This window comes from Eriocheir sinensis, chromosome 57 (assembly GCF_024679095.1).
Source record: "Eriocheir sinensis breed Jianghai 21 chromosome 57, ASM2467909v1, whole genome shotgun sequence".
Taxonomy (NCBI): domain Eukaryota; kingdom Metazoa; phylum Arthropoda; class Malacostraca; order Decapoda; family Varunidae; genus Eriocheir; species Eriocheir sinensis.
Window position 1 is genome coordinate 3,242,142 of NC_066565.1, and position 71,303 is coordinate 3,313,444.

At 44.2% G+C, this 71,303-nt stretch overlaps 2 protein-coding genes across 43 annotated transcripts; one reads left to right on the forward strand and one right to left on the reverse strand.

The window, feature by feature from the left end:
• The first annotated feature begins 9,384 nt into the window (after positions 1-9,384).
• Positions 9,385-38,375, forward strand: LOC126984598 (uncharacterized). 2 transcript variants are annotated; one of them, XM_050838353.1, is made up of 8 exons: positions 9,385-9,869; positions 15,735-15,823; positions 16,365-16,499; positions 21,202-21,261; positions 25,939-26,121; positions 27,031-27,132; positions 28,164-28,318; positions 35,524-38,375. In XM_050838353.1, exons 1-8 carry the CDS (start codon positions 9,791-9,793, stop codon positions 36,938-36,940), a joined length of 2,220 nt encoding a protein of 739 aa, XP_050694310.1. In that variant the 5' UTR covers positions 9,385-9,790; the 3' UTR covers positions 36,941-38,375. The 2 variants fall into 2 exon arrangements, with proteins under 2 accessions (XP_050694310.1, XP_050694311.1); XM_050838354.1 differs by lacking the exon at positions 21,202-21,261 and having other exon boundaries at positions 9,390-9,869; positions 35,524-38,167.
• LOC126984599 (uncharacterized) lies at positions 31,703-50,319 on the reverse strand. Of its 41 annotated transcripts, none has more exons than XM_050838395.1 (6): positions 48,397-50,319; positions 48,001-48,099; positions 47,605-47,802; positions 32,962-33,159; positions 32,764-32,862; positions 31,703-32,466 (listed from the first exon to the last, which is right to left on the reverse strand). In XM_050838395.1, the coding sequence occupies exons 1-6, from the start codon at positions 48,453-48,455 to the stop codon at positions 32,178-32,180; spliced, it is 942 nt and encodes a 313-aa protein (XP_050694352.1). In that variant the 5' UTR covers positions 48,456-50,319; the 3' UTR covers positions 31,703-32,177. The 41 variants fall into 41 exon arrangements, 40 of the variants coding, with proteins under 40 accessions (XP_050694352.1, XP_050694339.1, XP_050694351.1 ...); XM_050838382.1 differs by having other exon boundaries at positions 48,298-50,319; XM_050838394.1 differs by lacking the exon at positions 47,605-47,802 and adding an exon at positions 47,506-47,604 and having other exon boundaries at positions 32,962-33,060; positions 48,199-50,319.
• Positions 50,320-71,303: the final 20,984 nt, after the last annotated feature.

Genomic DNA, 71,303 nt, shown 5'->3' on the forward strand with positions numbered 1-71,303 from the left:
GGTGCACCTCTGTCGGGACGTGGCCAACCACTGCTCCAAGAAGCTGCGGGCGAGGGGCCGTGCCCGCATACCTGCGCTTTAACCACAGAAAGTGATCTGGGGTCTCAATGAGGTTGGCATTCATGTAGAGCGGCACATTGTGGATGATGACAGTGTGCTGCCGCTCCGCTGCATTTTCGACCAAAACTACGTCGAGGAACCCCTCAGTGAGGAGCCGCTTGTAGAAGGCGACGTCGTCCCTGACCGTGAGATAAGGTCGGGCCTACCCTCCTTGAAGAGCGGCTCCAACTCACCGTGCTGCTTCAGTAGAGATGCAAACCACGTGTATTGCTGGGCTGGTGTCAGCCCGGCCTCGGCAGGGAAGTCTAGGCGGCGGCGGGTGGGTTGGCGCGGGGCCGCGGCTGGGTGCGTGTCCTCCAGGGGCACCTCACCGTCGACCAGGACAGTTTCAGAGCTACCAGACTGCACACCCTCCATGGGTGCGGTGGCAGCTTTAACAGGAGAGGCAGTGGGGGAGAGGCAGCCAGGATTATCCGGCTTGAGCCGCTTGCTAGCGCTGGCCACGTGGTCCTCCGAACAAAGGCGAGGGTCAAGTTCGGCAGAGTCGGCCATCTCTTCAGTCTCCTCAGACCACAGGCGCCGTTCCTCAGGGGCAGGACACTGCCCGGAAGCCGCCGAGTAGGGATGATCGTTAGCCATGTCCTCTAGGCACCGTTTATTCCGTGGAAGGCAGGGCATCCACGAACGGAGCACAGGACAACGCACGTCGACACAGCACGGCCGTGTAGACGAGACTGAATGATGATGAAAATTACTATAATGATATAATAACAATATACTACTACTACTACTACTACTACTACTTCTACTACTACTACTACTACTACTACTACTACTAATAATAATAATAATAATAATAATAATAGTAATAATAATAATAATATCAACATCAACAGCGACAGCAACAGGTGCGATCAGGGCCGCTTTCACAGTCACTTTGTTTGTTTTGATCGTTGCTAATGGTGGCGATCGACGCTATAGTTTTCCACGTGAAACTGGCCTATGGGGTAGTGGCGGCTGCAGAGGAAGAGAGAGGTGTTGAGTGTGTGTGGCAAGGTGTGGGGCTAGGCTAACCCCGCAGCCGCCACTACCCCATCGGCCAGTTTTACGAGGAAATACCTTTTAGTGCCTACCGCCAACAGAGCCACTGGGACCTGCCTGGGGTGGTGGCCTGGTTCATCTACAATAATGTTCTTTCAGCTGTGCTTTTTTTTTTTTTTTTTTTTTTTTTTACAGCAAAGGAGACAGCTCAAGGGCACAAAAAAGTAAACATTAATAAAAAAAAAAGCCCGCTACTCGCTGCTCCTAAAAAGAATCCAAAGAGGTGGCCGAAAGATAAGTCAGTTTAGTGAGTATCCTGCATTTGCCTCTAGATTGTAGTCCATATGTACAGTCCCTTATGTCTGCTCCCTTGACTAAATCCAGGCCTTTATTTTTTTATCACTTGTCCCCAACCATTGTATCTTTTTAGTTTCCTGGTGCTGCTTACACATGTATCCTTAGTTGTATAATCACACTGTACTGCCTGGGGGTTGGGATGGCATGCTCCTCCCTTCTCCTTTGTTGTTTTACTTGCAACAATAAACTATCAATCAATCAGTCAATCCATAGCGGTGATCGCCGACATTGGTAACGATCAAAACAAACGATTATGAAAGCGGCCCTGAGCAGAGAGCGTATCGTTCCACCAAGGACAGTAATGCCACTTCACTCCTTCGCCCCCTCCATTCCCTGAGTTAGGTTAGCACGCCCTTAACGTTAGTCCCCCCACATATGTTTGCCGAGTGTGGCAAGCCTGTGAAACGATGCCGTAGTCATAGTCATCGTAGTCATGCCGCCCGAAATAATAGGTTCGTACAGTTTTCATCAATTATTCTTCACCATTAAGAGAGAGAGAGAGAGAGAGAAGTAAGGTTTCCTCAGAAGGCTTACAAATTTTTTCGTTTTCTTATTTGGCCTCGTGTGACCTTGGCTTGTTGTGAAACAAAATGGGGACTTGTAGAGGCGGATTGATGAATTGAATTGAAATATTTATTGTTGTAAAATACAACAAAGGGGAATGGCTGGTCTTGCAGACATACCCCTAACTAGGCTAGTTACAAAAAATAAAATTCTTCATTGTACAAAAATAAAAACACATGTTGAGGTTAGTTAACAGAAAAAGGAATTAGAATGTAAATACTGATATAATATTCCTGAGTAGGTACACATGCAATAACCTAAATTACCACCTGCCAGCAAACTTTGGGTACTCCTTAATTATGTCAGGTGCAATGTTATGATTAATGAACCAGGCGACAAGGGAAGGCACGTCACTTATACCCTGTGGACGGTAACAGGCCATGGCAGGACACTCAAGGACATAATGTTGCGCACACAGCACAAGACTCGGGTGGGGCACCAATCAACTCCCAGTAGTATTTATACCCTAGTCTAAGACGCATTACAACAAGATCATACAAGGCACTCTTTCTACCGTAGGTGACATTGGTGTCTTGCGAAACATGGACATAATGGATAGAGCTTGGACTACCCCTCTCATAGCAGCTGGCAATGTCAGAGTCGATTGAGCTTTGTGTGTAGAGTTTTAGTCTGCCCTTGATATAATTATAAGTATATTCTGCAGGAGTGCCTTCTAGAGTCCTATTAAGGGCACGCCGAGCCAAAGCATCCGCTCGTTCATTAAAAGGGATGCCCACATGAGATGGCACCCAAGTGAAGTGAACCCGATGATTATCCCTCTCTAAGCCGTCAATGGCAAGAAGACACTGATGTACAATATCGGCGTCACATGGAGCGGTGGACAGTAGTTCATATAAGGCCCCTTGACTATCAACAAAGAAGAATACATCTTTAGCAAAAGGAACCACAACATGTAGTCCTTCCAGAATGGCATAGAGTTCCGCACGCGTGGAAGACAGGTGATCTGGAAGCCTCTTGGAGATCTCAATATCAGTGTAGGCATGTGGGCTATCATACCTGCGGATAAAGACACCACAACCTGATTTGCTGCCATCAATAGACCCATCACAATAAATATGGACAGCATGAACCAGGGGGTAGGCTGCTATTTTTTCCATGAAATATGATTTAAGTTCATGAGGAAACCATGCTGATTTTGGAGGTTGTAGCTGTTCTATGTCAACACAAACACTATGAGGTCTCCAAGAGGGGTACATGGGAGCATGGACAATGTTAAAATATAGGTTCACAATATCAAATCTGTTAAGCAGTTTAAGAAGTTGACGTAGATATCTGTTGCCAGGGGCCCTGGTGTTGGCAGACAGAACAGCAAGAGCACGTAGAGGCTGTACCTCTCCATATCGAGCCATACGGCAGAGAGTTCTACATGTAATTTCACGAATCCGGCACACAACACTAGGGACAACTAACTCAGCGCGAAGGACTTCAATCTTAGCTGTCTTGGGGCAACCAAGGATTATCCTCGTTGCTTCATTTTGAATATTTTCCAGGGGCTTCAGATGGGACTCGCTGAACCGGACTAAGACTGGGGCAGCATAATCAATCAAGGATCGAATAACAGAAATGTAAAACATTCTAAGTACGGGGACGCCAATACCTAGGCCCCTGTGTGCGAGAACACGCAACGGTGCCAACCGTAGTAAACACTGATTCCTGATATAAGTGATACATTCCGTGGTCTGCTTAAAGTTAAGATAGACACCCAAGTATTTGTAACAGTGGACACGATCGAGTTTGACGCCATTGATACGTGGCGCCCGACATACTCTGGCAGTTGACTGAAATTTAGTTTTGGATTCATTAACAACTAAACCCATAGAAGTGCACAAGTCTTCAAGTTGGTGGAGGGCTAAGGTAAGCGTCCGTGGAGCATCACACTGAAGAAGTATATCATCAGCATATATAAAAACTTCTGTGCCCTGAGGAAAGGGGTACTGTGCAATTTTATCCATGAGAATATTAAAGAGCAAAGGACTAAGGACCCCTCCCTGTGGAGTGCCCAATTCAAAACTCCCTTCAGCATGGAACCATGGAACCACACCTTAGCCTTCCTATCATACAAATAGTCTTTGAGCCAACCCAGTAATTTCCCTTTAACGCCCTTTAAAATAAGTTGTTCCAATATAACCTCTTTGTTGGCTCTGTCAAAGGCACCTTTGAGGTCAATGAGAGCACGACAAACCGCACCTGTAGAACTTAAGCACTGAATAAAGCAGTCACCAGTGGAGCGTCCCTTCATAAAGCCATACAGATTCCGTGACATGGTATCTCCCACTTTATACAGTAAGCGCCTAAGTAGCATCCTTTCCATCATCTTACACAGACAGCTAGTTAAGGAAATAGGTCTAAAGTTACCATCACCCTTAGGGATGAGAATGATTGTAGCAGTTTTCCAGGCAGATGGTAGGCTTTGTGAGTTGTAAGACATGTTAAACAAATCTAAGATAGGATTATCTTTCATGACTAGCAAGGCATTGATAACATCATAAGTGAGCTCATCTGCACCAGGAGCTGTAGATTTGCCCGATTTAACTGCACAGAGCAGTTCGTCACGGGTTATCGGTACACAGGTATCATCAAGAAGTGACAAGTTGTATTGAACGCTGGCTAGTCTGCGTTGCCTGTGGCAGTCTAGGGCAGCCCTGTGTGCAGCAGGTAAGCTGGCAAGTGCTGAGGCTGTAGCCCAGGTGTTTAGCAATTCACGTGCCTTCCCAGCTGGGTCAGGATCACTGGCGAGGGGCCGACCCCGACCTCTCACCCGATTTACATGACGCCAAATTTCTGTTATGGATTTTGTGGCACGTATATCATTTAAAAAGGCACCCCAATATTCTTTCCTCATTTGTTGACGGAGTTCAATCAAATGTCGGGCAACAGTAGTCATGGCAGTGCGAGCATCTAGATTGGTGGGATCTTGCTGCCAGCGCCTCTGGTATATGGCAAGTGTCCGCTGACAGGAAGTTCTGACTGGGTCCCTGGCATAGATTGTACTACGGATACATACCGGTGACCTGGAAAGAATCCCGCTGTGCCCAATAAAATCCTCAAATGTACTAACAAGTCCCTGATACAAAGAGTCTGCATCAGGAAAGGTGCCCTGTGTGTCAGCATACCAGGCACTGACCCGGGTGACAAGATGAGGCACTTGTGCCAGAGGTACACTGAGCCTTCGTCTCCGAACAAAAGGAGCCGAGACAATGGGGAGGGTCGTCTCCAAAGCGAAATGATCACTGAGAAGATAATGAAGGAGGACAGTGCTAGCAGAGGGCAGAGGCATGTTGATAGGAGCCACATAATCGAGTCTACCACCCTGCACGTGAGTCGGGACACTATCACCTGTAAGCATAATTGCATCAGTAGAGTCAAGAAGCGCCTTCCATCTAATACCATTCACATTTGAGGTCTGATGGCTACCAAGGTCTTTACATCTAGCATTGAGATCACCCATGGAGGCGGATTGATGCCTTTGGTAATAAATGTCTACGCAGAATCATGGGATATCGCTGGAATGACTGTGTCAAACCGGCGACTACTCCGTGAGACTGATTCGGCATATATTACCTTTACTCCGGCCGTTAACGCCAACTCCGGATATACGGGCACATGGCCAGTGGTGGGATTCAATTTTTTTAAGAACAGGCTCTCTCTATGAGGGGTTTACCAAAATAAGTTATAAGTAAAAGGTGTTCATGGGGAAAAAATTGAGAACCCCTGATTTAAGAGAACAGTAACAACCGGTTTTCGGGATTAAAGAAATTCCAAGTACAGGTTCTTGCGAACCGGTGCGAACCGGCTGAATCTCATCACTGCGTGATGTGGCACATTACCCTGAAGCTGATCCTGCTCATCGGAGAGAATCCTGAGTGGAGGAGGCCAAGGGGACACCCACGGAGTTTGTGGCTTGAGCAAGTCGATAGATTCTGCCAGGAGGTACTCAGGAGGGGAAGGGGGCCTGTATGAAGACTCGCCCGGCGGGACCACCCAGACTTGGCGTCGTAGGGTGGGTGAGGCGACGCGCCCCCTGGCGTATATCCCCATTAATTGATTGATTGATTTCTTGGCCCGCAATGCACCTTTCCACCTAATTTCATGATAATCGGTTGGATAGTTTCGGCTTAATACTGATAAAAGACAAACCATTCGGTCAGTTTTTGTCGAATACCTTCCAAACTTTAACGGGTTCTTCCTTAGGCTACGATGCATCTTTCCACCAAGTTCCATGACAATCGGTCGGATAGTTTTGGCGTAGCTACTATTGAAATAATACGATGCACCTTTCCACCAAGTTTCATGACATTCGGTGGGATAGTCTCGGAGTAATATCCTGCTAAATGACAAGCCAACACACTGAAAACATAACGTATCGGGCCGAGGTGGTACAGAAGGTAAAGGTAATGGTAGTGATAAAAAAAAACACGCTTCCAAAGGCATAGTAAAGGTGTTTAGGGACCAATTAAGACGCAATACCTGTGAGTAAGGGAACTGAAGGAGAGGGGGAGGAGGAAGAGGAGGAGGAGGAATAATAAGAAGGAGAAGAGGAGAAGAGGAGGAGGGTCGAAGTGCTTGGGTACGTTTGGGAGAGAAAACATACATCTAAGTGTTTATTTTGAGAGAGAGAGAGAGAGAGAGAGAGAGAGAGAGAGAGAGAGAGAGAGAGAGAGAGAGAGATTTTGCAATGCGGTTTTTTTTTATATACATATATAAAGAATTACATCACCTTTTCATTTGTATTCTAAAGGCTAACACCGCAGAGAGAGAGAGAGAGAGAGAGAGAGAGAGAGAGAGAGAGAGAGAGATCAATACAGTTTCGGGGGCGGGGACCAATTTTCACAGGCTTGGGGCACCTCTCCCTCCCTCTCTCTCTCTCACTCTCTCCTCTCTCCTTACTCCTCAGGCAACAGAGATCTTGTAGTCCCTCTCCTCTCCTCTGTCCTTTTCCATGCATAAATACACTCCTATTCTGCCATTACGCTAATTTTTAAAGCCCTTAGTTGTCCAGAATGTGATTTGTTTCCCTCTCGAGAGCTATTTTTAACCGGTGACTTTTTTTTTTCATCTCGACATTGGTTCTCAAGATGTTCCATTATGGCTGTTGTTGTTTGTCTGATGGGTTTTTTTATTATTTGCTTTCCCACCACGATGTTTTTTAATAGATAATGCAAAACGCGTGTTGGCGAGGCTATTATTGGGTCTTTGATAGCGGTAATTAATGGTTTTCAGGGCTTGGCGAGACCTCATTACTTTAAAATGATAATTGCTTCCTTAACGACCCGCCTTATCAGCATAATATCGGGCAAGGGAGAATGTATGAAAAGTATTTAGGGTTAAAACAAGAAACAGGGTATTTAATTATAGGGAGAGCGAAATTTGTCCTCTTTCTGACGTCAAACGAATATGATACTGAAATGAAAAGCTAAAATCCCGCAGAAAATTTAATTATATACATCCACTGCCCATTATAATCACGCCCATGTCGTCTGCTATAAGAAATACGTTTTTAATTAATATACGAACAGAGAAAGACCCACCGACATGATGAATAAGCGAGATAGAGACATTAGATAAAGGTGTAGAGGGAGAAGGAGGCTGGAAAAAGGGAAAAGGAACTCAAATCCATAACCTTCCCTCGTCGTCTGCTGGGATGAACAATTATTTAACACAGAGGTGAAAAGAGGCAGACATTGAGGATAAATCAGCCACATATAGATAGGAAATAAAGACAGAAGGAAAAAAAGGAATGGAAATAAAGGGTAACTGCATAGATTTGAGCAATAATCTTCTGTCGTCTGCTAGAATACATAGTTATTTAATACAGAGATGAAGAGAGATAGACATAGAGGATAAATAAGCCACATATAGATAGGAAATAAAGACAGAAGGAAAAAAAGGAATGGAAATAAAGGGTAACTGCATAGATTTGAGCAATAACCTTCTGTCGTCTGCTAGAATACATATAGTTATTTAATACAGAGATGAAGAGAGATAAACATATAGAACAAATAAGTCACATAGAGGTAGGAAATAAAGATAAAGGGGGAAAAGGAGGAGAAATAAAGGGCAAACTACGTAAATTTGATCCATAACCTTCTGTCGTCTGCTACAATACATATAGTTATTTAATACAGAGATGAAGAGAGATAGACATTGAGGATAAATAAGCCACATAAAGATAGGAAATACAGGTAAAGGGGGAAAAGGAGGAGAAATAAAGGGCAAACTACGTAAATTTGATCCATAACCTTCTGTCGTCTGCTACAATACATAGTTATTTAATACAGAGATGAAGAGAGATAAACATATAGAATAAATAAGTCACATAGAGGTAGGAAATAAAGAAAAAGGGGGAAAAGGAGGAGAAATAAAGGGCAAACTACGTAAATTTGATCCATAACCTTCTGTCGTCTGCTAGAATACATAGTTATTTAATACAGAGATGAAGAGAGATAGACATAGAGGATAAATAAGCCACATAAAGATAGGAAATAAAGATAAAGGGGGAAAAGGAGGAGAAATAAAGGGCAAACTACGTAAATTTGATCCATAACCTTCTGTCGTCTGCTACAATACATAGTTATTTAATACAGAGATGAAGAGAGATAGACATTGAGGATAAATAAGCCACATAAAGATAGGAAATACAGATAAAGGGGGAAAAGGAGGAGAAATAAAGGGCAAACTACGTAAATTTGATCCATAACCTTCTGTCGTCTGCTAGAATACATAGTTATTTAATACAGAGATGAAGAGAGATAGACATTGAGGATAAATAAGCCACATAAATATAGAAAATAAAGACAGAGGGGGAAAAGGAGTGGAAATAAAGGATAACTGCATAAATTTGAACCATAACCTTCTGTCGTCTGCTACAATGTACAATTATTTAACACAGAGGTGAAAAGAGTTAGACATGGAGGATAAATAAGCCACATAAAGATAGGAAATAAAGATAAAGGGGGAAAAGGAGGAGAAATAAAGGGTAACTGCATAAATTTAAACCATAACCTTCTGTCGTCTGCTAGAATGTACAATTATTTAATATAGAGATGAAAAGAGATAGACATAGAGGATAAACGAGATACATAAAGATAGGAAATAAAGACAGAGGGTGAAAGGGAGGGATGATAAATGGTAAACTATATAAATTTGAACATCTATAACCTTCCCGTGTCGTCTGCTACAGTGCATATATACATCATACACACTTAGAGAGGAAAAAACATAGATAATAAATAACAAAAAAGGAAGAAAGAGATAAATAAGGAGGGAAAAGAAGGAGAAACAAAGGATAAACTACATTAACTTGAACATCCATAACCTTCCCGTGTCGTCTGCTACAATGCACACACAGAAAATACACCCGGAAAGAGGCAGAAACACACATAACAAATAACAGGGAGTGAGAAAACGGATAAAAAAGGAGATAAAACAGAGGAAAAATGGAGATAAAGTGCAGTGAGAGGGGGAGAAGTGTGATATTTTAGGCTCGTCTCCGCCCGCGTGACGTCAGAGGTAGCTGCAGTGAGGTCAGGCGAGGTCAGGACGGAGGCTGGGTCACGTGAGCGCGTCTGGGGGTGGGCAGGAGAGCCTCAGGGGAACTAGGGGGTGCCGGGATGTACGGAGCCTCCCCCTGGGCACCCAAACCAGTAGCGGTGGAGTGAGGAAACCGTGCAGTGACCACCCCCCCTTCCCCCTCCTCCCTCCCTCCCTCTTGTGTGACCTTGACCCCACCCTCCCCCGCCCCCCCACCATGACGGGGTCGCATAGAGTGGTCCTACTGGCCTGTGGATCCTTCAACCCCCCCACGAATATGCACCTCAGGATGTTTGGTGAGTATTGGGGTGGGGAGGGAGGGAGGGAAGGGTGTGTGTGTGTGTGTGTGTGTGTGTGTGTGTGTCTCTCTCTCTCTCTCTCTCTCTCTCTCTCTCTCTCTCTCTCTCTCTCTGGTTTGTCCTTTCCTCTTTCCTCCCATTCCTTCCTTCCCTCCTTCCCTCCCTCCTTCCTTCATATTCTGTCTTGTATTTTCTCTTCCTTCCTTTCCTTCCTTCCTCTCATCCTTCCTTCCTTCATATTCTGTCTTGTATTTTCTCTCCCTTCCTTCCTCTCATCCCTCCTTCCTTCCTTCCTTCATATTCTCTCGTATTTTCTCTCCCTTCCTTCCTTCCTCTCATCCTTCCTTCCTTCATATTCTGTCTTGTATTTTCTCTTCCTTCCTTTCCTTCTTCCTCTTCCTTCCTTCTTCTCCCTTCCTCCCTCCCTTTCTTCCTCTACATGCCACAATTTCATCCTCTTCCTATTTAATCCTTCGCCGCTAAAATAGTAACCTAGCTCTGGCAAATAATAATAATGTTCCCGCTGAAATACTAACCTTTCGACGGCAAACATCAAAATAGTAATATATCGCTGTGAAAATAGTAACCTAGCACTAGTAAATATTGATGTCGCCGTTGAAATAGTAACCGATCGGCAGTACAATAACCCAATCTAACCTATCACCAGTAAAACCCCTAACCTATCGTTGTCAAAATAGTAACCTGGCGCCAATATAAAACTAACCTATCACCAGTAAAACCCTAACCTATCGTTGTTGAAATAGTAACCTAGTGCCAATAGAAAACTAACCTATCACCAGTAAAACCCTAACCTATCGTTATCAAAATAGTAACCTAACACCAATATAAAACTAACCTATCACAGCAAAAACCCTAACCTATCGTTATCAAAATAGTAACCTAACACCAATATAAAACTAACCTATCACAGCAAAAACCCTAACCTATCGTTATCAAAATAGTAACCTAACACCAATATAAAACTAACCTATCACAGCAAAAACCCTAACCTATCGTTATCAAAATAGTAACCTAACACCAATATAAAACTAACCTATCACAGCAAAAACCCTAACCTATCGTTATCAAAATAGTAACCTAACACCAATATAAAACTAACCCATCACAGCAAAAACCCTAACCTATCGTTATCAAAATAGTAACCTAGCACCAATATAAAACTAACCTATCACAGCAAAAACCCTAACCTATCGTTATCAAAATAGTAACCTAGCACCAATATAAAACTAACCTATCACAGCAAAAACCCTAACCTATCGTTGTCAAAATAGTAACCTAACACCAATATAAAACTAACCTATCACAGCAAAAACCCTAACCTATCGTTGTCAAAATAGTAACCTAGCACCAATATAAAACTAACCTATCACAGCAAAAACCCTAACCTATCGTTGTCAAAATAGTAACCTAACACCAATATAAAACTAACCTATCACCAGTAAAACCCTAACCTATCATTGTTTAAATAGTAACCTAGCACCAATATAAAACTAACCTATCACCAGTAAAACCCTAACCTATCATTGTTTAAATAGTAACCTAGCGCCAATATAAAACTAACCTATCACCAGTAAAACCCTAACCTATCGTTGTTTAAATAGTAACCTAGCACCAATATAAAACTAACCTATCACCAGTAAAACCCTAACCTATCGTTGTTTAAATAGTAACCTAGCGCCAATAGAAAACTAACCTATCACCAGTAAAACCCTAACCTATCGTTGTTTAAATAGTAACCTAGCGCCAATATAAAACTCACCTATCACAAGTAAAACCCTAACCTATCGTTGTTTAAATAGTAACCTAGCACCAATATAAAACTAACCTATCACCAGTAAAACCCTAACCTATCGTTGTTTAAATAGTAACCTAGCGCCAATATAAAACTAACCTATCACCAGTAAAACCCTAACCTATCGTTGTTTAAATAGTAACCTAGCACCAATATAAAACTAACCTATCACCAGTAAAACCCTAACCTATCATTGTTGAAATAGTAACCTAGCGCCAATATAAAACTAACCTATCACCAGTAAAACCCTAACCTATCGTTGTCAAAATAGTAACCTAGCGCCAATAGAAAACTAACCCATCACCAGTAAAACCCTAACCTATCGTTGTCAAAATAGTAACCTATCACCAGTAAAACCCTAACCTATCGTTGTCAAAATAGTAACCTAGCGCCAATATAAAACTCACCTATCACCAGTAAAACCATAACCTATTGTCAAAATAGTAACCTAGCGCCAATAGAAAACTAACCCATCACCAGTAAAACCCTAACCTATCAATATCAAAATACAAAACTGTCCTCAATATATCACCAATGAAACTAACCTATCATTGTTGAAATGGTATACCTTTCGCTGATATATTGGTAACCTTACGCCGATAAAATGTTAACCTATTGTCGCTAAAATTTTAACCTATTAGTATTAAAATAGTGAAGATTTATTTATAGATTAACCTAACGCGGCTTTAAAATAATGGATTGTTGAATCTGTCGCTACTAAAATTGTCGCCCATCACTACTTAGAATGGTAACCTCATACTGCGAAAATAGTAACTGATATAGTAGCCCGTCACCACTGAAATATTACCATAGCCTATTACCAGTGAAATGCCAACCCATCACCGCTCATAATTGTAACTACTTGTCGCGTAATTAGTTAATAAATATTCATAAATTAACAAAACTTCATCTTAACCCGGTAGCAGCGACGGGCCAAATTTGTGGCTTAACCATGTAGCAGCGACAGGCCAAATTTGTGCCATGATATAAACCCCCCAAAATAGATGATACATAATCTGATCACAAATGCTTTGATATATATTATGAAATGGTTTGTGTGAGGGGAGATTTTTACTCATTTTTCTCGCTTGGAGGGACCATTAAGAAACATGATCCCCGCTGCTACCGGGTTAATTTATTGTCACTGAAATTCTAATCTAACACCACTAATGTAGCTAAGAATTTACCGTTTACTGTTGATGAGGTTTCGAGCCCCAGTCGGCCGCCATAGCAGTGCTCCATTTTAAACATTCACTCCATCACTGCAAAGATAGTAACCCATTTCTGTGTGTGACCCCATTTATTTAGTTTTGTTATATCTCTCTTTATTGCTACTCTGAGTCTTCTTTTTTACTGGTGTTAATGTTATAGCTTGGAGTGTCCAGTCTTGTTCAACTTCTATATTTTCCTTTATAACCAGGAATGTTTCTTGCACTCGTGACTGATTTATTGTTGTTGTTGTTGGTTTTGTGTTGAAATTAGTAATGTATTCACTATTTACTCAGCATTTATGGACCATTTATTCAGCTTTTATTCACCATTTATTCAGCTTTTATTCACCATTTATTCAGCTTTTACTCACCATTTATTCAGCTTTTACTTGCCATTTATTCACCATTCATTCAGCTTTTATTCACCATTTATTCAGCTTTTATTCACCATTTATTCAGCTTTTATTTACCATTTATTCAACTTTTATTCACCATTTATTCAGCTTTTACTCACCATTTATTTAGCTTTTATTCACCATTTATTCAGCTTTTATTCACCATTTATTCAGCTTTTACTCACCATTTATTCAGCTTTTATTCACCATTTATTCAGCTTTTATTCACCATTTATTCAGCTTTTACTCACCATTTATTCAGCTTTTATTCACCATTTATTCAGCTTTTATTCACCATTTATTTAGCTTTTATTCACCATTTATTCAGCTTTTACTCACCATTTATTCAGCTTTTATTCACCATTTATTCAGCTTTTATTCACCATTTATTCAGCTTTTATTCACCATTTATTCAGCTTTTACTCACCATTTATTTAGGTTTTACTTGCCATTTATTCACCATTCATTCAGCTTTTATTTACCATTTATTCAGCTTTTATTCAACATTCAGCTTTTATTCACCATTTATTCAGCTTTTATTCACCATTTATTCAGCTTTTATTCACCATTTATTCAGCTTTTATTCACCATTTATTCAGCTTATATTCACCATTTATTCAGCTTTTATTCACTATTTATCCAGCTTTTATTCACCATTTATTCAGCTTTTATTCACCATTTATCCAGCTTTTATTCACCATTTATTCAGCTTTTATTCACCATTTATTCAGCTTTTATTCATCATTTATTCAGCTTTTATTAATCATTTATCTAGCTTTTATTCACCATTTATTCACTTTTATTCACCATTTATTCAGCTTTTATTCACCATTTATTCAGCTTTTATTTACCATTTATTCACCTTTTATTCACCATTTATTCAGCTTTTATTCATCATTTATTCAGTTTTTATTCATCATTTATTCAGCTTTTATTCATCATATATTCAGCTTTTATTCACCATTCAGCTTTTATTCATCATTTATTCAGCTTTTATTCACCATTTATTCAGCTTTTATTCACCATTTATTCAGCTTTTATACACCATTTATTTAGCTTTTATTCACCATTTATCCAGCTTTTATTCACCATTTATTCAGCTTTTATTCACCATTTATTCAGCTTTCATTCACCATTTATTCAGCTTTTATTCACCATTTATTCAGCTTGTATTCACCACTTATTCAGCTTGTATTCACCATTTATTCAGCTTGTATTCACCATTTATTCAGCTTTTATTCACCATTTATTCAGCTTTTATTCACCATTTATTCAGCTTTTATTCACCATTTATTCAGCTTTTATTCACCATTTATTCAGCTTTTATTCACCATTTATTCAGCTTTTATTCACCATTTATTCAGCTTTTATTCACCATTTATTCAGCTTTTATTCACCATTTATTCAGCTTTTATTCACCATTTATTCAGCTTGTATTCACCATTTATTCAGCTTTTATTCACCATTTATTCAGCTTTTATTCATCATTTATTCAGCTTTTATTCATCATTTATTCAGCTTTTATTAATCATTTATTTAGCTTTTACTCACCATTTATTCAGCTTTTATTAATCATTTATTCAGCTTTTACTCACCATTTATTCAGCTTTTATTCACCATATATTTAGCTTTTACTAACCATATATTTACCTTTTACTCACCATATATTCAACTATGGAGAAACGAAACTTTCCAACTTTCTCAAATGCCCCAACCATTGCAACCTTCTCTGTGCTAATCCTTCCTCTATTTCTAACACCTCCAAGTCTTGTGTCACTGTTCCTCTCTATGTTCTCCTCGGTCTTCCAGCTGGTCTTCTTTCTGACACCTTCATTTCCTCCGCCATCCATCTCCTCTCACATGACCCGAACCGTTGGAACCTTCTCTGTCAAGTCTCTCTGCTTCTCCTGTCCCTCCAACACTTCAGGACGATCCAGGGGGCGGATTCAGAAAAGAGGGTGAAAGTCCGAGGATGTAACTCTCTACAGCGTTTAGACTTACCTTCTCTGTCTCACTCTCTCCTGTATATCTTTCAAAACACAACACACATCCACTACTGCCCCAATAACCTTCTCTGTCTCACTCTCTCCTGTATATCTTTCAAAACACAACACACATCCACTACTGCCCCAATAACCTTCTCTGTCTCACCCTCTCCTGTATCTCTTTCAAAACACACCACACATCCACTAATGCCCCAATAACCTTCTCTGTCTCACTCTCTCCTGTATATCTTTCAAAACACACCACACATCCACTAATGCCCCAATAACCTTCTCTGTCTCACTCTCTCCTGTATATCTTTCAAAACACACCACACATCCACTAACGCTCCAATAAATCAATCAATCAACAGTCTAGACACCTAATATTGCTCCCTTTATTGTCATTACCGTCATTTTGTATACTCCCCGTAATGTGATTGTTTCCCTTCGTGTTTCAGAAATAGCGCGCGACTTCCTTCATCGAACGACAAATTACCATGTTGTGGCTGGTCTGATGTCCCCGGTGCATGACAAGTATGGCAAGGAGGTGAGTAGCAGCAGTAGTAATAGTAGTAGTAGTGGTAGTAGAGGTAGAAGTAGGAAGATCATTAGCCTACATCACATAAAAATACAGAATCACACCCACACCCACAGTCACCTTTTGCCCTGAAGCTGCTCCCATTGATGCAAAAGTACAGAACCAAACCCACAGTATTAGCACCCCCTTTTTTTTCTCTCGTGGTTTTGCCTTTCGAGCTGCTTCCGTTGACATCAAGAATAAAAATATAGAATCACACCCACAGTCACCCCACAGCACCTTCCTCCGCAGGGTCTGGTGAGCGCGACGGACCAGGTTCAGATGCTGCGCCTTGCCCTCAACTCCTCTTTTTTTTTCTTGTGTTTTTTGCCTTTCAAGCTGTTTCCGTTGACGTCAAGACTAAGAATACAGAATCACACCCACAGTATTAGCACCCATTATTTTTTTTCTTGTGTTTTTGCCTGTCGAGCCGCTTCCATTGACGTCAAAATTAAAAATACAGAATCACACCCACGCCCACAGAGTCACCCCACAGCACCTTCCTCCGCAGGGTCTGGTGAGCGCGACGGACCGGGTTCAGATGCTGCGCCTGGCCCTCAACTCCTCAGCCTGGGTGCACGTCAGCGAGTGGGAGACACACCAGGACGAATGGACGCCCACGCGGGAGGTTCTGCAATACCACCAGGTGTGTGGGGGGGCGGGGACATTGGGGGGAAGGGGGGTGAGAGAGAGAGAGAGAGAGAGAGAGAGAGAGAGTGGAGGTGAGAAGTGGAGAAGAGAAAAGGTGAGGTAAGGGAAGGAAGGGAGAGAAGAGAGAAAATGGGGGTATGTACTGGAGGAACGGAGGGGGGAGGGAGAGAGAGAGGGAGAGAAGAGGTGGATTAGTAAGTGAATGGATGGAAGGAAAAGAGAGAGGGAGAGAGAGAAAAGGGAGGTACGTACTGGAGGAACGGAGGGGGGAGGGAGAGAGAAAGGGAGAGAAGAGGTGGATTAGTATGTGAATGGGTGGAAGAAAATGTGGAATGAGGGAAGGAATAGAGAAAAGAAGAGAAACGGGGAGACATCTACAGAGGGAAGGGGAGAAAGGGAGAGAGAGAGAAGGGATGGGTCAGTAAGAGAATGGGTGCTGCCAGGCTGAGTGGGGGAAGGAAACATGGAATAGGTGAAGGAAGAGAGAGAGAAAGAGGGAGACATCTGCAGAGGGAAGGAGAGAGAGAGAGAAGGGGTGGGTCAGTCTGCTGGGGTGAGTGAGATGAGGAAACACATGGGGTGAGTGAAGGGAGGGAATGGAGGGAGGCTATGGGGGTGAGAGGCGGGAAGGAGTAAGGGAGAGAGAGAAAGGAAATGCATAAGGGCTGAGAGAGGAAGGGAAGGAGTAAGGGAGGGAGAGAGTAATGGTTGAGAGAGGAAGGGAAAGCATAAGGGTTGAGAGAGGATGGGAGGGAGAGGAAGGAAGGAGGAAGGGAAGGAGAGATGAAACTAGACCCTTTGCTGGAGCAGGATGGAGTACACTAACACCAGACAGAGGACCAGGTGGAGAGGTGGAATTAAAACCTTTGCTGGAGCAGGATGGAGTACACTAACACCAGACAGAGGACCAGGTGGAGAGGTGGAATTAGAACCTTTGCCAGAACACACACACACACGCACAGTTTTGCACATTGCTTATCTTATTTGTATGCCTCAAGACCCAAATTGGTGTTTATTTATAGTTATTTATCTTTATTTAGTGGGTACGTTCAGGTCTCTCTCTCTCTCTCTCTCTCTCTCTCTCTCTCTCTCTCTCTCTCTCTCTCTCTCTCTCTCGACAGCATCTTTTTAACCCAGAATAGAACAAAACATTGGCAAATTAGTGTTTTGGCGGCTTCTTATCTTCAGTTCGCTTCCTTGCGCCTTGTGAGTTGGCTGGACTTTGTTATTTTTTCGTTGGGACATGAAACCGAAGCTAAAATTACATGCTCTTTAAGTTATGTGGAGAAATGTTAGTAAAGTTATGTGGAGAAATGTTAGTATGGAGGAGTCATGGTTTAGTTTGCCTTGGTAAAGAAAAAAGGTGATAGATGACAGTAGTAGTAATTGTAGTAGTAGTAGTAGTAGTAGGAGGTGGGATGTGTGTGTGTGTGTGAGAGAAATATATATGAGGTACCTTAGATTGTCATATATTATCAAACTCTTTCATTCTCTCTTCCTCCCTCTCTCTCTCTCTCTCTCTCTTTCTCACTAAGGGTAACAAGGGCTGTGTATAGGGTGTCTCAGGGGCTTGCTAAGGGTGTGTACCATGGAGGTGGAATTGGTGGAGTCGACATCACCCCAATTAACCCGGTAGCAGCAGGGATCATGTTTCTTAATGGTCCGTCCAAGCGAGAAAAATGAGAAAAAATCACCCCTCACACAAACCATTTTATAATATATATCAAAGCATTTGTGATCAGATTATGTATCATTTATTTTGGGGGGTTTCTATCATGGTACAAATTTGGCCCGTCGCTGCTACACAGTAAAGCCACAAATTTGGCCCATCATTGCTGCACGGTAAAGCCACAAATTTGGCCCGTCGCTGCTACACGGTAAAGCCACAAATTTGGCCCATCATTGCTGCACGGTAAAGCCACAAATTTGGCCCGTCGCTGCTACACGGTAAAGCCACAAATTTGGCCCATCGCTGATGCATGGTAAAGCCACAAATTTGGCCCGTCGCTGCTACACGGTAAAGCCACAAATTTGGCCTGTCACTGCTACACGGTAAAGCCACAAATTTGGCCCGTCGCTGCTACACAGTAAAGCCACAAATTTGGCCCGTCGCTGCTACACGGTAAAGCCACAAATTTGGCCCATCGTTGCTGCAATGGTAAAGCCACAAATTTGGCCCATCGCTGCTACACGGTAAAGCCACAAATTTGGCCCATCGCTGCTACACGGTAAAGCCACAAATTTGGCCCATCGCTGCTGCACGGTAAAGCCACAATTTGGTCTGTCGCTGCTACGGTAAAGCCACAAATTTGGCCCATCGCTGCTACGGTAAAGCCACAATTTGCGTCGCTGCTACACTGTAAAGCCACAAATTTGGCCCGTCGCTGCTACACGGTAAAGCCACAAATTTGGCCCGTCGTTGCTACACAGTAAAGCCACAAATTTGGCCCATCGCTGCTACATGGTAAAGCCACAAATTTGGCCCGTCGCTGCTACACAGTAAAGCCACAAATTTGGCCCATCGCTGCTACACAGTAAAGCCACAAATTTGGCCCGTCGCTACACAGTAAAGCCACAAATTTGGCCCGTCGCTGCTACACGGTAAAGCCACAAATTTGGCCCGTCGCTGCTACACGGTAAAGCCACAAATTTGGCCCGTCGCTGCTACACAGTAAAGCCACAAATTTGGCCCGTCGCTGCTACACAGTAAAGCCACAAATTTGGCCCATCGCTGCTACACAGTAAAGCCACAAATTTGGCCCGTCGGTGCTACACAGTAAAGCCACAAATTTGGCCCGTCGGTGCTACACAGTAAAGCCACAAATTTGGCCCGTCGGTGCTACCGGGTTAAGTGAATCTGCCCGAGCTGTCATTTTTACGGCCAGGTGTCAGGTGTTGTCAGGTCAGGCTCCCTCTTATTGGGCTCGGCCAGGCTCGCCCACCCCCATCTTTTGGCCGTAAATTTGACAGTTCGTCGGCTTCACCTCAACGAATGGGATTAGCGGGCCGTGTCGACTCCACCAATTCTACCTCCAGGGTGTGTACTCCTCCTCCAAGGCCACAGTGAGAGGGATCCAGTCCACATTCCATGCCCTCACATTCCAGCCACTGACGAAAAGTGCTAAAAATGTGGCTTTATTCCATATTTGTCTTTTTTGCTCCTGACTGCCGCCTCCCCTGTGTAAAAGAACCTATACTTACCTCCCTCGTACCTGTTCCTTTGGGGTATTTGTACAGCTGGCCACACACGCTCAGGCTGGCCTACAGTGGGCGGAGCTATATGGGGCCAGAGCATGCATGGGGCTGAATTTGCTCCGGCCCGGCCTCATGAAGCGGCCTGGGGAAATTCAGTGTGTGTATGAAAATCTGTGAGGCATGGCCGGACGCTGCCAGCACGGCTTTGAGGTACCCATGAAAACAATCCATCACAGACTTTTTTTTTTTTTTTTTTTTTTTACATCAGAGGACACGGCTCAAGGGCAATAAAAAGAGTACAAAAAAAAAGGTCGCTACTCGCGCTCCTATAAAAGATAAAAGTAAAGAGCAGCCAAAAGAGAGGTCAATTTTGGGTGGAGTCCAGTAAAATTTCTGACATTTGGGTGGACGGAAAACATTGGAATGACTTTATTGACTCACACGCAATAGGCAATAGCTGCAGTAGGCTGTGACATAAAAAACAAAACAACAACAAAAAAAAGGTCCAAGTATGTTGTGGAGCGTAAAACAAAAACTGCACACACAGCCACACTATGCAGGGCCACGTCAGAGAGCGGCTCCATGATGGCACTGACGAGGCCCAACAGAGGGTGACAGTAGTGCTCTGGCCGCCTGTGCATGTTGGAACACGTCTGGTCATCAAGGCCCTACCCCGAGTTCATATTTTTTTTTTTTACAACAAAGAAGACAGCTCAAGGGCACAAAAAAAGGAAAAAATAATAAAAAAAAGCCCGCTACTCGGCTTTCCGGTACCCTATGCCCCTGTCCAGCGAGGAGTGAATGGGTACCAGGTATTAATCAGAGGTTGTGTCCCATCTCCTGGGGTCTGTTCCCTTTTATAATTCCTTTCCCTTCTGTCCCTCTCCGGCATATGACCACATGTTGCGCCGACTGAACGAAACTTTCCAAACTTTTCCCGCTACTCGGCTGGTTGGATTTGCTCAAAACTATACAAATGTCAGGTCGTCCTTTGTGTCCTGTATGCCTCAGTTCCTTTCTCATCTATGTATTAACCCCAGCAGCCTTGTGGTTGTTGAGGGCTTCTCCACACCCGTCTCCGTGTCACAGTTCAGAGTGGACCCAAACTGGACACTCCCCTTTGGCCAGTACAGAGACAGACAGCCCTGGTGCTCCTCATTGTTACACTCTTGTTGTCCATATTTATCCTCTCAATGGTGAAGAATATTGTTACCACTGGAATGAAAGCTTTGGAATGACAGTTTTGCTCAAGGCGAATGCAAGAACTAAGCTGAATGCTGCTGTTACTGTGCCCAGGATGACAAGCTGAAAGGAGGCGGGAGGAGAGAGGAAGGGGAGGAGGAGAGAAAGAGAGAGAGAAAGGTGAGAGGCAAAGCTGGAGAGGGAATAGTCAAAGCCTCCTCTTTATCTCCCTCCCTCCATCCCTCCCACTGCTCTCTCTCCCCCCTCCCATCCTTCTCCTCCTCCCCCTCTCCTTGTCCCTCCATCCCTCCGCCTCACAGAGTTTAATTAAGTCCACCCTGCGCTCCGCCGCCAAACACACATCACAACACCGGGGAAGGGTAGGCACCCCCCACCCCCCATCATACACCCATCATCACTAACTCAACTTTTTATTATTGCATGCACGGCCTTCCAGCTGCACTTTGGCTCACGTGTCTAGTACTGCCTCTCCTCCCACATGTAGAGTAGCCTCAGCAAAGTGATGCCTTTTGACCATAAACTCCTAACCTGGCTCACTGAGGGAGGAGAAGTGGTGTTGTCTGCCCAGAGCTGTCAGTGTGGTCTGGAGGGCTGGCTGTGCTGTGCCTGGGACAACATGATGCACAGCACTGCTTGCCTGCCTGTCTGGCTTTGTATGACCTGCTCTCCTGCAGGTGTTTTGTTACTTACCTGTTAAGTGCATGTTGGTGTGGTGTGGTAGCATGTTGCATGACTGTAATGATGTGTGACCCACAGCCTGGAGTCTCTGCCACTCACACCTGGTGTGCACAGTTCTGCTGTTCCTCCTTGAGACTCACGTCACTGCTGTGTGTGTGCTGTGCTGCCACCACCAGTAAACTTACAGCTTATCAAACACATTTTATGAGCATTGTACAGAAGCACAGCCTCAATGCTTTCCTGCTCCTGTCGGCACCATTGCGCGTGGGGTGTAACACACCCTCTGCGCTGCCCTCACAGCCCACTGGCTGTCTATCCGTCACCCTGATAGCATTGCTTCACCACCTCAGGTTGTTTCTTTAAGGCTCACCAGCTTCTCATGTCTACAAGCATGTGTGTTCGTGCCAGACACTGGCAGTGTGGTGCACGCAGGGAACTGGAGCACCACGGTCAGGGCGACGGTGTGGCCGCCAGGGACGTGTGAGGCAGCTGGGGGGGGCAGCTTCACGCCGTTCATAATGCCAACACAGTCCAGGCGCACTCACTGATGATGCTTCTGTATTAATCATAAAATGTATGAAATTTACATTTAAATCTTTGTTATTGTATATTTTCACTTGGTTGCTAAATGCAGTCAAGCCTATTACTATAATTCTTTATGGAAGTATCAAATTCAATTCTCACAACAATGAATTTATTGGTCTTTGACACGAACTGGGGTTTTTGCATAATGCCAACAGCCTGCATCATACTCAATGCTGTGATGCTGCTGCTGTGATACTAAGCACATCCCTCTACTTCTCTGCTGTGGTGTGTGTGTGTGTGTGTGTGTGGTTGGTTCCCTCCTGTTCATTCTTCAGGCCGTGGCAGGTCAGCTTGCCATACATTTTCCCACTTACATAGTTTTTCCTACTATGGGTTTTGCAACTTAAAGGCCTCGCATATTTTCTATTCCACTCAAAGTTTCATTTGTCGCGCCTTGCCGCTGGTGGTGGGGCTGTGTGTGTGTGTGTGTGTGTGTGTGTGTGTGTGTGTGTGTGTGTTGTAACATATGGTGGTCTTAACTCCTCTCTCCCTTCCTCTGGTTTTAGCGTAGAAACATATTAGGGTGTTGTGTGTGTTGGTGTTGTAAATATTCACAGCCGTCACCATCATAATACTGTCATCACCACCACCACCACTGTCCCTTCCTAATCACATCAACACTGGCCCTTCTTTAACCATCACTATACCACCACTATCATTGTCATCATCCCCATCATCTTCATCACTAGGGCACAGTTATTTATTTTTATTATCATCATCATCATTTTTGTACAGGTCATTCTCACTACTAATGCAACATACTTAACACTTTTTTTGGTGTATAGTAAAGTGATGACAAGCCTTTTTTTTGTATATAATATTTTACATTCACTCTAACAAACCTCAAACTCATTATGCAGTTGTCACTCATTCTTGTATTCATTCATTCTCATTCATTCATTCCCATTCACACATTATCATTCATTCATTATCATTCACTCATTCTCATTCACTCATTCTCATTCACTCATTCATCCATTCTCATTCATTCATTCTCATTCACACATTCTCATTCATTCATTATCATTCACTCATTCTCATTCACTCATTCTCATTCATTCATTCATTCTCATTCACTCATTCTTGTATTCATTCATTCTCATTCACTCATTCTTGTATTTATTCATTCTCATTCACTCATTCTTTCATTCATTCATTCTCATTCACTCATTCTTTCATTCATTCATTCTCATTCACTCATCCTCATTCACTCATTCTCATTCATTCATTTTCATTCATTCATTCTCATTCACTCATTCTTGTATTCATTCATTCTCATTCATTCTCATTCACTCATTCTTGTATTCATTCATTCTCATTCATTCTCATTCACTCATTCTTGTATTCATTCATTCTCATTCATTCATTCTCATTCACTCATTCTTGTATTCATTCATTCTCATTCATTCTCATTCACTCATTCTTGTATTCATTCATTCTCATTCATTCTCATTCACTCATTCTTGTATTCATTCATTCTCATTCATTCTCATTCACTCATTCTCATTCACTCATTCTTGTATTCATTCATTCTCATTCATTCTCATTCATTCATTCTCATTCACTCATTCTTGTATTCATTCATTCTCATTCATTCTCATTCTCATTCATTCTCATTCACTCATTCACTCATTCATTCATCTTTCTGTTTTCTCACAATCCGTTCATCCCTATCCTCTCCTATCCTTCTTCTTCTATCCTACCTATCACATTATTCTCATCCCCTCTTCTATCTCCATTTTCTCTCCTTCCATGTCTTTCTGATTATACATTATCTTTTTTTCTTTTCCTTCTCTCCACCTCTTCTATCCTATCCTCTCCTATCCTTCTTCTACCTATCACATTATTCTCATCCCCTCTTCTATCTCCATTTTCTCTCCTTCCATGTCTTTCTGTTCAAACCTTTTATCTTTTTTTCTTTCTCTCCATCTCTTCATTCCTATCCTCTCCTATCCTTCTTCTATCCTGTCTATCACATTATCCTCATTCCCTCTTCTATCTCCCTTCCATATCTTTCTTTTCTTATCTTTTATCTTCCTTTCCTCTTCTTCCATTTTCATTATCTAACATATCACATCATTGGTCGTTATCTCTCTCTCTCTCTCTCTCTCTCTCTCTCTCTCTCTCTCTCTCTCTCTCTCTCTCTCTCTCTCTCTCTCTCTCTCTCTCTCTCTCTCCTCTTCTTCTTATCTTCTACTTCACATCTACCTTTTTTTTCCTCTCCACCCCCATCTTCCTCTCCCTATCCTCCTTTCTCTATCCTACATACTCCATTATTCTCATTCTTACTCTCCCTGTCGTTCTTTTCCTATCCTTCTCTGTCTCTCCTTCTTCATCTCTCCTCTTTTTTCCCTCTCTATCCACCCCATCTTCCTCTGCCTATCCTCCTTTATCTATCCCACTTATTCCATTATTCTCATTCTTACTCTCCTTGTCGTTCTTTCCTATCCTTCTCTGTCTCTCCTTCTACATCTCTCCCCTTTTTTTCTTTTTTCCCTCTCTCTCCACCACATCTTCCTCTCCCTATCCTCCTTTCTCTATCCCACTTATTCCATTATTCTCATTCTTACTCTCTCCGTCTTTCTTTCCTATCCTTCTCTGTCTCTCCCTCTACATCTTTCCTCTTTTTTCCCTCTATCCACCCCCATCTTCCTCTCCCTATCCTCCTTTCTCTATCCTATGTATTTCATTATTCTCATTCTCACTCTCCCCGTCGTTCTTTTCCTGTCCTTCTCTGTCTCTCCTTCTACATCTTTCCTCTTTGTTTCCCTCTCTATCCACCCCCATTTTCCTCTCCCTATCCTCCTTTCTCTATCCTATGTCTTCAATTATTCTCATTCTCACTCTCCCCGTCGTTCTTTCCTATCCTTCTCTGTCTCTCCTTCTACATCTTTCCTCTCTTTCCCGTCTCTCTCCATCCCCATCTTCCTCTCCCTATCCTCCTTTCTCTATCCAACATACTCCATTATTCTCATTCCTACTCTCTCTGTCTTTCTTTCCTATCCTTCTCTGTCTCTCCTTCTACATCTCTCCTCTTTTTTTCCTCTCACATCCATCCCCTTGTTTCCTTTCTCTCCTGAAATCCTTTTTCTCCATATTCCATTGTTCATCGCCACCTCACACTATCCCTGCCCTCTTTTCCTATCCTTCTCTATCCTTAATTCACTTTTTTCATCTGTTTTTTCCCTTATAATCACATCCATCACCTTGTTTTCCTTTCTCTCCACCCTGAAATCCTCCTCCATATTCCACTGTTCATTGCTGCCTCACACTATCCTTGCCCCCCTTTCCTATCCTTCTCTATCCTTAATTCACTTTTTTCATCTGTTTTTTCCCTTATAATCACATCCATCACCTTGTTTTCCTTTCTCTCCACCCTGAAATCCTCCTCCATATTCCACTGTTCATTGCTGCCTCATTCTATCCTTGCCCTCCTTTCCTATCCTTCCCTATCCTTTAATTCACTTTTTTCATCTGTTTTTTCCCTTATAATCACATCCATCACCTTGTTTTCCTTTCTCTCCACCCTGAAATCCTCCTCCACCTCCTCTTCCACCCTACATATTCCACTGTTCATCGCTGCCACACACTCCCCACCCCCCTTTCCTATCCTTTATTTACTTTTTTCATCTGTTTTTCCTCTTATAATCACATCCATCACCTTGTTTTCCCTCTCTCTCCACCTCCTCTTCCATCATACATATTCCATTATCCATCGCCACCTCACACTCCCCGCCCCCCTTTCCTATCCTTCCCTATCCTTCCCGCTGCAGGAGTTAATAGATTCGATGGTGAACGGCAACGTGGACCCGACGGTGAAGCGACAGCGCGTGGACGGCAGCACGGCCTGGCTGACGCACCTCTCAGGCTCCACCGACACTGTCACCATCAAGCTGCTTTGTGGTGCTGACCTGTTGGAGTCCTTCGCCAAGCCGGGCCTGTGGAAGGATGAGGATGTAAGGAGTGTGCCGTTTGTGTGTGTGTGTGTGTGTGTGTGTGAGCGTTTGTTTTGGTTTGTGTGAGTGTGTGAGCGTTTGTGTGTGTGTGTGTGTTTGTTTTGGTTTGTGAGTTTTTTTTTTACGACAAAGGAGACAGCTCAAGGGCACACAAAAAAAAAAGGAAACAATAATAAAAAAAAAGCCCGCTACTCGCTGCTGTTTATTTATGTTTGTGTATGTGTGTATGAGCATTTGTTTTTGTTTGTGTGAGTGTGTGTGTGTGTGTGTGTGTTTATGGTCTTGTAATCTGTCTAGTTTTATCTTATTGAAAGGATAGCTATGTAAGGGAGTGTGGCATTTGTGTGTGTGTGTGTGTGTGTGTGTGTGTGAGTGAGCATTTGTTTTTGTTTGTGTGTGTGTGTGTGTTTATGGTCTTGTAATCTGTCTAGTTTTATCTTATTGAAAGGATATCCTCACCCTATCCTCCTTTTCCCATCCTACATATTCCTTTATTCTCATTCCTACTCTCCCTGTCGTTCTTTCCTATCCTTCCCTGTCTTTCCTTTTACATGATTCACTTTTCTCCTCTCTCTCCTTCCCCTGTATCCTCACCCTATCCTCCTTTTCCCATCCCACATATTCCTTTATTCTCATTCCTACTCTCCCTGTCGTTCTTTCCTATCCTTCCCTGTCTTTCCTTTTTCACTTTTCTCCTCTCTCTCCTTCCCCAGTATCCTCACCCTATCCTTTTCCCATCCCACATATTCCTTTATTCTCATTCCTACTCTCCCTGTCATCCTTTCCTATCCTTCCCTGTCTTTCCTTTTTCACTTTTCTCCTCTCTCTCCTTCCCCAGTATCCTCACTCTATCCTCCTTTTTCCATCCCACATATTCCATTCTCATTCAGTTCCTCCTCCTCTAAACAGATTGAGGCGCTGGTCGGAAAGTTCGGTCTGGTGGTCATCACGCGAGAAGGAAGCAACCCGTACAAGTTCATCTACGAGTCCGATGTGTTGACCCGGCACCAGGTGAGCGCGCATGTGTGTGTGTGTGTTTGTGTATGTGTGTTTTGTCTGTCGCTCGTAATTCTTCCGCTAGATACGTATTTTTTCTAGTATAATGATTTTTTTTTCTTGTTTTGGGGAAAGGAAAGAGGGAAAAAACAACCATAACATTTTTATTCAGTTTCTGCTAGACATATTTTTTTAGTACAATGATTTATTTATTTATTTATTTATTTATTTATTTTTTGGAAAGGAAGGGGGAAAAACAACTGTAACATTTTTATTCAATTTGGATGACGAGTTAAGTGTTAATTTTTAGTGTGTGTGTGTGTGTGTGTGTGTGTGTGTGTGTGTGTGTGTGTGTGTGTGTGTATTTACCTAGTTGTGAAATCCAGGAAAAGAGTCGTACTAGGCTCGTGCTGTCCCGTCTCCATAAAGCTTATTATCCAGTTTGGCTTTAAATTCATGAATCGTTTCTGCACACACAGTCTCCTCGTCAAGTCTGTTCCATGTTGTTATGCTTCTGTATGGAAAACTGTATTTCTTGATGTCTCTCCTACAGTCGCTCTTTTTCAATTTCTTATCATTGCCTCGTGTGTGTGTGTGTGTGTTCTTTTTCATCAGTATTACATATGCAGTCTCTCTCTCTCCCATCCTCTTCCTTAACTTACCTAACCTAACCTAACCTGACTTGACCTGACCTGTAGCCTACCCTGACTTTCTAATAATCTCTTCCATTCAGATCAAGTACAAAGCTAGATTAATTTTTTTTCTCTCTCTCTCTCTCTCTCTCTCTCTCTCTCTCTCTCTCTCTCTCTCTCTCTCTCTCTCTCTCTCTCTCTCTCTCTCTCTCTCTCTCTCTCTCTCTCTCTCTCTCTCTCTCTCTCTCTCTCTCTCTCTCTCTCTCTCTCTCTCTCTCTCTCTCTCTCTCTCTCTCTCTCTCTCTCTCTCTCGAAAACTAATCCTCTCCCCTTCTTCCTCTTTTCCTCTCTTTCCTCCTCTCTCCTCCACCAAACAACTAACCCCCCCACCCTCTCTCTCCCTCTCCTCCACAGCGCAACATCCACATCGTGACGGAGTGGATCGCCAACGAGATCTCCTCCACCAAGGTCCGTCGGGCCCTGCGGCGCGGCGACAGCGTCAAGTACTTGGTCCAGGATGCCGTGATTGACTACATCTACAAGAACGCTCTCTTCGACACCCACAACAAGTGAGTCGCCTCGTCCATCCTCTGTGCTGCTGATGATGGTGATGATGATGATGGTGATGGTGTTCTCCTCCTCCTCTTCTTCAGCATCTTCTTCGTGGTCTGCTTCTCCGTCTTCATCCTCTTGCTTTCCTCTTTTTTTTCTTCATTGTTTTCTTGTGATTTGGATGATACGTGATTAAGTTTTTTATCTCTCGCTCTCTCGTTTACTTTATTTCTTCTATTTTTCTTCTTTTTTTTTTTCCTCATTGTTTTTCTTGCGATTTCGATGATACATGATTAAGTTTTTTTATCTCTCTCTCTCTCGTTTACTTTCCTTTCTTCTGTTTTTCTTCTTGTTTTTTTTCTTCATTGTTTTCTTGCGATTTCGATGATACGTGATTAAGTTTTTTTATCTCTCTCTCTCTCGTTTACTTTCCTTTCTTCTGTTTTTCTTCGTTTTTTTCTTCATTGTTTTTCTTGCGATTTCGATGATACGTGATTAATTTTTTTTATCTCTCTCTCTCTCGTTTACTTTATTTCTTCTATTTTTCTTCTTGTTTTTTTTCTTCATTGTTTTTCTTGCGATTTCGATGATACGTGATTAAGTTTTTTTATCTCTCTCTCTCTCGTTTACTTTCCTTTCTTCTGTTTTTCTTGTTTCTTTTCTTCATTGTTTTTCTTGTGATTTGGATGATACGTGATTGAGTTTTTTTATCTCTCTCTCTCTCTCGTTTACTTTACTTTCTTCTGTTTTTCTTCTTGTTTTTTTTCTTCATTGTTTTTCTCTCTCTCTCTCTCTCTCTCGCTTACTCTCCTTTCTTCTATTTTTCTTCTTGTCTTTTTCTTCTTGTTTTTTAATCTCTCGCTCTCTCGCTTACTCTCTTTAATTGTTTGTTTGTTTTTAATGAACAAATGAAGTAATGCATTTGATTGCCTCCTATTCCTCCTCCTCCCTTTCTTCCTCCTCCTCCTTTTCTTCCCCTCCTCATTCTCTTCTTCCTAAGCCTCATCCTCCTTCCCTTTGCTTCCTCTTCCTCCTCCTCATCTTCCTATTCCTCGTTCATATTGTGAGTATCAGAGAGAGAGAGAGAGAGAGAGAGTGGCAGCGACTCATCTAGGAATCGTCAGGTTACAAGTGGGATCCTAAAGTGTTGTCTGTGTCTCCTGAGCACCTTAACACTTCTTGCTGTGCTGTGGGTGTGAGAGAGGGAGCCAGCAGTGTAATGTTTGTGAGGATACAAGAGAATGGTCTGTGTGGCACCCTAGAGAAGCAGTCAAGATGAGAAACATGGATAAAGACAAGCTAAAAGAGAAAATTTAAGTCTAGGAGCAGTGAGGTTGTCAAATGAAGGTTAAAGAGCAGAAAGGGCATTGAATAAGGGCCTAAGGGCAGCCATACATGCTCAGGCTGGGTCAGTACAGTGGCCAGAAAGGATCAGTTCCTCAGTGGCCAGCGTGCCGCACACACACACACACACACACACAGGTGGCCTGAGTAAATACTGTCACTGTGGAGCCTCCACGGCATCATCACTGAGCCATTCCCTGCAGACACTGTGCTGAGCATTGTGTAGGTCAATAAAGGCACTCCAAAGTTCTCTGTCTGTCCACATGTCAGACATCTTTTATCTGAGGTGCTCACATGACAGAGTCTGTGACGGGTTATTTTTGTCCACGCCTCCTGGCCCGCCTGAGTGGCCCCACACACATTCAGGCCGTCAGGCCACGGTGGACAGATTTTCAAACACAGACCAACTTTGCTCAGGCTGCCTCTGAGTCCAAGCCAGAGTAAAAACAGCCCCATGCACGTTCTGGCCTGAAGTAAATCCGCCAACTCTGAGCTGGCGTCCAGCCGTGCCTGAGTGTGTCTGGCTGACCTAGGAGCAGTGAGGATGTTCGGGGGAGTCTGAGCACCAGCACTCCCTCATAATACCAGCACAAGCTAGTCATTCAGTCCTCCATCTCAGTAGCCTAAGTTGTTTTATGTGCCTTAAGTTATTCACACTGAACCGATTCTCATTGTACATAGCTTAGTGGTCACTCATTATTATTTTTCTGAGTCGTGTGTGGCTGTGTTGTGCTCGTGTCAGGCCGTCGGGAAGGCTTTGTGTGTTGGTAGGGTTTGCTGATGAGCCTCAGTCTGATCAGGGAGTGAACGGTTGTAAATATTCTTGGCGTTGCCGTCTGTACGTTCAACTGTCAGGTTGAGAAGAGATGAGTAACTTATGAAAATGTTTGTGTAGATAACAGTATGACCAAGTATAAACAACAGGAGTAATGCTCACACTGAACCTGTGCAGCTCAGGCAAAGACTCAAAAATACGTCATAGAGACAAATTGCTGTATTTGCCGGCATCAAAGGCGCACCCCGTATTGAAGTGGTTTTGAAAAAAATCCTGCCCTCTAACAATTTTACTAAGATGTTTTGTTGGTTGTTTCAAGAGGCAGTCAGTGTCACCAAACACCAGCACCACATTGTGCTGCACACACCACACCAACACAACAAACCATGCTGGTGACACCCTGGAGCTGGTGCCTCCCACACCAAGACCAACACACTAACAGTGGCTGCCAGGAGTGTTTTACTTGCCCACAACACAGCCAAGGTGAGGAGGGTATGCTAGGCCATACACCCTTCAATAACAACAACAACAACATCTTACCTGGCCTGAACACTTCCCGCTGGCCAGGGTCGCGCCTGCAGGCACTGCAACATTCGGCAGCCAAATCACAGCCTTTTTTTTTTATTTATTTATTTATTTATTTATTTTTTTTTTTTTTTAGTAAAGTGTGTCTTTGATGGCAGCAAATACGATTCATATGAATAACAGGACTAATACATGTACTTAACCTGTATGGCAAAACACAAAGTTTAGTCTCATTTATTACAATAATATTAATAACATGACTTACACATTCACTGAACTTGTAAAACTTGTAAAGGCAAAAATAATCACCCTTATAAACCACTAAACAGAAACAGGAATAAGGCTTGTACTTAACTTGTGGCACTCTGGCAGAGACACAAGCACCAGTCTTTAGGTCTTTGCTGTCAACTCACCGACAAATAATAAATAAAAATCCTGTATTTTTAGTTGACTTTCTGTTACTTTACCTTATTTTATTAATTGAGTTTTTTGCATCAGACGCGGCCAACGGCAGTGTCCAGAACAGCTTGGGCTCAACAGTTGATTTATTTTGTCTATTTATTTTGTCATTTAATTATTTCACCCACGTTTAACTCATCGCCAAACAGTAAACCCCAAAAAGCCGCAGGAAATTCAGATTGATGCTGATACAAGTTTTTTTTTTTTTTTTTTTGTGTGTGTGTGTGTGTGTGTGTGTGTGTGTGTGTGTGTGTGTGTGTGTGTGTGTGTGTGTGTGTGTGCTCTAGGCATGGTCAGGGCCTTGAAGAAGTACCCAGACCACAAAAAAACACCATATCACCATCAATTTAAATTTCGTGCAGCTCCTTTGGTAACAACATGGCGCCTGCGATGAAGGTGGCCACACACTCCTGTTCTAAGGCTCTGGGGTGAACATTTATTGAAGAGATTCTCTATTCTCTTTTTCTATTACTCTCTCGGTCCCACATGTCCTCTGCGTGTATGAAAACAACACACGAGAAATTAATCAAGACCAGGAGAGGGTATTTGCTGGCTTCCTAGGATGGGATTGAACCCACAACCAGCGTGACAAGAGAGCCACTCCCTACCGACTCGGCGAAAGAGGTACCCCACTGGCTAAGCGGGTTATGGGAGGCTCATTCATCTGGCATAGTCGCCGCACTACAAACAGGTCACATATTGCAACTCACAGGCTTAGATAAGACAAAATTTTATGTGAAACTTATAACATGAAAATGAAGTTGCGTTGCCCATTAGTTAAATGTATCGAGGGAGGCGTTTAGTGCAGACAGGGCGACCAAACCAGTGAAGGCAGTGTTCTGTTTATGGCGGCACATGGCGGCGGCTGAATTCTTGCTGTGTGTTGTGGAGCAAGTTAACCCCTTGACTGTGGATTTCCTACCAGAAGACCTCACCAAGCTACAGGAATGGAACAAAAAGTGGCTGTTACAATTCAATGATGAAAAATGTCGAAGGGGATATCCAGCACACCAATACCACATGGGAAACACTCCACTATCCACCACAGAGACAGAGAAAGACCTGGGAGTGTACGTTACCAGGCTACCAGTGAAGGGATATCCAGCACACCAATACCACATGGGAAACACTCCACTATCCATCACAGAGGCAGAGAAAGACCTGGGAGTGTATGTTACCAGGCTACCAGTGAAGGGATATCCAGCACACCAATACCACTTGGGAAACACTCCACTATCCACCACAGAGGCAGAGAAAGACCTGGGAGTGTATGTTACCAGGCTACCAGTGAAGGGATATCCAGCACACCAATACCACATGGGAAACACTCCACTTTCCATCACAGAGGCAGAGAAAGACTTGGGAGTGTATGTTACCAGGCTACCAGTGAAGGGATATCCAGCACACCAATACCACATGGGAAACACTCCACTATCCACCACAGAGGCAGAGAAAGACCTGAGAGTGTATGTTACCAGCCTACCAGTGAAGGGATATCCAGCACACCAATACCACATGGGAAACACTCCATTATCCACCACAGAGGCAGAGAAAGACCTGGGAGTGTATGTTACCAGCCTACCAGTGAAGGGATATCCAGCACACCAATACCACATGGGAAACACTCCACTATCCACCACAGAGGCAGAGAAAGACCTGGGAGTGTGTGTTACCAGGCTACCAGTGAAGGGATATCCAGCACACCAATACCACATGGGAAACACTCCACTATCCACCACAGAGGCAGAGAAAGACCTGGTACTATATATTACCAGGCTACCAGTGAAAGCCAAATCCATGCCAATCGCAGCGGACGGGTTAAAGCGGTTGATTCATAGGCCTAAAGTTGCGTGATTTGTCTGTCAAACTCGGGTGGCGTGGGTCATGTGGAGTCCGACAGTCACTTTAAAACACGATTTCTCAGAACTATACAAAAGGCAGGTCGCCCCTTTACACTATACGCCTCCAATGTCACTGATTAGAATATCTTAGGCTTATGGGCTATATTTTAAAACATTTTGGCGCTCAAGTTCACCTATTTGACAAGGCTTTCCTAGGAGTTTGGGGCATTTCCAGGAGTAGCTTTATGACCCAGGTGGTAGTTTGACCCTTCTTCTGTACCGTGAACCTAAAGAAACACTCATTAGAACCCAGTTGATGCCCTCTTTGACCTTTAGAAATAATTGATGTGAGAAGCGAAGGTGTCTTAAAATACCGGCCTATGTACCCACTGGTGTCACTCTGTTCAAGACCTTCGTGGGTTTGTTTTTAGCCGTCATTGAATCAGTGCGGTGTGTGAGGGTCTTGTGGTGTGGGCTGCAGTGTGTGTGGCGCTGTGTCTGGGCTGTGGTCAGTGTGCTTGATTTCACCTGTCATTGAGATGGTGCAGCTTGTGGTGTGGGCTGTGGGCTGTGAATGTAGTGGTGCTTGGTGCTGTGTGGCTTGGACTCCAGATATTGGTGTGGCTATTGCAACTATAACCCTTACTACTACTACTACTACTACTACTACTACTACTACTACTATTACTATGACTATAATATGATTGCTGCTCACTCTGCTACAACTACTGCAACTATAACCCTTACTACTACTACTGCTGCTACTACTACTACTATTACTACATTATGATTGCTGCTTACTCTGCTACAACTACTATTACTACTGCTGCTGCTATTAATCCTACAATTTTTACTACTACGAATGCTATTGTTGCTACCACTACTACGACTACTGCTATTATACTAACCATTACTTTTTGTGTGCTCTAAGGTTATATTATTGTGTATATAATGAATCCTTATACGAACTAATTAACCTATTTTGATATGTGCCTAGTGGTTGTTAGCCTTGTAATACAGTACTGTCTCCAAGTTTGCGATAAATAGGTCAACGTTGCGGGTCGTAAACTTTGAACTATTATTCATATGGGGAAAATTGAAAACCATCGACATATTGCGCTTGAAGCGCATGTGTGCAGACGGACCCAGCCGCGCGCTGGGCCCGAGCGGCTGACGGGCGGCTGATGATGGTGATGGTGGTGATGAGTGTCAGTGGCATGGCCTTTGCATCGGTTCTGCCTGAACCTGAACAGTGTTTTTGTCGGGGCCCGTGTGTGTGTGGCTGTGTTTGTTGTGGGTTTGGGCTTTTCAATTTACCGATTCTTGTTTTCCACATGTTGCACGGGACCCCTTTCTTTTCTTCCATCTCTTCTTCTTGAAAAAGAGATGGAAAAAAGGAAAGGGGTCCCACACAACATGTGGAATGTAAGAATTGGCGAATTAAGGAGCCTGGGCCCACAATGGGCACAGCCACACACACACAGGCCGCGGTGAAAATGCCGTTTCATGGCGCCGATGCCGCGGCCACGCCACCGACACTCATCATCACCATCGCCATCATCAGCCGCCCGTCAGCTGGTCGGGCCCGGCGCGCGGCCGGGGCTGCTCTCTCACATGCGCCTGGCTGCCACTCACCATGCTTCCCGCGGCCAATGGAAAGGCTCAGGGGGTGATAAGAGCGAGAATGGGAGTCAATGACCACAACAAGGTGTGAAAAAACCCGGTTTTAGCAGCCTTTTTCTTTTCCTTTTGGGTTATATCACAATTTCAATTTTCAATAAAAAAATTTTTTTGGGTCCCTTTCGCAAACTCGGTGAATCGCAAACTTGAAACTCGCAATCCTGGAGACAGTACTGTACATTAACTCAGGTTTTGCTTTGAAGGTAATCTGTTTAGCTAGCCTTGTTTGGTATTTGCTTCCTGACACTGTTGGGAAGAGTTAAGTAACATCATGTAAGGCCATTGTCGGGAGCAGCCAAGTCAAGCAGGAAGTGTATATTGAGAAGGGGCTGTGTGTGTGTGTGTTTCGGCTTTATTGGGTGTGTGTTCCTTCCCCACACACACCTCAGGGTCATGGAGTCTGTGATGCCCTTCACTGGAGGGGCGGCTCCTGGCCTTGGATGTATATGTGTGTGTGAGGTGGGGCGAGGGATCTGGCGCACACACACACACACACACACTGGGTAGGATAGTAGTATGGTGTAGGTGTCAGGCGCTGCTCACATGTATTCACCAGTGTTTTCCTTTGCGCATGCTTTCTTCTGGGACTCTCCAGCAGTAAGTATTTCTATTCCCCGTTCATGCTAACCCCGTCCCCTAACCTGGACACGGACGTCCTCCTCCCGCCCCCCAACTTCACGCTGGGGCAGGGGCAGGGGCGGTCCCGCGGCCTGCTGCTGGCCTCCCGCCACCACCCCATCAGGAAGAGCAGCCTCTTCAGCGACCTGGACGACACCTCGCCGGGGGACTCCGTGGACGACGTGCCGGCGCACCACGCGCCGGCGCTGGCCCCCACGCACGCCCCGACGGTAAAGTCCTACCCCGGCGTGGCCATGCCCGTGGCCCAGCGGCAGCACAAGGAGGTAGGTCAGGAGGCCAAGGAGCGCAGCCGCATCAAGGCCGCCGAGACAGAGCCCTTCAGCAAGACCCGCCTGGCACCCTCCAAGTTCTTTGGTGAGTGCAGCACCGTGCCGCCGCGGGACAAGAAGGGCGCCTCCGAGGTGCCCTTCATGAACTCCTCCCACAGCCTGGACGAGCTGGAGCTGACCTCCTCCCTCACCGTGGACTACCTCCACGACAAGCTGGCCTCCGCGCCGCAGTCCCGGGGCGCCTCCCCCTCCGCCCCCAAGCCCCTGCTGGCCAAGTCGCTCTCGGTGTCCCCCCGGGAGACGACAGCGGCGGGCAAGGCGGCCGCGGCGGCGGCGGCGGAGGGCCCGACCCCCCGCAAAGTGTTCACGTCACACAGCCGCTCCAAGTCCAGCGGCGCGCTGAAGCCTGAGAAGGCGTTTGAGCTGGCCCAGTCAGCGAGGGACGACATCTCCCTCATCCAGCGGGACACCGGCCTGCTGTCCCTCGGCACCTCCAACATGTACGAGCTGCTGTCCAAGAAGACGCACGTGTCCCCCAGCCACACGGAGATGTGCCTCACTTACATGCCTAAGAAGGCTGAGCCGCAGCCGCCGCCGCAGCAGCAGCAGCAGCCCGTTGCCTGGGAGCGCTCCCGCGGCCACCGCCACGGCGAACACCTCTTCACCTCGCGCTCCCTGGAGCGCCCCTCCACCCCCAAGCACAACAAGCACCTGTCCTCCATCCACAAGGTGTCCTCGCTGCCGCTGCAGCAGACACGGGATCGCTCCCCGAGCCCCGTGCGCACCCAGACGCAATGGCGCCTGGAGCGGCAGTACGCGCAGTTCACGCGTGACAACACCTGTGACGTGAAGGACGTGGAGGTGGGGGGTATGGGTGTGGGCGTGGGCGTGGGTGGCGGCGGCCTGGGCGGGGGGCTGAGTGTGGGCGGCGGGGGGGTGGGGGGCCTGCGCCGCACCCTCACCCACGAGGAGGAGATCAACCTCATCATCTCTGGGGACTCCAAATTCCTGACCAAGCTTAAATCCCCGGAGACGTACGCGCCGCCGGAGCTGCCCGCCAGCGACGGGCTGCTGCTGCCGCAGAAGGAGTACGAGATGAAGTTTTGACTTACTGGGCTGATCATCGTCGCTTGCCTCGTGGTGATCTCCCTGTACGGCGCCGGCTACTACTACTGGGTGACCCGCCTTGTGCCCGCCTAGGCCAGGCCGGGCCGGGCCGGCACGCTCCCCGTTGCTCATTACCTAAGCGTTTCCGACACTCTGGGCCGCTGCGGTCCATCCTGAATGTGTGCGTCTGGGCTTTTATATTGCAAGCATGTGTGCGTGCGTGGATGTGTGTGTGTGTGCGTGTGTGTGGATGTGTGTGCCGTGTCACCTCTCCTCGGGGGGCGGGGGCGTTGTCTCCCCGGGGCACTCGGCACGTGACGAGGGGGCGGGGCGGGACGCGACACACCCGACACACCCCCTCACGGACCCTCACGGCGGGCCGACCCACCACAGCCGACACTGACGGAGAGAGAGAGAGAGAGAGAGAGAGAGAGAGAGAGAGAGAGAGAGAGAGAGAGAGAGAGAGCATGCATCTAGTCTGTGGTGGCGGCAACCGACACAAGACGCAACAGCAGACTATAACGAGAACAATAACAACAACAACAACACCAGGACAACACCAAACCCTCACCCACTCATGCACTCAACTGCCATGTTTGTAACCTAACAGACCAAGGCCGGGAGGGGAGGAGGAGCACCCCCACACCCCCTCCCCCCCGCTGCTCCTCCCCCCCCTCCGCCCTGCAGTAGCCTGACATAGATGTTCGTGTGTTTGTTTCCCTATAAGACGCCCGGTGGTGTGACTCTTATGGGACACTCAAGGAGCCACACCCACAACGCCGGGAGGATAGTGATCATAACAAGGGTGATAGTATGGAGGGTTGTGATGATAGTACAGAGGGTGACAATAATAGCTAAGTCTATATACACCAAGTCAAGTCATACGCAGGTTTGTGGGAGGAGACGGCCGAGGCGTGGCTTATACGTGACACTGCTTGGAGCCAAACTAGAGAATGTAGAAACAGGGATTTAGAGAAAACGAGAAAAGGCGGACTAATTTAAATCAATCACTTCAACATGCCCTCTCTCACACCCCACACCGACGTTTGTAGTCATTGAAATTACAGTCATGCAATAGCACAATAAAAAAAACATATTTTTTCGGCAGTGGCTTGCCTGAACGCGCTGTGAAAGAAGGCGAGAATGTACATCCAGAGTGCACACACGGCCGCAACTTAAGTCACCCCTGAACTGGCGGGTTTTTTTTTTTTTTTTTTTTTTTTTTTTTTTGGATCCAAGTGACGTCATCCCGCTGCTCCGCCCCAAAACCGCCTCCTGCGCGTACCGGTCGCAGTTTTGAAGCAGGGTGACTTGACTTGGTGTATATAGACTTAGAACAATTGTACAGTGATAATGATGCTACGGAGGGTGACGACGGGTGGTAATGACGATAGTAACGGGTGATTAGGGTGATTGCTTGCAGTGATAAGGATGATGCGTTAATGTGAGAGGGTGTTATGTTCCCTCACCCTGCCCCTCCTCCTCTCTGACACCCCCCCACCCCCCCCCCTCTGAGGCCCCCTACCACTCCCCCTTCCTCCCCCCCCTCTTCACCCCCCCCCACCCCTCCATTAACCAAAACAGATATTCAGAATAGTGTGTTTCTCTGTGTATGTATTTCTCTTGGTTCAGGAGGCATACGTACACAGGAAGGAGCTACACACACACACACACACACACACACACACACACACACACACACACACACACACACATTCACCCCCTCCCCTCTCCCCTTACCCCCCCAAAGTAATGCAAACGTTTCTATACTGTTTTTCAAGTATGTATTTTTCCAGCGAGAATTGGCTGTGGGTGTGCGTTTTGTTAGTGTGTGTGTGTGCGTCTGCGTGTGTGTGTTAGTATGTGTGTTTTGACGTGAGGAATTTTACACTTTTCTCGGCTTTGCGATCGATTCTTTTTATTTTTTATTTTTTTTATCGTGTTTAGTTGGACGTGCGTAATTAGCGTGTGATGTTGACCTCTCATATCCCCCCTGACCCCTTGAATTTGACCTGGCTTGACCTCCTCTAGAAAGGCAACACACTACCCCTTCACCGGATACTCCATAAGCCTCGCCTGTTCTTGTGGTGTGTGTGTGTGTGTGTGTGTGTGTTGGTTGTGAGCTTGTTCCGAAATACGTCTCTTCCACTTAGTTTCATCCCATGAGAAGCGATCTTGTAAATTCTCTTGTAAATTCTCTCTTCTAAATTCTGTGATCTTGTAAATTCTCTTCTAAATTCTGTGTTGTTGTAAATTCTCTTCTATAAATTCTGAGGTTGTAAATTCTCTTCTATAAATTTTGAGGTTGTAAATTCTCTTCTATAAATTCTGAGGTTGTAAATTCTCTTCTATAAATTCTGAGGTCATAAATTCTGAGGTTGTAAATTCTGAGGCCATAAATTCTGAGGCCATAAATTCTGAGGTTGTAAATTCTGAGATCATAAATTCTGAGGCCATACATTCTGAGGTAAAGTCTGAGGTCATAAATTCTGTGGTCGTAAATTCTGAGGTTGTAAATTCCTCCCTCTATATTCTGTGAAAAGCTTGTAAATTCACCTCTTCTCAAATTCTCAGATTGGTGTTATGGTAATCTTTTTTTCTTTTACGCATTCAACCACTTTCTCTTTTCCTTCTCTCTCTCCTCTCTTTTCTTTCTCTCTCTCATTTCATTCCTTGTCGTGTTTATCCTCATGAAAAAAATAAGCACCTCCTCTTTTTCTTTCTTTCTCTTCTCTATCCTTGACTTTTCACTTTTCTTTCTTTTTCTTTCTCTTTTTTCTTGTGGTTTGCCCTAAAAAAAATAGCTTACTTGGGTGTCTTGGAGTGGTTAGTGTATCTATCTTCCTTTCTGTATTTCTTTCTGTATTTCTTTTCCATCTTGTTGTGAGTGCGTGAACCGGGTCTTCCATTTCAGTCTCAACAAATTACGTACTGCATTTAGTGTGTGTGTGTGTGTGTGTGTGTGTGTGTGTGTGTGTGTGTGTGAGACATGTACTTATGAGTCTTCCCTGTTTAGTATTGTTGACACACTCTTCCTAATGGTCATAGTCGGCACTCTGCGTTGGTCTCGTCTGTCTGTCACACCTCTACAGGGTCATGGGTTATGCTGAGGTGCCATGCTGCAGCCATCATCATCATCTGTTGAACGTCAGGCTTTCCCATCATCACACGAGGTTAGGCGGCTAATGTTACACTTCTGTCTCTATCTGTCCTTTGCCTGTCTCCCCAGTTCACAGTGTTGCCAAGTCCTCTTCAGCACACTGCCCCCATGACACTTCCAGCTACTTCTGTCCTTTGCTTCAGTCTCCCCAGTCCACAGTGTTGCCAAGTCCTCTTCAGCACACTGCCCCCATGACACTCCCAGCTACTTCTGTCCTTTGCCTAAGTCTCCCCAGTCCACAGTGTTGCCAAGTCCTCTTCAGCACACTGCCCCATGACACTCCCAGCTACTTCTGTCCTTTGCTTCAGTCTCCCCAGTCCACAGTGTTGCCAAGTCCTCTTCAGCACACTGCCCCCATGACACTCCCAGCTACTTCTGTCCTTTGCTTCAGTCTCCCCAGTCCACAGTGTTGCCAAGTCCTCTTCAGCACACTGCCCCCATGACACTCCCAGCTACTTCTGTCCTTTGCTTCAGTCTCCCCAGTCCACAGTGTTGCCAAGTCCTCTTCAGCTCACTGCCCTATGTCTTCTGTAGCCTGCCTGGTGGGTGGCGGCAGAACAGACATCTTCCTTCTGCTGTTACTGTTACTTCTTGTCATCTCTGTCTTCTCATGATCACCAGGTTGAGTATTGTCTTGTTAGGGTTCACACAGCTTTCCTCTCCCACCTTTTCTTCTTGTCATCTCTGTCTTCTCACGATCACCAGGTTGAGTATTGTCCTGTTAGGGTTCACACAGCTTTCCTCTCCCATCTTTTCTTCTTGTCATCTCTATCTTCTCAGCATCACAAGTTTGAGTATTAAATTAAGTTGTCACACTCGTCTCAAATCGGCATTCATCTTTGTTGCCCTGCCTTCCTATTCTGCATGTCTATTCCCTCTATTTGCATTTATATTTCTACTTGTCATCTCTATTCTTTCTATTCTTCCCTTCTGTCCTTTCTGTTCCTTTTTCTTTTGTTCCTGTTCTATCCACTTGACATATCTATTCTCTCTCTCTTTCTCCTTCAATCATCTTCATCCTCCTACACTCCTTGGATGTCGTACACTCTCCCTACCTCATCGACAGCATAATAATCTAAGGGCTGTGATCTGTTCCTGCCTCCCTTCCTGATCCTTCCTAGTACTCTCCCTTCATTTCCCAGATCTCCCTTGCTTATTTCCTCCCTTTGTCGTCTTCCTCCCTCCCTTTACACCCTCCCTTGCTCCTCCTCATTCTCTCCCTTTCCTCCGATTCTTTCTTCCTTTCCTTCATCTTCCTTCTTTCCTCTCTCCCTCTTTATACCCTCCCTTCCTTAACTCCTCCCTTGCTCTTCCTCTTTCTCTCCCTTTCCTCCAATTCTTTCTTCCTCTCCTGCACCTCCCTTCTTTCCTCTCCCTCTTTATATCCTCCCTTCCTTAACTCCTCCCTCTCTCCCTCTTTCTCTCCCTTTCCTCCAATTCTTTCTTCCTCTTCCCTCACAAGCTTCTATTTTTTTTTCTGGTAACTTGCTGGAGGACTTGGGTTGCTAATGCGTAAGTCTTGATAGGAAGTGACGTTATGGTTTTATGAGATGATTTTTTGTGTTGGCGCCCTGCTGACCATGCTATTGATGACCTCACACACACACACACACACACACACACATCTTTCCTTTTCTCCTCTCCCTTCTCTAACAATTCCATCTCTTCTCTCTCCCCTCCCTATCACCCCTACACACATACACACACACACACACACACACATCTTTCCTTTTCTCCTTTCCCTCCCTCTCCCCTTCCCCTCCCTTCCTCTCCCTTCTCCAACAATTCCATGCCTTCTCCTCTCCCTCCTCTTCTCTCTCCCCTCCCTATCACCCCTACACACACACACACACACACACACACACTAGGACCACTCTTAGTATAGGCTTTCACTCACTGCTTGTCTGCCTGTCTGTCTGTCTGTCTGTTGGTGGTGAGGTCGCTGTCCGGGTGGTGGTAGTGGTGGTGGTGGTCTGCCCTAACGCTGCATATTTCAACTTCAGGGACATATACAACGCTTTCATAATACTCCCCTTGTGACGAGTGACTGATGTGCAAAGGGTTTTCATAGGTGGATATTTTGAGCGAACGACCTTGCCCACGGATGTTTTACGGTTGTTTGGGCTTGCTTGGTGTGTGTGTGTGTGTGTGTGTGTGGGTGGGTGGGTGGTGTGTTTGAATGAAAGACGAACCTTGCAATACTCAACTAACAACTTTGATAATTACTTTTTCAATGCCTGTTTTATGTTAGTGGGGTTGTTTTGGGTTTCCTTGTTTTTTTTTTGTGTGTGTGTGTGGGTGTGTTTGAATGAAAGACGAACCTTGCAATACTCAACTAACAACTTTGATAATTACTTTTTCAATGCCTGTTTTACGTAGTGGGGTTGTTTTGGGTTTCCTTGGTGTGTGTGTTTGTTTGAGCGAAAGACAAACCTTGCAATTCTCAACTAACAACTTTGATAATTACTTTTTCAATGCCTGTTTTATGTTAGCGGGGTTGTTTTGGGTTTCCTTGGCATGCGTGTGTGTGTGTGTGTGTGTGTGTGTGTGAACAAGCGACAAAACCTTGCAATACTCAACTAACATCTAAGCCAATCTCTTTTTAAATATCTTTCCCTCATTGAAGTTTACACACCATCCTCTCACTGCGTTAGTTTACCCTTCGAGGCTAGTACTGTGTTCTGCTACCGAGAGGAACAGCTGTGATGCGTACGTGTGTGTGTGTGTGTTGAGGGAGTGGTTGTGTTGCTCAGTGGAGAGTTGCCGAGTCTTCGTACGTTGAGTTTATGTTATTCCGCGTCCGTGTTATTGAGTTAAGTTAGATTTCGTATGTCTCTACGATCTTGGGAGAAGCTTCTTTCTTTAGCCTGAGGGAGTGGTTGTGTTGCTAAATGGAGAGTTGCCGGGTCTTTGCGTGTTAAGTTTATGTTCTTCCGCGGCCGTGTTATTGAGTTGAGTTAGATTTCGTATGTCTCTTCAATCTTGGGAGCTGCTTCTTTCTTTAGCCACAACACTCACTCTCTCTGAACCATGCATAATGTGTGCTTTACAAGATAACACACACGTTTTTTGCATTTCCGTGGGTCATGCCGTGTGTGTGTGTGTGTGTGTTACGTTTGAGGCGCGTGTTTGGTCGTAATGGTGGTGAATCTTGTGTGGATGTGCTGCGAATCACTCAACTCGGTGTGGAGACGGATGTGGTTTCTCATTTCTCAAGTGTGGTGATGCAAGGGTAGATTTCTGTGCCAAGATATCCGTTATTCTTCCCGGTATTTTCTCCGCATTTCCCGTGCGACGCTCCTTGAAGTGTTGGGTTGGAGTGCGTTGTGTCTGGGTGTGTCTGGTCGTGGCATCCAATACTAAGTTGGGTCTGGTGCTTCCTTCCCTTAGATTGTGTTTCTGGGAACGGTGCGGTTTGAGTTTTGTAATGTTCCTTTTGTTTCCTGTGTCGCCCAGTGGCTGTCTTGCGGTGTTCTTGGTCGGCCTGGCGGTAAATTCTCTCCGTGGTGCATCTGTTCTCTGCTGGGAAATATGTTGAGTTCCTGTGGTGCAGATTCTTCCTTTGCTGTGCTCTGCGTTTCTGGAGGCCTGAGTAAAACTGTGGTGCGGTGTGTGACGAGGGAGCGGCGGTGCAAGCGACACGGTGCGTGGCCGAGCGGTGCCGGCCGGATTCAAAGCTCAATAACGGGAACAAACTCTTAAAGCAGTACATGTAAGGAAGAGAGGGAAGTAAAAAGACTATATATATATGTGTAGTTAGATACTGTGAAGGGACAAACTCACGAGGGCCGCGTGCACGAGTGTTTTCTGCTGCGACGGCGCCAGGATTGTCACTCCAGGGCCAAGAAATCTGCGTCTGATGTGCCCCAAACAGTAGCCCCAGGTTGAGGCAGTTCATCCTCGGCCACCAACAGGCCCGTCAGCAAAGCCTTCTGGCACCAAGGGACAAATATAAGAAGAAATTGTAATGTTGCCTCACACTCTGTACGCCTCAATGTATCCTTCAGATTTTTGTATAAAACTTCTAATGTTTGTCATAGAGGGTGACTAAAACACATAAGACAACCCCCAAAAATTTCATAAAAAGTATGTGTTTAGAAGTATGCTCATCTAAAAGGTGAGCCCCAAATTTGAGCCATTGGGAGGTTCCTGTTCTAGGGCCTCTTTCAGTCACTTTGTTTGTTTTGATCGTTACCAATGGCGGCGATCGACGCTATAGTTTTCCACGTGAAACTGGCCTATGGGGTAGTGGCGGCTGCAGAGGAAGCGAGAGGTGTTGAGAGTGTGTGGCAAGGTGCGGGGCTAGGCTAACCCCGCAGCCACCACTACCCCATCGGCCAGGTTTACATGGAAATACTATAGCGGCGATAACAGCCACTGGTAACGATCAAAACAAACAAAACATCTGTGAAAGTGGCCTCTAGTGACCCCAGCCCTTTGTCCCTTCCCAGTGACCTGTGCGATACACCATTAGTCCCCTGTCAAGCGGCACAACACAACTATTGGTCTTACCGCAGCCGACAGCAAGAAGCACTCCTGCCCGGGGCCCTCACGCAGCACACGTAGAAAACACAGGAAGGTCTAAAGTGAGCACACAGTTAGACAATGTTCAGAGACTAACTTTTCAAGCAGTTCGTGTAAATCAGAAATGAGAGTAAAGAGGAACATTTACCTAGTTAGATATTTTGGATGACGTAGCTCTGATGTCTTTGCACCAAGGTTGTGAGTTGAGCTTGTGGTTGCTACCTGGTGAGCGCCTCGTCTTGTGGCGGTGAAGGGACACTGACGGGACGTAAGGGTGTACTTCATCTTGAAAACCAAAGGTACACTCGGCAAAAAAGTATCGAACACCCATGAGTCGTTTGGATAGAATTTGTCCAACATAATAAAACACTTTCACTTCTCACATCACCTATTTCTAAAGGTCAAAGAGTGGGTCAATCGAGTTCTAATGAGTGTTTCTTTAGGCTCATGCTACTGGGGAAGGGTCACACTACCACCAGGGTCATAAAACTACCCCTGGAAATGCCCTCAACTCATCTGAAACCCTTGTCAAATAGGTGAACTTGGGCGACGAAATGTTTTAAAATATGTCCCATTGAGTAAAATCTATAACAGTGGGTACCAACACAACACCAGGTCCATAGATGTCGCTCAAGTTCTATTCAGTCGGCCCGTGGGTGTTCAATGCTATTTTTCCCGATTGTACATGAATGGTTAGGTGAGGATCCATAGCTCTGAGGTGAAGGGTGGGACACGTGCTTGAAAATGTACAGATAAATAGATAGACAAGTGCTTGCCATGGAATGTGGGAATGGTTTTCTAAGGGTCAGTGTTTAGTGAGGTCATTGTGCTGGTTGGTGGGCAAGTAGAAGACGGTGTTTGAAAATGTACAGATAAACAGACGAGTGTTAACCGTACATGGAGTGTGGGGGCAGTTATCAAGGAGTCAATGTTTGGAGAGGTCATCATGCTAAGAATCAGTGTTTAGAGAGGTCATTGTGTTGGTTGGCAGGCGAGTAGAAGACGTTTTTGAAAATGTACAGCTAGACGGACGAGTGTTTGCCGTACATGGAGTGTGGGGGCAGTTATCAAGGAGTCAGTGTTTAGGGAGATAATCGTGTTAAGAGTCAGTGTTTAGAGAGGTCATTGTGCTGGTTGGCGTGCGAATAGAAGACGTGTTTGAAAATGTACAGCTAGACAGACAAGTGTTAGCCGTACATGGAGTGTGGGGGCGGTTTTCAAAGAGAGGTCATAATACTGGGTGGCAAGCGAGGTGAAGACTTGTTTGAAAATGTACAGCTAGACAGACAAGTGTTAGCCGTACATGGAGTGTGGGGGCAGATATCAAGGAGTCAGTGTTTAGGGAGATAACCATGCTGGCTGGCGGCGCGGTGAGCCAGACAACCACTAGTCAGCTTAGGTACACGCAGACTTTTTTATTCCATTTTGTATCGCGTCTTTGTAACAATTTTTGGGAACTCGAAATGCTCATACGTATTTTTATTGAATGTCTTATGGTTCGTAAATAGCAGAGTGTGTACGTGTGTGCGTGTGTGTGTGTAGTTTGGTCATTGCTTTAGCTTCTGCAAACGCTTAACCTAGCTATAAAAATGCTGTGACAAATCATGCTAATAAGATTTTTTTTTGTTCGTTTTCGTTCACCAACGTAAGGATAATTAACATAAGGAACTAGAAGAGGAAAATAGGGAATGGGGAAGATCTGTGTGTGTGTGTGTGTGTGTGTGTGTGTGTGTGTGTAGGTGGAGGAAATGGGAGGAGAGAAAATGACGAAGAGGATGGGAAGGGAAGGGAAAGGAGAAAAGGAAAGATGTGTGTGTGTGTGTGTGTAGAGGGAGGAGATGAGAGGAGAGAGAAAATGACGCAGAGGATGGTCAGGGAAGGAGGATGGAAAGGAACGGGAGGGAAAGGAGAGAAGAAAAGAAGCATATGTGTGTGTGTGTGTGTGTGTGTGTGTGTGTGTGTGTGAGGTTACAGCAGCTGTGTTCATTACTCTAGGAGGGTTGTGTCAGGTGTGGGGTCGGCACAAAAGGACGACAGGCGTGCTCGTAACAAACACTCCCACACAACAACAACCTGATGCTCACAAAAAAATAGATCGTTAAGTTTATAAAAAAGAAAGCTGATTTATCGGAACGTTACTCTATTATTCTATTTGTCTATTGCGACGTTAGCGGAGAGGTTAGCCGAAGGGAAATATATCGTATGGAGGTTTTCGGAGAGATGTTTATTTATATACTTGAACCGTCGGGAATCACAACACCGCAAGCCCCAGTTTTCAAGAGGCGAGTACCATTGACATTCTTAATCTGTTGTTACGTAAGGCAGTATCAGGCTCCCTAAGTGACTAACGCCTCAGGTCACACTGTAATGCAAGAGTTATCATTGCCCGAAGTTCCTACATTTTTTAACCCCTTAACTGTAGATTTCCTACCAGAAGACTTCACCAAGCTACAAGAATGGATCAAAAAGTGGCTGCTACAACTCAATGAAGAAAAATGTAAAGTCCTGCACCTTGGGAGGGGATATCCAGCATACCAGTACCACATGGGAAACACTCCACTATCCACCACAGAGGCAGAGAAAGACCTGGGAGTGTATGTTACCAGGCTACCAGTGAAGGGATATCCAGCACACCAACACCACATGGGAAACACTCCACTATCCACCACAGAGGCAGAGAGACCTGGGATTGTATGTTCCCAGGCTACCAGTGAAGGGATATCCAGCACACCAATACCACATGGGAAACACTCCACCATCCACCACAGAGGCAGAGAAAGACCTGGGAGTGTATGTTACCAGGCTACCAATGAAGGGATATCCAGCACACCAATACCACATGGGAAACACTCCTCTATCCACTACAGAGGCAGAGAAAGACCTGGGAGTGTATGTTACCAGGCTACCAGTGAAGGGATATCCAGCACACCAATACCACATGGGAAACACTCCACCATCCACCACAGAGGCAGAGAAAGACCTGGGAGTATATGTTACCAGGCTACCAGTGAAGGGATATCCAGCACACCAATACCACATGGGAAACACTCCACTATCCACCACAGAGGCAGAGAAAGACCTGGGAGTGTATGTTACCAGGCTACCAGTGAAGGGATATCCAGCACACCAATACCACATGGGAAACACTCCACTATCCACCACAGAGGCAGAGAAAGACCTGGGAGTGTATGTTACCAGGCTACCAGTGAAGGGATATCCAGCACACCAATACCACATGGGAAACACTCCACTATCCACCAGAGAGGCAGAGAAAGACCTGGGAGTGTATGTTACCAGGCTACCAGTGAAGAGATATCCAGCACACCAATACCACATGGGAAACACTCCACTATCCACCACAGAGGCAGAGAAAGACCTGGGAGTGTATGTTACCAGGCTACCAGTGAAGGGATATCCAGCACACCAATACCACATGGGAAACACTCCACTATCAACCACAGAGGCAGAGAAAGACCTGGGAGTGTACGTTACCAGGCTACCAGTGAAGGGATATCCAGCACACCAATACCACATGGGAAACACTCCACTGTCCACCAGAGAGGCAGAGAAAGACCTGGGAGTGTATGTTACCAGGCTACCAGTGAAGGGATATCCAGCACACCAATACCACATGGGAAACACTCCACTATCCACCACAGAGGCAGAGAAAGACCTGGGAGTGTATGTTACCAGGCTACCAGTGAAGGGATATCCAGCACACCAATACCACATGGGAAACACTCCACTATCCACCACAGAGGCAGAGAAAGACCTGGGAGTGTATGTTACCAGGCTACCAGTGAAGGGATATCCAGCACACCAATACCACATGGGAAACACTCCACTATCCACCACAGAGGCAGAGAAAGACCTGGGAGTATATGTTACCAGGCTACCAGTGAAGGCCAAATCCGTTCCAATCGCAGCGGACGGGTTAACAGTGAAGTCAGCAGCTCAAGGGCAGTTTCCTCAGCTTGCTTCACCACACGACTCCGCAAGAATCCATCCGCCAGGTGCCACCTAAAACGGAACACCACCTCATCGCCTCACTCGCTCCTTTTTTTTTTACAACAAAGGAGACAGCTCAAGAGCACAAAAAAAGGAAACAATAATAAAAAAAAGCCTGCTACTCGATGCTCCTAAAAAAAATCAAAAGAGGTAGCCGAAAGATAGGTCAGTGGCTCATACTATCTTATTTGCGAGCACCCCCCCCTCCTGTGACGGGCTTGTCGGGGGGCGTTTAAAGGGCGTTGATTAAGACTTCAGCTTCCTTAAGGCGGATATATTCGTAGCCTATGTACAGGAGCGTCGGAGCGAGAGCGACTGTCGTTGTGTGTCAGTCGGACTCTCGTGAAGGAGTGACGAGTTACAGGTTGGAAAATAATTGTTACAATTGGTCACGTACGTCAAGGTGACCTCTGCGCACCATCGAAATGCGAAGTATACAAAACTGAGACGGTAAACACTGACGGACGACATTCCTATAAGGTGGCGTGATCTATCTGTCGTGGGTTTTTTCCATTGACAATTGTATGCCTAATTCGTGGTGATATTAAATAATAATAATAATACATTGATATCCTACTATAACACTCCTCTCCACATCCCTTTCCTCCCCCTGTGAAATTTGTACCTCCTCCCCCCTGACCTTACATATTCCTGCATAATGGGAACATACGGCAATGATAAATCCGGGCACTGCAACGCTTCAACACGACAGACAACACTTGAAATAAACTCCTTACCGGCAAACCCTATGCCTTGCTCTGTGGCGCCTCCAGGTTTGTGATTTCCGAGGGCTCATTCATCCTCGGTGGTGGTAAATACTTGTACGGTTATTGGGGTTTAGCGAGGGAGGGAGACGCTTGTTGGTAAATGATTATATGGTTGTTGAGTTGAGCGCAGGAGGGAGACATGTTATAAGAAGATTCCCGAGAGTGTGTTCATCCTCAGTGGTGGTAAATAATTCAGTGGTTGTTGGGTTGAGCGCAGGAGGGAGACGCATGTTATAAGAAGATTCCCAAGAGTGTGTTCATCCTCAGTGGCGGTAAATAACTGTATGGTTGTTTAGGTTGAGCGCAGGAGGGAGACATGTTATAAGAAGATTCCCGAGAGTGTGTTCATCCTCAGTGGCGGTAAATCACTGTATGGTTGTTTAGGTTGAGCGCAGGAGGGAGACGCATGTTATAAGAAGATTCCCAAGAGTGTGTTCATCCTCAGTGGTGGTAAATCACTGTATGGTTGTTTAGGTTGAGCGCAGGAGGGAGATGCATGTCATAGTGAAGATTTCCAAGAGTGCTTTCATCCTCAGTGGCGGTAAATACTTATATGGTTGTTTAGGTTGAGCGCAGGAGGGAGACATGTTATAAGAAGCTTCCCGAGAGTGTGTTTTGCTGCAATAGGAACTTCTCTCGGGTAGAAAATAAATAAAAAACATCAACAAAAGACAGAAGAACGAGAGGCCAGACGTGGAGGTGTCGATTCTGTTTCAGGACACATTCGAACACTTTAGTCGGTCCAGAACATCGCGACCTGACCTGGGCATTGGGACAGGGACAAATTTAATGACCTATTGTACATGTTATCTACCTGTCAGTGTGTTTGTGTATATAGAAAGGGGACTTGTACATAGAGAGAAGAGTTGAGTTCTAGAAATAATATAGGTGTGGGGATAAGAGAGAGAGAGAGAGAGAGAGAGAGAGAGAGAGAGAGAGAGAGAGAGAGAGAGAGAGAGAGAGAGAGATTTACATAATTACAAAAAGTGTGGAACATTATGAAAGAGAGAGAGAGAGAGAGAGAGAGAGAGAGAGAGATTTCCATCATTACAAAAAGTGTGGAACATTATGAAAGAGAGAGAGAGAGAGAGAGAGAGAGATACCTTCACTCTTTTCTATCATTATAAAAAGTGCTGAAAAGTTATGAGAGAGAGAGAGAGAGAGAGAGAGAGAGAGAGAGAGAGAGAGAGAGAGAGAGAGAGAGAGAGAGACCTTTCCTAGCTCTTCTCCACCGTTACAAAAACAAAAAAAAAGCTAATCAAAATATGCAAGGCGTGAATTATTATTATTATTATTATTATTATTATTATTATTATTATTCGTAGCTTTTAAGAATTCGTGGTATTAGTGAAGCCGTGTGTCAACCCCTCCCTCACACCCCCACCCACCATGAAATTTGTACCCCCCTCCCCTCCCCTGTGAAATTTATACCCCCCCTCCCCCAGGCCTCTCAATACCCCCTTCCCTTTACTCCCCCCCCCCCCTTCCCTGTGAAATTTGTAACCTCCCCCCCCCCTGAAAAACCCCCCCCCCCCCCCAGGCCTCTCACCCCCTTCACTCTCCCTTCCCTCCTTCCCTTCCCCTGTGAAATTTATATCCCTCCTCTGTGAAACTTGTAACCCCCTCCCTCCCCTGTGAAATTTATACCTCCCTCCCCAGGCCTCTCAATACCCCTCCACCTTCCTCCCCTCCCCCTCCCCTGTGAAATTTGTAACCCCCCTCCCCTCCCCTGTGAAATTTATACCCCCCCTCGCAGGCCTCACAGTACCCTCCTTACCCCCTCTCCTTCCCCTGTGAAATTTGTACCCCCTCCTCTGTGAAATTTATACCCCCCATTCTCCATGGACTTTACACAGCATCCCACCCGAGTGTGAGATTTGTACCCCCCCCTTCTTCCCTCCCCTACCCCCTTGGTCCACCTTTTGTAGCTGAGATAAATTTCGCAAGTGTGTTCCGATGATGTCTGGAAATTGTTGTCTTTTTTTTTCAGCATTTATTATTTATGTTATTTTCATTGCTCAGACTATCGCAGTAAAGTTTAAACTGATCTAAATCCCACTCGATTCAAACCCCGAACCACAAACAGCCTGGATTTTTAACACATACAAAAAAAAAAACACTCTTGACATTCATTATCGACATCATTTATCATCACTATTATTGTTATTGTTATCCGCTAGCACTAGTCAGCACAGGTCCCACCATCGCGTCAGTTCCGTTCACGGCAAATCTCATATTCTCGTATCATTCCTGGACGTATCGGCGCCTCAGTTCGTCCGTTCGTAAAGCCTCGTAGAAGTTGCTGGGATTTCCGTTCTTCCTCATCCTTCTCCCTTTCCTCTGGCTACATCCCTCTTGCGACAGTTCCGTTCAATGCAGAGCTCGTATTCTCGTATCATTCCTGGACGTGACGGCGACTCAGTTCGTCCGTTCGTAAAGCCTCGTAGAAGTTGCTGGGATTTCCTTTCTTCCACATCCTTCTCCCTTTTCTCTATATCTTTCTCTCCCTTCCATATTCTCTTCCTTTCTCCCTCACCCCAAATCCCTTTCTCCCTCCTTTCTTCCTCATCCTTCTCCCTTATCTCTGGAAATGAATGTGTGTGTGGTGTGATGGAAAATTTAGTGGAGGAAGGAGGTGGAGGGAAGTGAGAGAGATGTGGAGGGGAAGGAGAAAGAAAAAAATGTCGAGAGGAAAGTGGAAAGGGAGATGGTTTGGAGGAAGGAAGGAAAAAAGTAAGGTAGAGAGAAAAGAAGAAAAGGAAAACAATTTGTGTGGTGTGACGGAAAATTTAGTGGAGGAAGGAGGTGGAGGGAAGTGAGAGAGATGTGGGGGTAAAGGAGAGAGAAAATAAGGTGGAGAGAAGAGAGGAAAGGAGATAAATATGTTTGGGAAAGTAAGGTAGAGAGAAAAGAAGAAAAGGAAAACAATTTGTGTGGTGTGACGGAAAATTTAGTGGAGGAAGGAGGTGGAGGGAACGAAGAGAGAAAATAAGGTGGAGGAAAGAGAGGAAAGGAGATAGATATGTGAGGGAAGGGAGATGATTTGGAGGAAAGGAGGAAAAAATTAAGTTAGAGAGAAAAGAAGGAGAGGAAAAAAATGTGTGAGATGTGACGGAAAATTTAGTGGAGGAAGGAGGTGGAGAGATGTAGGTGGAGGGAAGTGAGATGGATGTGGAGGGGAAAGAAAAAAAATAGGTGTGGCTGTCATGAAACTTTGTGGTGGGAGTGGAGAGAAGGGGAAGGGAGGTGGAGGAGAGGAGGGAGTAGAGAAGGGGAAGGGAGGTGAAGGAAAGTAGGATATGGAAGGGAGAGAAGGGGAAGGGAGGTGAAGGAAAGTAGGATATGGAAGGGAGAGAAGGGGAAGGGAGGTGAAGGAAAGTAGGATATGGAAGGGAGAGAAGGGGAAGGGAGGTGAAGGAAAGTAGGATATGGAAGGGAGAGAAGAGGAAGGGAGGTGGAGGAAAGTAGGATATGGAAGGGAGAGAAGAGGAAGGGAGGTGGAGGAAAGGAGGGAGTAAGGGAGAGAGGAAAGGAGAGTATGGGGAGAGAAAGAAAGAGAAAATAACATAGGTGGAATATAGTCAGAGGAAAGGGAGAGGGATGTGGAGGAAAGGAGGGAGAGAAAGTAAGGAATGTGGAGTAAGGGAGAGAGGAAAGGAGAATGTGGAAGGGAGGAGGAGGAGGAGGAGAGGTACATAAATTGTTAAGGTTTGCAGATTAGGAGGAAGAGGAAGAAAAGGAGGAGGAGGAGGAGGAGGGAAGGAAGAGGAGGAGGAGGAGAAGTACAGAAGTGGTTGAGGATTGCAGAAAAGGGAAGGAAGAGGAAGAAAAAAAAGAGGATAAACTAAAAAGAAGAAAAGGAGGAGGAGGAAGAGGGAAAGAAGAGGAGGAGGAAGAGGGAAAAAAGAGGAGGAGGAGGAGGAAGAGTACAGAAGTGGTTGAGGATTGCAGAAAAGGGAAAGAAGAGGAAGAAAAACAAGAAGAAGAAAAGGAAGAGGAGGAGGAGGAAGAGGGAAGGAAGAGAAAGAGGAGGAGGAGGAGAAGGGAAAAAAGAGGAGGAGGAGGAGGAGGAGGAGGAAGAGGGAAAAAAGAGGAGGAGGAGGAGGAGGAGGAGGAAGAGTACAGAAGTGGTTGAGGATTGCAGAAAAGGGAAAGAAGAGGAAGAAAAACAAGAAGAAGAAAAGGAAGAGGAGGAGGAGGAAGAGGGAAGGAAGAGATAGAGGAGGAGGAGGAGGAGGAGAAGTACGAAAGTGGTTGAGAATTACAGAAAAGGGAAGGAAGAGGAAGAAGAAGAAAAAGAAGAAAACAGTTTGATGTAGCACAGTGGAGGTGATGGCGGATGTGTGATGTTGTGTGTGTGTGTGTGTGTGTGTGTGTGTGTGTGTGTGTGTGTGTGTGTGTGTGTACGTGTGTGTGTGTGTGTGTGTGTGTGTGTGTGTGTACGTGTGTGTGTGTGTGCGACCCCAAACAAACAATCAAAATGCCGAGGCCTATACGAAAACAAGGCATCAAAACTCGTACCTCAGACCAGCTTAATACGTAACATCGATTTAATCTTTCCGCTATCGTAAAATGTATTCGTTCCGTACTTTACCTCGCCCTAAATTCTCCTCCTCCTCCGCCCCTTCCGATAAATCAAAATTGAAAGCTGAAGACAAATTGTGGGCATTCATATCAAACTATACACCTATGCACACATTTCCAGTCAGTCTTCCACATATATGTACACAAAACGGCAAAAATCCATTCATCCGCTCTCCACTCATCGGAAAATCAAATATCAGGTAAGATCACAACACAGCAACCAGGTGGAAATCATAGGAAGACTTGTGATGAACCGCGTGAATGAGTGATGATATTCTGGTGTCTGTGAGTGGACAGCTTCTGCTACCTTGGGGATATCATACAGTGTGAAGGAGGAGCAGAACCTGTAGTGAGAGGGAGGATAGCTTAGGCTTGGAAGAGCTGGAGGGAACTGGCAAGCTTATTAGTGAACCAGAATATCCCACTTGGCAGCAGGGCACAGGCGTACAGAGTGTGTGTGAGATCGGTGCTCATGTATGGGGCAGAGACTTGGGCTACGACGGGACAGCTGAAAGCACTATTTATACGATGTGATGTGAGAATGCTTAGATATTTGATGGCAAGATGGAATTTCAAATGAAGGAGTGGTGAGCAGGAGTGGCCTGGAGGAGTTGCTGAGTAAGACCAGATTAAGGTGGTTTGGACATGTGAGGAGAAGAGGAGAGCACATCCTGAGACGTGCACTGAACTTTGAGGTAGAGGGCAGAAGACCACCGGGAAGGCCAAGGAAGATGTGGAGAAAGGTGGTGGAGGAAGATATGGCTATGGTCCGGCAACAGTGGAGGAGGCTCGTGTCCCGTCCAACCCCACTCTTCCTCCTCCTCCTTTTCTTCTTTTTTGTTTATCCTCTTTTTTTCTTCCTCTTCCTCCTAATCTGCAAACCTCAACAATTTCTGTACTTCTCCTCCTCCTCCTCCTCCTCCTCCTCCTCCTCTTCTTCTTCTTTGTCTATCGTCTTCTTTTTTCTTCCTCTTCCTCCTAATCTGCAAACCTCAACAATTTCTGTTCTTCTCTTCCTCCTCCTCCTCTTCCTTCCCTCTTCCTCCTCCTCCTCTTTCTTTCCTCTTCCTCCTCCTCCTCTTCCTCTATGTTTTGCGATGAATAGACGACAAGAAGAAAAGGAGAATGAAAGGAAGAAGAGAAAGAGGAGGAAAAAGATTACAAAAGAAGAGAGAGCAGAGAGAGAGAGAGAGAGAGAGAGTTATGGGTTCTTGTGCTGTGAAGACTAACAATAACAATAATAACAATAACAATAATAATAATAATAATAATAATAATTGAACTATAGGAAATGTCATCTTTTTTCCTTCTTTCTCATATTCTCAAAGTTGTTTATGTATCGATAGAGAAGGAAGGGAGTGTGTGTGTGTGTGTGTGTGTGTGTTCCCTTCATTCTCCCTTTCTTCTTTCCAGTCTCCTCCTCTTCTTCTTCTTCTTTAAATTCTATCCCATTCTCCTTTTTTCTTCCTCTTTCTGTCTCTCTCTCTCCCTCCCTCCTTTTCCTTCCCTATGTTCTCTTCTACTACTTCATCTCCTCCTCCTCCTCCTCCTCCTTCTCCTTCTCTTCTTCTTTTCCATCTATTTCCTATCCTCTCTTCCTTTCTCTACTTCCTCTTCCTTCTCTGCTATGTGTGTGTGTGTGTGCGTCGCTGCCATACAAGCTGCTACGTAATGTTAAGCGCATACCACCTACGTAATTGTTCTAATATTCTTAGTACGTATTACCATTAAGTTCGTGGTCGTGTTGTCTGAGAAGGGATTTCGTGCTGTACGTTTCGACCTATCTCCCCCTCCCTTCCCTTTCCTTCCTCCCCCTCCCTCTCCGCACCCCCCCACCACCAGTGTAGCAATAGTGGAGTCTTTCATTAGGATGTGGGATGATGCGTTACACCTATTCTGTATTTGTAAGAAGCTGCCGAACTGTTTTATATGACGTCAGAGTTGTTGTTGTTTTTTTATTATTATTCTCTAAGATGTTGCCCTGTTCCGTTACCATTATTAGTGTTTTTATTATCATTATTTTCATTATTATTGCTGTCATCTGTTCCTCTGTTTCTGTAATCTTCTTTAATCTCTTCTTTATTTTTTTTATTAACAGTATTATTTATATTATTTTTTTATTATTTTATTTTATCGGCAAGTCTTCTTCCAAGGCAATAATGTTCCAGTGTTGTTCTTTCCTTCAGTCTTCATATAGTTTTTCCTTCATTTCGATGAGAGAGAGAGAGAGAGAGAGAGAGAGAGAGAGAGAGAGAGAGAGAGAGAGAGAGAGAGAGAGAGAGAGAGAGAGAGAGAGAGACCCCAAACGATTAAGTAATATCATCAAAGTAAAATGTGATAAAGTTTAAAGGTAACAAATCCGCCTACTCCAGAATCAAAAGTTAAAGTACACATTTACAGAAGTACTTATTTATCATGCATTCTCATTTATTTACTGATTTATGTCTGTTTACAAAAGTACATAGTTATTTACAAATGTGTCCTGCCATTATTCTTTCATCCCTGTGCTGTCTAACTTCCTAATGCAAGAGTTGACCAGGGCCATTCCTTCATCTTCCTAATGCAAGAGTTGACCAGGGGTGTTATTCTTTCATCCCTGTGCTGTCCAACTTCCTGATGCAAGAGTTGACCAGGGCCATTCCTTCATCTTCCTAATGCAAGAGTTGACCAGGGCCATTCCTTCATCTTCCTAATGCAAGAGTTGACCAGGGGTGTTATTCTTTCATCCCTGTGCTGTCCAACTTCATAATGCAAGAGTTGACCAGGGCTATTCCTTCATCTTCCTAATGCAAGAGTTGACCAGGGGTGTTATTCTTTCATCTCTGTGCTGTCCAACTTCCTAATGTAAGAGTTGACCAGGGCCATTCCTTCATCTTCCTAATGCAAGAGTTGACCAGGGGTGTTATTCTTTCATCCCTGTGCTGTCCAACTTCCTAATGCAAGAGTTGACCAGGGGTGTTATTCTTTCATCCCTGTGCTGTCCAACTTCCTAATGCAAGAGTTGATCAGGGGTGCCATTCTTTCATCCCTGTGCTGTCCAACTTCCTAATGCAAGAGTTGACCAGGGGTGTTATTCTTTCATCCCTGTGCTGTCCAACTTCCTAATGCAAGAGTTGACCAGGGCTATTCCTTCATCTTCCTAATGCAAGAGTTGACCAGGGGTGTTATTCTTTCATCCCTGTGCTGTCCAACTTCCTAATGCAAGAGTTGACCAGGGCTGCCATTCTTTCATCCCTGTGCTGTCCAACTTCCTCATGCAGTGTGATATGTTTTAAGACTACAGACCTGGGAGTTGTAGAACCAATTACGACATATTACACGCATAGTCGTAAGGAGTTATATAAAAAATCAACCAGACTAACACACCACACCTTGAAAATCGGGTTAAAAAGGGACAAATCAGCCACATTATCATTTCCAAAGACTGATAGGATGTTTAAAAGATCAGGCATTAGTGTGTGAAGAGCCTTGGTTACTTGCATATGTCCCTGTGTGTGTGTGTGTGTGTGTGTGTGTGTGTGTGTGTGTGTGTTTTCCCTTGCATACCATTTAATACTGAATTCCTGTTAAGTGTGTTTGTGTTGATATCCAGCTGTGTTCAGAGGGTCGGTGGGGAGCTGTTGTCTTGCAGAGGAGGGAGAGTATACGGAAGTTGAGTAGAGGAAGAGAGGAGGTTGAGGAAATTGAAGAGGAAGTTAAAAAGAAGAAAGAATATATTGTTAGTTGAAGAAGTTAAAGAAAGAAAATGAATTGTTAGTTGATGAAGTTAAAGAATGAATTGTTACTTGAAGAAGAAGTTGAACAAAGAAAAGATTGAATCGTTAGTTGAAGAGGAAGTTAAAGAAAGGAAAAAAGAGTTTACAGAAGTTTAGTTGGAGATGAAATAATTAATATACTGAAGTTTAGTTAGTTGGAGAAGAAGCTAAAGAAAGAAAAATAATTAATCGTTAGTTGAAAAGGAAGTTATAGAAGGAAAAAACAGTCTACAGAAGTTTAGTTAGAGAATGAATAAAATAATACACTGAAGTTTAGTTAGTTGGAGAAGAAGTTAAAGAAAGAAAAAGAATGAATCGTTGGTTGAAGAAGAAGTTAAAGACGGAAAAAACAATATACAGAAGTTTAGTTGAAGGAAAAAATTATGATGAAGTTTTGTTAGTTGAAGAGGAAGTTAGAGGAAGAAAAAAAGAATACCCAGAAGTTGAATAGTTAGTCAAAGAGGAAGTTAAAGAAGGCAAAAAGAATGTGTGGTTATTTGAAGAAGTTAAGAAAAAAAAAGAATACACAGAAGTTCAATAATTAGTCAAAGAGGAAGTTCAAGAAGGAAAAAGGAATGCATGTTGTTTTTATATATACTATTTGATATCTACACAAGCACTATGCCACTAGACCAAAATATTATAAGCGAATACATGAAGAAAGATGTGTGTGTGTGTGTGTGTGTGTGTGTGTGTGTGTGTGTGTGTGTGTGTGTGTGTGTGTGTGTTTATCAAGAATACACGTCTTTCTTTCAATCTTTCTCAATTTCTCTTTGGGTCGGCATTTGTCTCTCTAGGTTAGGTTAGAAAGGAAGGAGTGATGTGATAGCCAGTCTCTCTCTCTCTCTCTCTCTCTCTCTCTCTCTCTCTCTCTCTCTCTCTCTCTCTCTCTTTCTATCTCTCATGTCCATCTATATATCTATCTCTCTCTCTCCCAACTCTCTATCTCTCTATCTATCTATCTCTCATGTTGACATATGGAGTGATAGTGTGAGTGTATTGTATGTTTTTTTCTTTCTTTTTGTACAGTAACGAAAGTAGCTCAAGGGAAGGAAAATAGGAAACAATGAAGGAAAGGCTCGTTAACCAGTATGTCTTTTCTCCTTCTTCTTCTTCTTCTTTGTTATCATCAGCACTGGATAACTATAACTGAATTTTTATTTATTTATTTATCTTTTACTTGTATTGTGATTTCCAGCCGTCAAGAATCCAAAACATCTATTATTTGCGGGCGGTTCATGTTGATTTTTTTTTTTTATTTACTTATTTATTTTACTTGTACTGTGATTTCCGGCCGTCAAGAATCCAGAACACCTATTATTGGCAGGCGGTTCATGTTGATTTTTGTATTTATTTACTTATTTATTTTAATTGTACTGTGATTTCCGGCCGTCAAGAATCCAGAACATCTATTATTTGCGGGCGGTTCACGTTGTCTCTCATTCCCATCATTTAAGACGAGTAATGGGTTTTCCGACGCTTGGAAATTCAGAATACATAAACTAACGGAATTCTACTGTGCATAAAAACATACTTGGCGACATCGGAAAGAAAAACCGTGTGTGTGTGTGTGTGTGTTCGTGTGTTCGTTCCTTTTCAACTAACTATTCAACTTCTCTATATTCTTTCTTTTCTAACTTCTTCTTCAACTAACAGTTTACTCTTTTTTTCTTTCCTTAACTTCCTCCTCAACTAACAAAACTTCTGTCTATTTCTTTTTCCTTCTTGAACTTCCTTTTCAACTAACTATTCAACTTCTCAATATTCTTTCTTTTCTAACTTCTTCTTCAACTAACAGTTTACTCTTTTTTTCTTTCCTTAACTTCCTCCTCAACTAACAAAACTTCTGTCTATTTCTTTTTCCTTCTTGAACTTCCTTTTCAAATAACTATTCAACTTCTCTATATTCTTTCTTTTTTAACTTCTTCTTCAACTAACAATTTACTCTTTTTTTCTTTCCTTAACTTCCTCTTCAACAAACAAAACTTCTGTACGTATATTTCTTTTTCCTTCTTGAACTTCCTTTTTCAACTAACTATTCAACTTCTGCATGTTCGTTTTTCTCTCCATAACTTCCTCTTCAAATAAATACTCATCCCCTTTTCTTCCTTCAACTTCCTCAACTTCTGCATAATTTTTCTCCTTCTCCAACTAAACTTCTGTATATTGTTTTTTCCTTCTTTAACTTCCTCTTCAACCAACGATTCATTCTTTCTGTGTGTGTGTGTGTGTGTGTGTGTGTGTGTGTGTGTGTGTGCGTGTGCGTGTGTGTGCGTGTGTGTGTAGCTTCTATGGACACCTGCTAAGGCTCAACTCTCTGCCGACCTGTATTTTAAGGGTCGGATCAATTACTGCCAGTCGCTATTATGGAGTTCACCTGGTCCTTCGTTGTGTCTGTGTGTGTGTGTGTGTGTGTGTGTGTGTGTGTGTGTGTGTGATCCTTTTCCGAACATGGTTTTATCTAAGTCTGTGTGTGTGTGTGTGTGTGTGTGTGTGTGTGTGTGATCCTTTTCCGAACATGGTTTTATCTAAGTCTGTATGTGTGTTTGTGTGTGTGTGATTTGTAAAAGCTGTAGTGAGTATAGAGACTAGGCTGGTGTGTGTGTTTGCGTGTGTGTGTGTGTGTGTGTGTGTGCGTCAAGCTTCGTAGGCTGCCCTCGTTCCTCTACTGGCCTCCGTCGGTGTTTCTATCGGCTGCGTTTCATTGCTAATCCGTAAAAATAAACAAAAACCTAAAAAACAACCATTCACTCCACCTATCGTTAATTTGACCATCGCTTTCCACGTTGGCGATGGTGGCTAACGTGGTTGTTATATTTGGGGCAGGGAGAATAGGCAGGTTAGGAGTCCATCGGTTCAGTTTTTCTCCTTTTTCTTTCCTTTTTTATATATACTGCAACCTTATGTCCTCCTAGATGTCAAAATTAGGGTACAGTTCCGAGCTTGTTTTATTTCCATCAGTTGTGTTGGTATGATATTTTTGGGGTAGGGAGAGTTGGCAGGTCAGGAGTCTATATATACAAGTTGTCCCTTCTTTTTCATTCCTTTTTTTATATATACTGCAACCTTATGTCCTCCTAGATGTCAAAATTAGGGTACAGTTCCAAGCTTGTTTAATTTTTCCATCAGTTGTGTTGGTATGATATTTTGGGGGCAGGGAGAGTTGGCAGGTTTGGAGTCTTATATATACAAGTTGTCCCTTCTTTTTTATTCCTTTTTTTATATATACTGCAACCTTATGTCCTCCTAGATGTCAAAATTAGGGTTCAGTTCCGAGCGTGTTTAATATTTCCATCGGTTGTGTTATTTTGGGGCAGGGAGAGTAGGCAAGTTAGGCGTCCATAAATACCTTTTTTTTCTTCCTTTTCTTCTTGATATATACAGAGCAACCTCTTCTCTCACCTCTGACGGAACTCTTTACTTTCACGTGTCGTTCAAGATCTCTGTGTTGTGTTGGCCATGGGTGACGGTAGTGGTGGTGGAGGGGTGGGGGAGGACATGAGGCAGTGGTGGTGGTGGTGGTGGCTTTGGGGGTGTATTATGCAAGTGGTGATGAATGGAAGGGTTGTGTGGGTGAGGTTGAGTGTATAGAGTGAGGTGGTGTATGGAGGGGGTGTGTGGGATATGTAATGGTGATGGTGGATGTGGTGATGTGATAATTGTTGGGATGGGCATGGAAGTGGTGGTGGGTGAGTGTGGGGGTGTTGTTATGGTGGTGGGTGGGTTGGCGAGTGGTGGGGTTGGTGGGTAGTGATGGTAACAGGAGGGCTAACCAACACCTCCCTTCAGAGCGTGTCGCCAAATCCAGTGCTTGGTGAGGGGTGTTACACATGTCGCACAGAAAGTGTTCCGGGTTTCGTCAATACATTTTCTCAACCCCAAAGACTACCAGCGCTTGTGATCTGCTTGTGACTCAGAGTGCTTGTACCTGTTAACGTCGAGCGCCATTCACTCATTCATGGTTTTCATAATGGTTGATATTTTAGTACTTTTTCAACTTGTATGTTTGCTTTCAGTCAGAGCTCGCCTCGGAATCGTACCTGTTGTTTTCCATATATATTTACTTCTGCCATACTTTGTGTATTGTAGAAGCCATAGCCAGAAACGGTGATGACAACCATAATGTGTGTGTGTGTGTGTGTGTGTGTGTGTGTGTGTGCGTGGCGAGGGTGGTCGTTCACTCAGCTCTCATGCAAGCCGTTTCTCATTCCGGTGCGTTTCTCCTCCTGCGGCGTAAAGAGCACAACCTTGATGCAATAATTCCATGTCTTGTTCTTCCCCTTGGAGGTGTGTGCGTGTGTGTGTGTGTGTGCCAAGGGAGGTGTCCGTTGCGTTGTTTCTTTGCGTATGACTTCGTTCGTTTGTTTGTTTACCCGTGTGTGGTCCGCATTATCACTCTGCGAAGGCGTACCACATCTATTCCCAAAGGCTTAGGGAAGTTGTCGGGGTTTCCGTGGGGGGTTTTCTGAGCCTGGCGGTATAGTTTTCAGACATCCATTTGAAAAGGCTCTTGCAGAAGTTGTCGGCGTTTCCATGGGTGGTTTTCTGAGCCTGACGGTATAGTTTTGCAAGATGTATATTCCCAAAAGCTCTCACAGAAGTTGTCGGCATTTCCATGGGGGTTTTCTGAGCCTGACAGTAAAGTTTTCAGACATCCATTTGAAAAGGCTCTCACAGAAGTTGTCGGCGTTTCCATGGGGGTTTTCTGAGCCTGACATTAAAGTTTTCAGACATCCATTTGAAAAGGCTCTCACAGAAGTTGTTGGCGTTTCCATGGGGGTTTTCTGAGCCTGACAGTAAAGTTTTAAGACATCCATTTGAAAAGGCTCTCACAGAAGTTGTCGGCGTTTCCATGAGGGTTTTCTGAGCCTGACAGTAAAGTTTTAAGACTTCCATTTGAAAAGGCTCTCACAGAAGTTGTCGGCGTTTCCATGAGGGTTTTCTGAGCCTGACAGTAAAGTTTTAAGACATCCATTTGAAAAGGCTCTCACAGAAGTTGTCAGCGTTTCCATGGGGGTTTTCTGAGCCTGGTGGTAAAGTTTTAAGACATCAGTTTAAAAAGGCTCTCACAAGTTGTCGGCATTTCCATGGGGGGTTTTCTAAGCTTGACGGTAGAGTTCTTAGACATCCATTTGAAAAGGCTCTCACAGAAGTTGTCAGCTTCCAAGGGGGGTTTTCTGAGCCTGGCGGTAAAGTTTTAAGACCAGTTTAAAAAGGCTGTCACAGAAGTTGTCGGCGTTTCCATGGGTGGTTTTCTGAGCCTGGCAGTAAAGTTTTAAGACCAGTTTAAAAAGGCTGTCACAGAAGTTGTCAGCGTTTCCATGGGTGGTTTTCTGAGCCTGGCGGTTAAGTTTTAAGACATCGGTTTAAAAAGGCTCTTGCAGAAGTTGTCGGCATTTCCATGGGTGGTTTCCTGAGCCTGGCAGTAAAGTTTTAAGACCAGTTTAAAAAGGCTGTCACAGAAGTTGTCGGCATTTCCATGGGGGTTTTCTGAGCCTGACAGTAAAGTTTTAAGACCAGTTTAAAAGGGCTGTCACAGAAGTTGTCGGGGTTTCCGTGGGGGGTTTTCTGAGCCTGGCAGTAAAGTTTTAAGACATCGGTTTAAAAAGGTTCTTGCAGAAGTTGTCGGGATTTCCATGGGGGGTTTCCTGGACCTGGCAGTAGTTTTGCAAGGGTTCTTCACTGTGAACGGGGAAAAACACTCATGACAGCCTGACGTAACTCCTCTGTGGCTTTGAAAAACATAGCAAGACCCCCAAACGTTTGCTAACATGAGTGACGCTACTGAAAAGCCTCTCGTGGAAGTTGCCGGGATTTCCGTGGACTGTTTCGTGATGCTAGTTACAATTTTACATGACTTCTGCATCTTAGACGGTAAAATCTCCCATGAAAACCCGGTTAACCCGTGAGCTTCGGCTATGGGAAAGCTGAAAAGTGGCCGAGAAACGTTAACATTATACTGCATTTTGAGACTAAGAAAAGAGCATGGAACGTATATCAGAGTACTCCTCTCATAACCATAAAGCCGTTAAAAATATTTACTTTTACTCAAACTCCATTATTTTTGGGTGGTGTTTGTTACAAAATAAAGTCTTGTGACGCGTGGCATCTAGCCGAGAGTCGCTTGTTGTTTACTTTAGAGAATTTGACAAGTGATTACTGTATAGATAGCTAATTCAGTCTGCCATGACCTTACAGCACCACCTATGACAAAAAAGTCCACCTCAAGGTCACTCACCCACCACAGTGACCCAGGGCATGCATGGTGGGTTGCTCTATGCCACCACCGCCTATGCAATCAGGGCTGTATTCTTAAATCTCACGAAATCGGCAACGATAACGACAGTCCCCACACACACTAATGTTCGGGTTGTCACAATATGCATATTCTTAAACACTCGGCTTTGTCGGGTGGGATTTGGTAACACTGGCGGTGCGAGAAAAATTGATTGGTAACACTATCCCTTGTTGTTTGGTCCATCTCAATGTTCTGACGGTCAAAACGCCGACTGCACCTGATGCCCTGCGCGCTGTGCTCAAGTCAACACTGGAGGAAACTAAGCGATATTCATCCCAAAATGAAGTTGCTCTACTTCTGGAGCTTGTAGAGACACCGAGCAGTAGTACTTGACAGATGAACGGATCATGCAATGATAAAAAAGAAACAGGAGGCTTGGGAAACTGTAGCATCACTCTACAATGCCACTGGCTCTCACTGAGGCCGCGGCCACACAGAAAGTGAGAAAGCTAGCGAGAGCGAGAGCGGCTAGGCGAGTTTATGTGGCCACAGGAAAAGCGAGGCGAGGCAAGGGTTGTCATGGCAACACGCCCCACAATATGTGTGAGAAGTGGTGACGGACCCGACAAAGTCTCCCGACAATTTGGTGCTTTGATCGGTACCACGGTCCCAGAGGTGGCGTATAAGAGTACACCCTTCGTGACTGTCGGAGCTGTGGTAGCCACGGGCACGATGGTTGTTTAAGAATATCATTGTCGGATGTGCGGGGACTGTGGTTACAGAAGTTTGATTTAAGAATACGGCCCTTAGCTCGAATTAGGGGTTTTGAGCCGAGCCCCAAACGGGGTCCGCCATTTCAGCGGACCGACTCACGGGAGCCCCAAACGTGGTCCACCGAAGCTGCCGGGTTAATCTTCTCTGTGGCCTTGGGAAATAGTCGTAATTGAAGCCCGAGACGTCTGTTTGAAAGGCCTCTCGTGGAAGTTGCCGGGCTACTCATGGACTGTTTTGTGATGCCAGTGATGGTTTTAACCGAACAGGAAAATCGCGCCCCATGAAAACCCGGTCAGTCTTCTCTGTGGCCTTGGGAAATACTCGTAGTGGGCGCCCGAGGTGTTTCAGAGTGTGGACGGGTTTCTCTGTCTGTGTTTCTGGCGTTGGTCTGTCTCCTCCTGTCCTGTTCCTTGGTTTGGTATGAGAGACGCTGTAGCAATGTGTACAGATGATATTTTTAATGTTAATTTTATTCGTATAGATTATTAGACCTTCCCTCCTTCCCTCGGTCCCTTCCTTCCTCTCCTGCCCTCCCTTCCTTTCCTTTCCTCCCCTTCCTTTCCTTCCCTCCCCTTCCCTTCCCTTTCCTTCCCTTTCCCTTCCTTTCCCTTCCCTTTCTTTCCTTTCCTTCCCTTTCCCTTCCATTCCCTTCCCTTTCCTTCCCTCCCTTTCCAATATCCTTCCCTTCCATCCCTTCCTTCCCTCCTCCCTTTCCTTCCCACTATTTTTCCTATCTCCATTCCCTCCCTTCCTTCCTTCCTTCCTTCCTTTCCTTCCTTCCCTCATTCCATCCCTTCCTCACCTCCCTCCCCCCTTCCCTCCCTACATCCCATACCGTCAGAAAGTAATAAGCATAGTGTCTGGGCGGGCGGGACAGTGGGTCTTCCCTGGTGGCGGAGGAGACTCGTGCGTTGAAAAATTTTATGTTTATGAGGCCAAAGAAAACGGAAGAGTGAGGGAGCGGGCGTTTTGTGTCTGGGATTCGTTGGGTGGTTTGACGCTTTTGGGGTTTTGTATGTGGGAATTTTGTTTACGATTATAATTATTATTATTATTTTTTTTTTACGTCATTTTTCTTTTTTTTTCATTATTTTTTTTTTCATTTCATCATTGTTGTTATTCTTCCTTTCTCTTTCTTTCTTTCTTATTTTTCATTCATTTTTTTCACTCATTTTTCCCATTACTCCTTGTTGGCCTTTGCAAGTTGTTGATGTGAGGGTCAGAAGTGTTTGAAAATCCCGACAAGGCTTTCGTAGGAGTTCTGAAGATTCCCTTGGGTAGTTTTATGACCCTGTTGGTAGTCAGGCAAAAGCTTTGAACCACCAACATCAAAACCCACTCATATTTGGCCTTTGGAACTTGTTGATGTGAGGGTCGGAAGTGTTTGAAAATCCCGACAAGGCTTTCGTAGGAGTTCTGAAGATTCCCTTGGGTAGTTTCATGACCCTATTGGTAGTCTGGCAAAGGCTCTGAACCACTAACATCAAAACCCACTCATATTTGGCCTTTGGAACTTGTTGATGTGAGGGTCGGAATTGTTTGATAATCCCGATAAGGCTTTCGTAAGAGTTCTGAAGATTCCCTTGGGTAGTTTTATGGCCCTATTGGTAGTCAGGCAAAGGCTTTGAACCACTAACATCAAAATCCACTCATATTTGGCCTTTGGAACTTGTTGATGTGAGGGTCGGAAGTGTTTGATAATCCCGACAAGGCTTTCGTAGGAGTTCTGAAGATTCCCTTGGGTAGTTTCATGACCCTATTGGTAGTCTGGCAAAAGCTTTGAACCACCAACATCAAAACCCACTCATATTTGGCCTTTGGAACTTGTTGATGTGAGGGTCGGAAGTGTTTGATAATCCCGACAAGGCTTTCGTAGGAGTTCTGAAGATTCCCCTGGGTAGTTTTATGACCCTGGCGGTAGTCTGGCAAATGCTCTGAACCACCAACATAAAAACCCACTCATATTTGGCCTTTGGAACTTGTTGATGAGAGGGTCGGAAGTGTTTGATAATCCCGACAAGGCTTTCGTAGGAGTTCCGAAGATTCCCTTGGGTAGTTTTATGACCCTGGTGGTAGTCAGGCAAAGGCTTTGAACCACTAACATCAAAACCCACTCATATTTGGCCTTTGGAAGTTGATGATGTGAGAGACTTTCATAGGAGTTCTGAAGATTCCCTTGGGTAGTTTTATGACCCTGGTGGTAGTCTGGCAAAGGCTTTGAACCACTAACATCAAAACCCACTCATATTTGGCCTTTGGAAGTTGATGATGTGAGAGACTTTCATAGGAGTTCTGAAGATTCCCTTGGGTAGTTTTATGACCCTGTTGGTAGTCAGGCAAAGGCTTTGAACCACTAACATCAAAACCCACTCATATTTGGCCTTTGGAAGTTGTTGATGTGAGGGTCGGAAGTGTTTGAAAATCCCGACAAGGCTTTCGTAGGAGTTCTGAAGATTCCCTTGGGTAGTTTCATGACCCTATTGGTAGTCTGGCAAAGGCTCTGAACCACTAACATCAAAACCCACTCATATTTGGCCTTTGGAAGTTGATGATGCGAGAGACTTTCGTAGGAGTTCTGAAGATTCCCTTGGGTAGTTTTGTGACCCTGGTGGTAGTCTGGCAAAGGCTCTGAACCACTAACATCAAAACCCACTCATATTTGGCCTTTGGAAGTTGATGATGTGAGAGACTTTCGTAGGAGTTCTGAAGATTCCCTTGGGTAGTTTTATGACTCTGGTGGTAGTCTGGCAAAGGCTCTGAACCACCAACATCAAAACCCACTCACGAGAATCCGACTAACCACCTTCTTGGCCTTGTAAGTTGTTGAAGTGAGGGTCGGAAGCATTTGTGAATCCCGACCGTCTGTTTCGCATGCTCTCCTCGGCCCCTCATCCACCTCACTCCACTTTCTTAGACCATTTTTGTACAGACACACAAACATTACAATCAAAACGGTGAAGGGTTTTTACTGGGCTGTTGACGAGGGGACTGTTGGGGCGGACTCACGAGCTCCGGAAATGAACTTTGTCGAGAGTGAAACAGAAGGAAAGGAAAAGACATATATGCATAATCGCGTGTTTTCGCTCATGTGAAATTTCTACTTTATTATTATTATTTTTTTTCAAGCAAGTTTTCTTTCTTTATTTCACATTTTCTAATTATATGACATATTTCTCCTTGTGTGTTTGTGTTCAGGTGCAATTTCTACATTATTTTAGTATGTTTATTTTTTCTTCGTTTCTTTCCTTCAAGTACATTCTCTATATTTTTTCATTGTAGCTTTTTTTTACTACTTTACATCATTTTTTTTTTCTCAAGCTACATTTTCTTTCTTCCATTTTTTTTCTAATCGTACATATTTTTTTCTGATCATATGACAGTTTCGTTCTTGCACAATCTCTACTTTCCTCAAGCAACACATTCTGATATTTTTCTTGGACACATTTTCCCGATTGCCATTTTCGTTCAAGCGCAATTTCTATTTTTCGTCGCAGTTTCTTCATCGTTTTCCTCGACGTGATATTCTCCTCAAGCAACACATCCTTCCTTTTTTTCTTGTATTCTAATTATACGACACATTTTGATATCCCGTTTTCCGTTCTCGTAATCACATCACCTGTTCGTCGCTTTTCTCTGCGTTTTTCTTGGTACCGTTTTGAAAGTCTCGTCAGTCACCGTTTTCTTTCACTCTCCATCCTTCTTTTTTCGCTGTCATTAAATCATCTACGTCTTTTTTTTTTTTTCTGCGTCTAATTGTATCGTGTGTTTTATCGTGGGTTTCGTTCGCCTTATTCCGTTGTCTGTTTCGCTGTTGTTTTGGTCAATGTTTTCTTCCCTCTCGTTGTTTTTTCTCTTGTTACGTCATTAATTCTTTCCCTTCGTCATATCATATCGCGCGTTTTATCGTGGGTTTCGTTCGCCTTATTCCGTTGTCTGTTTCGCTGTCGTTTTGGTCAATGTTTTCTTCCGTCTTCCCGTGTTTCCTATTGTTGCTAAGTCGGTTATTCTTCCCTTCTTCGTCATATCAAATCGTTTGTTGTATCGTCTTATGGCTTTCATTCGCCTTTCGTTTCCCGCTGTTTGTTTCGCTGTCGTTTTGGTCAATGTTTTCTTCCGTCTTCCCGTGTTTCCTATTGTTGCTAAGTCGGTTATTCTTCCCTTCTTCGTCATATCAAATCGTGTGTTGTATCGTCTTATGGCTTTCGTTCGCCGTTTGTTTTGCTGTCGTTTTGGTTAATGTCTTCTTTCCTTTTTCTGTGTTTCCCATTGTTGTTACGTCACTCATTCCTCCCTTCGTCACATCGTATCGAGTGTTTTATCGTGGGTTTTGTTTTCCTCCTTTTTTTCCTTGTTTTTCCATTATTGTTACATCGATTATTCTTCCCTTCGTCATATCATATCGAGTGTTTTATCGTGGGTTTTGTTTTCCTCCTTTTTTTCCTTGTTTTTCCATTATTGTTACATCGATTATTCTTCCCTTCGTCATATCATGTCGAGTGTTTTATCGTGGGTTTTGTTTTCCTCCTTTTTTCCTTGTTTTCCATTATTGTTACATCGATTATTCTTCCTTCGTCATATCATGTCGAGTGTTTTATCGTGGTTTTGTTTTCCTTTTTTTCCTTGTTTTTCCATTATTGTTACATCGATTATTCTTCCCTTCGTCATATCATGTCGAGTGTTTTATCGTGGTTTTGTTTTCCTTTTTTTCCTTGTTTTTCCATTATTGTTACATCGATTATTCTTCCCTTCGTCATATCATGTCGAGTGTTTTATCGTGGGTTTTGTTTTCCTCCTTTTTTTCCTTGTTTTTCCATTATTGTTACATCGATTATTCTTCCCTTCGTCATATCATGTCGAGTGTTTTATCGTGGGTTTTGTTTTCCTCCTTATTTTCCTTGTTTTTACATTATTGTTACATCGATTATTCTTCCTTCGTCATATCATGTCGAGTGTTTTATCGTGGGTTTTGTTTTCCTCCTTTTTCCTTGTTTTCCATTATTGTTACATCGATTATTCTTCCCTTCGTCATATCATGTCGAGTGTTTTATCGTGGGTTTTGTTTTCCTCCATTATTTCCTTGTTTTTCCATTATTGTTACATCGATTATTCTTCCCTTCGTCATATCATATCGAGTGTTTTATCGTGGGTTTTGTTTTCCTCCTTTTTTTCCTTGTTTTTCCATTATTGTTACATCGATTATTCTTCCCTTCGTCATATCATGTCGAGTGTTTTATCGTGGGTTTTGTTTTCCTCCTTTTTTTCCTTGTTTTTCCATTATTGTTACATCGATTATTCTTCCCTTCGTCATATCATATCGAGTGTTTTATCGTGGGTTTTGTTTTCCTCTCCGTCGTTCGTTTTGGTCAATGTCCTCTTTCCTTTGTTGTTACGTCACTCATTCTTCCTTTCATCATATCATATCGAGTGTTTTATCGTGGGTTTTGTTTTCCTCTCCGTCGTTCGTTTTGGTCAATGTCCTCTTTCCTTTGTTGTTACGTCACTCATTCTTCCTTTCATCATATCATGTCGAGTGTTTTATCGTGGGTTTTGTTTTCCTCTCTCCGTCGTTCGCTTTGGTCAATGTCTTCTTTAATTTTTCTGTGTTTTTCATTGTTGTAACATCACTCATTCTTCCCTTCGTCTTATCAAATCGCGTTTTTATCGTGGGTTTCTCTTGTCTTTGGTTTCCCGTCGTTTTGATCAGTGTTTTCCTCCTTTTTTTCCTTGTCTTCTATTGCTGTTACGTCGATCATTCTTCCCTTCGTCTTATCAAATCGTGTGTTTTATCGTGGGTTTTGTTTTCCTCTCTCTGTTGGTCGTTTTGGTCAATGTTTTCGTTCCTCTTTCCATGTTTCCTCTTGTTGTTACGTCACTCATTCTTCCCTTCGTCATATCAAATCGCGTTTTTATCGTGGGTTTCTCTCGTCTTTCGTTTCCCGTCGTTTTGATCAGTGTTTTCCTCCTTTTTTTCCTTGTCTTCTATTGGTGTTACGTCGATCATTCTTCCCTTCGTCTTATCAAATCGTGTGTTTTATCGTGGGTTTCTCTCATCTTTCGTTTCCCGTTGTTTTGATCAGTGTTTTCCTCCTTTTTTTCCTTGTCTTCTATTGCTGTTACGTCGATCATTCTTCCCTTCGTCTTATCAAATCGTGTGTTTTATCGTGAGTTTTGTTTTCCTCTCTCTGTTGGTCGTTTTGGTCAATGTTTTCGTTCCTCTTTACATGTTTCCATTGTTGTTATGTCACTAATTTTTCCCTTCGTTCTGTCATATCGCGCGTTTTATCGTGGATTTCGCTCGTCTTTGGTTTCCCGTTGTTTTGATCAGTGTTTTCCTCCTTTTCTCCTTGTTTTCCATTGTTACGTCGACTATTCATCCCTTCTTCATCGTACCATATCGCGCATTTTATCGTGGGTTTTGTTTTCCTCTCCGTCATTCCTTTTGGTCAATGTTTTCGTTCCTCTTTCCATGTTTCCTTTTGTTGTTACGTCACTAATTTTTTCCTTCTTCGTCATATCAAATCGAGCGTTTTATCGTGGGTTTCGCTCGTCTTTG

Coding starts and splice junctions, on each gene's coding strand:
- LOC126984598 (XM_050838353.1), top strand. CDS start 9,791: ATGACGGGGTCGCATAGAGTGGTCCTACTGGCCTGTGGATCCTTCAAC. Junction 21,262..25,938: donor CATCACAACACCGGGGAAGG/GTAGGCACCCCC, acceptor TTCCCGCTGCAG/GAGTTAATAGATTCGATGGT. Junction 27,133..28,163: donor ATGTGTTGACCCGGCACCAG/GTGAGCGCGCAT, acceptor TCTCCTCCACAG/CGCAACATCCACATCGTGAC.
- LOC126984599 (XM_050838356.1), bottom strand. CDS start 48,455: ATGTGGTATTGGTGTGCTGGATATCCCTTCACTGGTAGCCTGGTAACA. Junction 33,160..47,505: donor CTGGTAACATACACTCCCAG/GTCTTTCTCTGC, acceptor ATATAGTACCAG/GTCTTTCTCTGCCTCTGTGG. Junction 32,467..32,763: donor CTGGTAACATACACTCCCAA/GTCTTTCTCTGC, acceptor GTACACTCCCAG/GTCTTTCTCTGTCTCTGTGG.